Raw genomic sequence first — 72,089 nt, forward strand, 5'->3', positions numbered from 1 at the left:
TTATGTTCTCCTTTACCTTTACAGTGATTATTTGTTTTTCCTTCTTCCAGGCCGGGCAAGCTCTGGAATATGCGGAGTGACTGCCATCGCAGTTTGCACAGTGGACCTCATCATTTCTGCAATTATCAGTACTGTGGCCGGTGGTGCCGCACTTAGCGCAAGTAAGCTACCCTCGGCAGCTCTGAGAACCATGACCCAAATCTCTGGCACCTAAAGCAACGTCTCGGGTTCGGGATATACGGTCGGACATGAAGTTTCACATAGCCGGTTTCAAGATTCTCGGGTAGTGTGGTGGAACTGAAAGTAAGTATTAAATGCTTTGTTGCCATTTCAGTGTTGTTGCGTCTGACTGAGATGCGCTGCACGTGCGTTACACCTTGGTCCTTCCATCCATCAAGGAGTCTTCGGCGGATACTACGCCCTTGAGTGTATTCATGGTACGGTGTGGTCTCACCGAAACGGGAATGTTGCCAAACGCTACGAGGTGTGAAAGTTTGTTGTATTGTTCCAGGTCTTTGAGTTCAAGGAGCAAATCCCCACTCTCTATCTTTGTAGCCTTATAACCTGTTCCGATGGTCTCTTTTAGGCACTTCGCCACGAGCAAAGGTGAAATAGCTCTAGCTTTCATAGCAGATTGTTCACAATGAAGGACATGGTACTTAGAGAAGATTATTTGTTTCTAGGGACACGATCGGTTGGAGAAAGGTTCGGAGGAGAAAAGTTAATTGTTCGGCGACTGCGCCTACCACCCACCACGGAACCCAACTAGGGGACGTGGCAGAACATGTGAAAAGTCTGCACTACGCCAGCAGTACGCCGTTACTATAACCAAATATGGTTTACCCTAGGTAGGATAGCCACACAAGGTTAGCCCTTGCCACCAGGAAGAATCGGAAGTAAACGGAAAAGAGAAGTAGACAGGAAAGATTAAAAGTGGGAGAGAAAGACGAAGGTGAGGAGAGAGAGAAAGGAAACGGCGACTGCCGATTTCCCCTGGGTGGTTCAGCCGAGGGGTGCCGTCTACGTGAAGCCGGCGCCAAAGGGGTGTGTTGCCTCTGCCGGGGGGCCTTAGAGGTCTAATCACCCGGCGTCGGCTCAACCCCCAGGATCCCATTTTCCCCGGACACGGCAAAGCCACGCACGGCGAGGCGTGGGATGGGTCGAAACCCCCCGTTAGCTCGGGTCCGTGGTGTCGCTACACAATAAACGCCTGCTTGCGCAGACGCCCCTGCGGGGACATGGTGCGAATTCGGATGCGATGCGTGGTTCGACTGTTCGCGCAAACAGCCGCATCCGACAGACGTCCACCAGGTTCCAACAGCATGCGGAGACGATTCGCACGCTGCACGGGCATCCAACTTGCCGAATGTAGCCGCGCGGCTGCGTTTGGTGATGTAGCATCTGATGCGTTCAATAACTGAAGAAACACTTGTCTGTGACGTCATTGTTGCACTGCTGTTGGTGTTACGAATGTCTCACAGCACAGGAGTGAGTGTACCGTACGAGCGCAGACCGACTCGAGTGCGGTGTTTTCGAGCGTATGCTGGCTTCTACGCAGTGGCCAGGCTTGGCTGTGGCTACTTGAAATATAGGACGTCTTAAAAGTGCTTTCAACGTTTTTTTTATGTGATTGTTTAATGCACAGTATAATATTTAAAGAAAGCAACTTTGCGTGAATTGTATTTTCGTTGAGAGTTTAACATAGCGTACTCGGAGAGTTAAGCGGTAGTGTGCCGCCGCAGCGATATCGTCTCAAAACCTCAAGCATGTTGCCGGCTCGCGATAAGCCACGCGAGCAACGCATGGTTCATGTTCCTGGGACGTTGAAACCACGAAAAAACAGGCGCTGGAAAAGAGCGAGTACTGATAGCACCCCAAGGTAATGCTCGCTGAAAGCTGCAGCGTAAAAAATACTGCATACATCCACCGAGGATTGAATACTAGAAGCTACCGCCTACGTCACTGAAATGCTAGTCTTCACCACCAATCGACGGTGATAAGGTGTGTTCGTTTATTCGGGGCATTTCGGGAGCGCCGTAGAGCACCGTCACGTCGACGGAAATACCAGATGGCGCCCTCACTTTTCCTGTTTTGGTCAATAGCCAATCAGCGCGCACCAAAGGCGATACATTTGCGATTGTCGCCTTTTGAGAATACGGCTCATGTTCCCAATGGCCCTGGCGTTTGCGGATATCGCCGTTCGCTTGAAGTGTGCCATTTCTGCAAGGCGATGCCCGTTTCCGAACCACTAGCGAGATATCCAGCCGCGATGAAAACCATTTCGCAGGTAAACGGTGGCATTGGGTGACCGGCTCGCTTCGCTTTCACCTTTGCCATTCACGTCTAGGAAACCAATTACGCATGTAAACACGCCATATAAGAGTACAAGTTTTTATCTTGTTGGCAAGAATAAGCGCTTGTCGATGAGCCCGCGTTTGATTGCGAGCGGCGTTATACCGACAGCGTCCGCCCAGCTAGGCCTACGCTCGGAGTCGTGAGTGAATATGGGCTGTTGCGATGTCTGTCGCTCGCGAAGGCTTAGCTTTGTTGGCAATGTTCTTAGAGAACAAAGCATGACTGTGTAAGGTTGTTTTGTACTCAATGAAGAGCATACGATGCCTTCCGAGCGTGCAAGCCGAGGTGCCATGTTTGGGCGGAGCCTGCCCGCTGATTGCTCGTTTGCCACATGTGTCCCGACTCGTCGTACGCCGCATGCGGCGTCGCACGTCGGATCGAATGCCGAATTGCACCATGTGTCCAGCGCTACATTGTCCTAAACGAAAACGGTAAAAATATTGCATTAAACATTTTTTGCATGTTTCAAATGAAAGGTTTACTTACTGTTTCCGTCTGGACGTTTGCGTGAAAAACGAGAAAGCGCAAGAATAAATTGAGTTAACACAACAGCTATGACAACGTATTTCATTAAACGTTATGGCGACTATTTAACTTAACTGTAAGAATACATACAGTGACAAATAATCTAGATAAACAGTATATATAGGCAAGTTTAGTCCGAGTTGGCGATTCATTTCCTTTACCCCAGGAGCGTGCAACGGACCAAGTAAGACGAAGGCTGGCGCTGCCTTCCAACCGAGGATTTATTCAAATATGTCGGCATACATTACCAGAGCGCACGCAACGAGTCGCGTAACAAGCATCAAGTTTAGAAAAAATGGACGCAATGAAATGTACAATATAAAAAAGGGGACCATGAGGCGATGCGAAGCCGGAGCACTAGCACGATCGCGTTCCGTTGGCGTTCTTTGGGCATGCTACCGACCTCGCGTCGTGGAACGCGAAGAGGAACGCTACGCGCGTCTTGTCTTCCCTCTAGCCTGGCCGTTAATTTTCACAGAGCGAGCGGGGAACGCAGTCGGCAGGCGTGCGAGAGGGGGGCAGCGTAGGAGAGGAGAGAGAGGGGGAGGAGACGCGCATGCGCTGTTGCTCATCGCGGCGTTGCGCAGGAGAGAATTTCGGCATGTCTAGCCCGCGTTTCAGTGGAAGAGTGGAAAGGGGGAGGTGAGAGGAAAGTGGAGAGGTGAGAGGGAATGTGGAGAGGGTAAAGGGCAGAGGGGAATGGAGAGGGGGAGGGGAGAGGGAAAGTGCAGAGGGTATGCGCATGCGCAGTAAGGGTGGTCACGCCGCACACCACCACTATAGTGCCTAGAATATACTTACTAGTGTGCCGACCGCGGGCGTCGCGGTGGCACGTATAATGATGCCTTCCACCAGCGGCCACCAGACGGCGATAGCCGTAGGGACCATGCTATGCCAAGCGGCGTCTCTAGCCGACGCGCGCGCCTGTGAGAGACGCCGACGGGCTGTCCGAGCCAGTTTTCGCTGCGGAACGTTGGTTGGGGTGCAAAGCGTAATCGAAGGAATGTGACTTCGTAGCCCTAATAAGCGATCGTACGCACAGTTATCATTAATACGCTGCGCGATACCGGCTGTTTCTTCGAAAAACACTATTATATGCGACACGTGACCACAAATGCTGAATTAACGGCAATTTGTAGCTAATTACCAGACATTTACTAATGATATGTTTACCTAAGGACACATTTTACTAATTATCTATTTAATCACCTACCGACACATACTTTACTAATTATCTATGTAATCACCCAACGATGCTCAGTGTAGCAATTATTGAAGTGTTTCTCACGAACGACAGCCGCCGGAGTTAGTCTTCGATTTGTGCTCTTCATATTATTGTCCCACTCGGCTAAACTTAATGAAATTTCTTTGTCCACAGGAGCGCTGAATAATGAGACCCGCTCGTTGTTTGAGTGGTAGCCACTCGTACAATATGGGACAAAAGAGGTGCTGTCTTTACGCCTCGTTTTCTGCGACCACATCGCGGTTCTGTGAACAGAAACAAGTGCGAAGCGCGCGCACAGAAAAGAAACCAAGCAATGACATGCGGAGACACCATAAGCTACTGGCTCGAAAGTGACAACGCCCCAGAAGTTTACCGCAACGGAATATTTCTTAACTCTGTGATCGCAACCGACTGCGGTTACGAACGGGCATCCGAGGCGCAATTGAGCGACGCGCGTGCAACGCGGCCGCTTGGCTTGATTCGCCGCTCGGTTAGCATGGTCCCTAAGAGTGTCGCCGTCTGGTGGCGTCCGGCGGAAGGCATCACCGTCGGTGCCAGCGTCTCCCATTGAAAACGCTCGGCGGTCGGCACACTAGTAAGTATATTCTAGGCACTATACCACCACCACCACCCCCACCTCCGGATTGAACTCCGCCATAAGATACTTCGCATCTAAAAGTACAAGACAACGAAAAGCCCATATGTGTGCCATGGTGTACGCAGTCAAGATAAGCTAGTCCTTTTGGAGTCGAGGCAACCGATGGCTTGCCCACACAGTTCCCCTTGGCAATAATCGAGGCCTCTCGTCTGATTATTCGCATGTCAAAACATGCGAATGTCAAAACATGCGAATGTCAGAACAGCAGCAGTCTGCTCAAGCACGGAAGTGCAGACGCACTGAGCATAGTGCTGAGCAAGGAAACCGTGATTTGTTTTCTATACCTTCAAACTGCACTTTGTAACCTTGCGGTGCCTGCTTCACTGGACATGTCCTAGCACCAGAAACAGGCGCAAGTAGGCCTATGTTCTTAAATGGGCCCGGCAACACTCTTTCAGCTGGTCAAAAACGCGGCCGATCGGTAGTCGAGGCTCCTGAGAACACGCGAGGCAAACATAGCGCAGCGCGCGGCCTGGAATCTGCAATGAATTTTCACTAAAAATCGCTCCCTCCTCTCTACAAATAAGTATTTACTCAAGTGACCGCGCCATATACCCGAACTCACGATGATTGGCTTATTTCAGCATCATGGGCTACATAGTTACTGGGGCCGCCGCGGGAGGCCGCCACGTGCGCGCGCGTGCGATCACACTAAGGTAAGCCGCGCCTTTAAAGAAAATGTGTTCAAAATCATGACGCGCGCGTGACGTAACTTCCCCGTGCCATCCCTCCCTGCTTAGATTCCAGCGTGTTCGTCCTCCCTGCTTAGATTCCAGCGTGTTCGTCGGGACGAGAGAAGAGAGAAAGCAATTACAGAGTGCGACAAATCTGCAACTCCGCTCGCACTTGACGGATTAGAAATATGTTTGCGGTGGTGAAATCGTGAGGCAATAAATTTAGTGAAGCCATTCGATGGTTGCTTGGAAAAGTGTTGCAGGGCCCCTTTAAATCTATGCGATACAAAGAAGGAAATGACTGCCACCTTCTGCCTAGATACTGGCTATCCTTCGTGAACTCTGTCATATCCGATTATTTTTCGCAACACCTCGGCCGCGCCCGTCTCTCATGCAGCGCCTGTCTGTTTCTTACTTGGTCTGTTGTACGCTCCTGCGCTGTTTGTTGAAGATGGATTACGAACTAGTTTACTCTCGAACCTTAAATCATTTTCGCCATACACGTGAAACTTCTCTTTTAATCACGGAAATATTCCACGCTCTCAGCCAGCAGCAGAACTGTGTATTCGAGCAACACTGCACTTTTATCGCAATTTTGACAGCGCTCATCTTAGATCGTCGCGAGTATTCGAAGTAAATGCGTCGTGTTACATCATTGTTTTAATTTATGGACAGGTAAAATTTGTTATTGATGTTTTTTGATTAAGATAATTAGGGTGCTGAATAGTTCTGAGTGATATGTATGTGAAACTCTGCGGCGTTTAATTTAATTTTAACAGAGTATATCACAGCGGGTGAACATATCCGTCAAATTCACAGCCGCCTACATTCTCCTATGCAACGAAGGTTAAAAAAAAATATTACATTAGACATTTTTCGTATTAATAAGGTATACTTACGGTGGTCTTTGCGTTAAAAAGAAGCAGAACAAGAATAAATTATTTTAGCACATGAACAGCAATGACTCAACCGTTACGGCCACTATTTCATTTAACTGTAGAAGACTACACGGACAGTGTTGAAAACTGAAACTAATCTTGATAGCGACTACATGTAGGCAACTACATGTAGTCGTAAAATTGACCGAGTTCACTAGTCCTTACTTTTTTTCGATACACTTGAAGCAGGTGTTATCGATACGTTTCGGTGTTCGTACAAACAAGGTAAAAGATATTTAAGGCCATTAGATATTTCTTTGTGTTTTTACCAGGGTGTCGGAACGGAACGAAAACCAAAAACGAAAAACGAAAAAACGATATTTTGGACCGGAACGAAAACGTAACCGAAACTTTATCTATTATTTTGTTCCGGAGTGAAACCGAAATTTTTTCAATCGTTTTTTGGTTCACGAGAAAACTTAGCAATCTGGAACAACTGAGGTCATGCACCGTGAGCAATTATGCATATCTCAGGATACAGTATTAGCGCATACCTCAAGCAGGAATTCCAAAGCAAAAATATGTTGAAATTGTGCGAAAAACGAAAACAGGTGCCAGCAGAGATGTTTATATTAACGCTAGCGGACTTTTGCGCGCCTGTCATGAAGGCCAGCGTGGAGAGGGCATTGTCGGCGCTGAAGTTTGTTACAGCGAAAGCTGGTATGAGATCACGCCATCCGATTTTGGCGCCATACTTGTCCGCCGCCGCCGGTGTCCGTAAGCACTATCGCGCGAAATAAGAAAAAAAATGAAATGAGAAACAAATTTCTAGGATTGAATGGGATTTCAACCCCCGCCCTCTGCATGGCAGTCGAGTATTCCACCACAGGGCCACGCTGGTGCTTGTAACTCCTTCGCAAAAATGCAGGCGTCATGTCTGTACATGTCTAACTCTATACAGGTCGTGTCTATACAGGCGTCATGTCGGGCAAGGAATCGTGTTAACATATGTAATATAGCGTGGCAGAAGAGTAAAATAACCTGGCGTCACACAATGCGTATTGCGCAACGAGTCGGTCGTTGAATGCTTCCAACCCGTTAGAAAGGGCTCAGCCATAATTATTCATCGTCATCAGCCACAGCACAAAGTGCACCTAATGGCTTACAGATGTGTCGCGGGTACCACGATTCTCCAAAGAATGACGAAAAATGGCATAGTGGACGCTTCGCAACTTCAGAAAAATTACGACGATTTATGGCGCAGTGGGTACCTTGCATGTGTACTTGTATTAGTTGCCCCAAGAAAGTCTACAACGGGCTCTGGAAAGGCCGCTCTTCCAGCTTTCGCTGTGACTGTGCTGCGTGTTCCGCGCAGGCCGGGCGATTTTTAAAGACGATAGTCTTTCTTGGGATACTTAAACGGAGAAATTTTGGTCTGTCTGTCTTTCTGTTTGTCGGCACGTCACTCGATTCAGCCACTCGGCCAAAGTTGAACCACTTGCCCAAGGGCCAGCCATCTTGAACTGGTACGGCTGTTCATACTTGTGAACGTTGTCGATCAAAAAGTAAATATCACGCATATCTGAGGCGCAACATCAGTAGGTAAGTATAAGGTGGTGTCTTCCTTTAATAAAAAATGCATACATACGTAATTCCAAAGACCCTACTTTCTTAAGCTGCGCTGAAACTTGCCTTCCTCCGTGCCCTCTGCACGAGCTCATTGTTGTGTTTCGGTTTCGGCTCTGTATTGCACTGTACGAATGCCATGGGGCGCCGCTCTGGCATTCCTGTTTTACGCAGGCGACGTGTAAATAAAAGAGTGTGTGGAGAGTACTCGTTGAGTGGGGACGTTTCTTCTGCTTCAGCGCATCGCGCCAAACCGCGTGTTCGGGCAGGTTGGCGTCCCCACCGGTCGCGTTGGTCACCGCCGGTCTTCGCCTGCTGCTGCGCCGGACTACCAGCCCGGAACACAGCACTCATGTTTTCCGACGTGTTGCCAATGGCGTCCATATCTCACGCAGCGCCTCTTCTATCGTCTTTAGACGACATTTGCAGCGGAGCACGCAGATACGCGGCCAATTTTTTATCAGTACAGCGGTCTCGCACATCAGAGAGTACACTCAATGACGTGCTGCATCTGAGATCGTGCTCGCTCCCTTGACACAAAGCATTGAGCCGGCTAAAAAAAAATCGTAATTGACTTTTGAGAAAAGAAATACTATGGCTTTGAAGGGTATACTGGTTTGTGCTAGTTGGTAGGAATTTGTGCTACGGGAATTCCGCTCCTCTGAAGAACGTGTTTTACCCCTGTCCCACTTTTTTAAGAGGAGGGCAAGTAACCTTATCACAAATCCAATGTTTCTTTTTTATGATTACCTTAACTTCAAAATTTTTGCATTAAAAAAACCGTTACGAACCGTTACGGAACATTTTTTTTTTCGCTCCGGAACAGAAACGGAACGGAACCTTTTGCGGTGGAACGAAACTAAAACCGAAACGAAAAACCTTTCGTTCCGACACCCTGGTTTTTACCTTTGTTTGGACGTTTGAGTAAACAAAATAAATTCAGCCAACATGAACAGCACTGACGAGAGATTTTATTAAAGCTATGCCCACTGTTTCATTTGACTGTAGAAGAATAAATTCACAGAGAAGGAAAAATCTATAGAGTTGACCGAGTGATTTAGTTTCGCCATATGTGCACTATACATTTGAAACGTCATTGATTTGCATTACTATTATTAATATTGCTATTATGATTATTATTTCATTGCTAATCACGGAAAAATTCCACTCTCCCAGCCACAAGCAGAGCAGGAATGGCATGACTTATTTTATTATCGAATGGTTCATGCACGAAAAAAAAAATCTTGATAACGAGTGCATTTAGGCAAGTTCGCCCGAGCTGACTGATGGTGCATCTAGCTGGGCGCCACCGCCCCTCTAACTGCAAAAATGCGGTGCGCGCTCTTGTTCCGCGCCAGAGAACGCGTGTACGAGTCGAATGTGCAGCCTTCTCGCCAGAGCAAACGAGGACATCACCCCACCTTCTGTTGCAAAGAGACGAGGCGCGGGAGTCGCGTAATCAGTGCGCTCCGAGTAGGAGCGTGTTGCTCCGAGTAGGAGCGTGTTGCTCCGAAAGATGCACGCCGCACGTATTCAGCGTTCTCGATTTCGACCAGCCGAACGTGACGCGTGTAGCCAGAGCGCTCGAAAAGGACCAGTCGAATGTACCATCAGTCATTCCTTTTCGCCATCATGTTATAGTTCCGCCACGGTGGATCAGTGGTCACTGTGCTCGGCTGCCGACCCGAAGGTCGCGGGTTCGATCCTGACCGCGGCGATCGCATTTCGTGGGAGGCGAAATGGTAGAGGCCCGTGTGCTATGAGATGTCAGTTCACGTTGAAGAACACCAGATGGTCGAAATCTCCGGAGCCCTCCACTACGGTGTCCGTAGTGTCTTGTTTTTCGTATGTAAAACCCCACATATTAATATTATACATGTTATATGGAGCACTGGCTCTGACCGAGCCGGCCGGGCAGGTGCGAGAAACGTCAGTTTTGGCCTGGCCTTCGGGAAATAAAAGTTTTTGCTGTGTTTGCCTCCATGCCCTGTCCGAGGGCTCCGGTCATACGCTGGCCCTGAGCCTACTATGTGAAACCACGCTCTTTTTGATAGATCACATATCGATTTAAGATGCAAGACAATATCTATTAATTAGGCAAAAAGTTCACGCGCTTAACCACCAGCTTTGTTTAGGTGAAGGTGAAGATACTTATTTCGAATTTCTAGGATTATGCGGAAGTTCACTTACCAGTGTTATTTGAACCCCCGTTGTGAGTGCTATTCCCGGTAGAGGTATTTGTATGTGTGCCCCCGCCGGGGCCGCTTTTGGCTGGAGTGCTTTCAGTTGACTCAGTGGTAGCTCCACCTGATAAGGAGAAAATGGCAAGAACAGATTGAACCGACACGTGAACATACAATCACACTTATTTTTCGGAGAAGCTCGAGGGGAGACGAAAGGGGCGACGCCTTTAAAGGAGGACCGACACTAGTTTTTCGAGGGCGATTTTACTCCGCCATAGAAATCTCCAGTATACAGAGAGACGGCTCTGCACAAGTGCGAAGCTCAGTAAACGCTGACAAGATATTTGATTATTGCAATAGCTATTATTTGGACACACTCGGCTATTTGTTGCCGTCATGTCCCGTGTCCCATATATATATATATATATATATATATATATATATATATATATATATATATATATATATATATATATATATATATATATATATATATACACACGCACGAAGCCACGAAGAAAAATTTCAGAAAATTTGTTCGAAGCGAGGAATCGAACGGGCGATTTCTCGCTCCGCAGCGCGCTGCGTTAGACGGTTAGGCCACGAGCCGTACGTTCTTCAGCATGCTAACGGCGAGCTATTTACATACACCACTTACTTCAGTGTGTTTTCTTGGTCACCAGCGAGATAGCGCGAGGGGCGCGCTTTAAAGGTCGTCGCCCCGCTCGTTGCGATGCACGCGCTACTAATGCCTCGCAAGGTGCACTTTACCCTAGAGGGCGTGGTCGCCAGCGCGCGCGCGCTTATCTCGTGGGGAAGGCTGGTTTTTATGTCTTGCGATTTCACCGCTATGTCCGCGCTGAAGTTACAGAGCATACGAAGGTCATTTCTCTCGCTGCAGCGGCCGCGTTTGCGAAAGGAACGCGCTGTTCCAACAGAAAGTAGTAACAACTGTGACAGTTGTTAGTTCTCGCTCGTCTTGCGTATACCTCTGCGTTTGTTTCGCGAGTCCTTTATGTTAGAGCAGCGCGCTTTAAGTGTCGAGCTGTGTGTCCTGTGTGTCTTTTCGTGCATCCCTTGCGCTTTAGCGACGCGCTGGAAATTTTGAGCTGCTTTCCGTTCTTCGTATTACATTCGAATTTGTTGCTATCGCATTCATTGATTCGCCGTTGCGGTCAAACTATTGACTTGTTTTTACATTAAAATCCTATTTCACACGGCACACCTACAGAAATCCGCACTGCCGTCACGTCAGGTACCAAAACATTGAAAATGGCGGCTTGCGCGTCACCAACGGAGCCACGGAGCGGGAGCGGCAGTGGAAAACGTCACGACATCTTGCGTGAGCACGTGACGAGAAGCTCGTTCCGTGTTAGGATGTCAGGGTACGGCAGGAACCGAAAATTGAGCTTTTAAAAACATACTGTTATTTACTTTTTCAGGGTGCGCTCACGCTTACTAGTACATTGTCTGAACTTTTGAGGGCTTGGCGTTCCATATTTGACGCAAAACGACAACGGAATATTTTGATAGTACCAGAGTTGTTAGATGTCCCCTACCGTGTCGTCGAGCGCACATCCCCGGTCTACTACCTGATCGAACCCATCGAACCATCTTCGGACATGCGCCGTCGAAGGCGCGACATCGTCGACGCGGAGCGCCTCAAGGCCTACTATGACCCGCTCATAATGACAAGCTGTTAGATCGCCGGGCGGCTCCCTTTTCGTACCCGGGTTAATTGTAGTGAAGCCTTGAAACTTATTAGTAATGAATTACGCTCTCCAGCGCCTTCTAGTGGGTCGTCCTCTTTGGCTTCTCCTGAAAGGACGGAGCTCGCGATATATATATATATATATATATATATATATATATATATATATATATATATATATATATATATATATATATATGAAGGTGTTTATTTGCCGGCACTCGGCGACAACACATACTGATGACAGTCACGGCCCAGCACGGACCCCTCAGCGCCTTTCAGGAGAAGCCAAAGAGGACGACCCACTAGAAGGCGCTGGAGAGCGCAATTCATTACTAAGTTTCAAGGCTTCACTGCAATTAACCCGTGTACGAAAAGGGAGCCGCCCGGCGATCTAACAGCTTGTCATTATGAGCGGGTCATACATAGTAGGCCTTGATGCGCTCCGCGTCGACGATGTCGCGCCTTCGACGGCGCATGTCCGAAGATGGTTCGATGGGTTCGATCAGGTAGTAGACCGGGGATGTGCGCTCGACGACACGGTAGGGGACCTTCGTATTTCGGCAGTAGATTTGAAGAGAGGACAGTTGCAGTGGTAGGGATCGAGAGCAATACGAGCGCTCCAGGGAGGAACGTGGGCTCAGAAGTGGTGGTGCCACCACGAATGCTTTTCTGCCGCTCTTGTTCATGCGTCGTAAAGGTCTTTGGAAGCTCGCGACACTTTAGCAAGCCTGGCTTTGTCAGAAATAGGCGCACACACAGATGGATCCGGTTTGTATCGAAGTATCGTGTCAATGGTGTGCGACGGGTGCCTTCCGTACATTAAGAATTGTGAAAAACCAGTAGTGCTTTGAGGGGCGGTGTTATAGGCGTGGGTGACGAAGGGCAGAATGGCATCCCAATTTCTGTGATTGGCGGCGACGTACATTGAGACCATGTCGCCGAGCGTGCGGTTAAATCGTTCGGTTAGGCCATTCGTCTGCGCATGGTAAGCAGTAGTTTTTCGGTGAACAGCGTGACACTCTGAGAATGGCTTCGACGACTTCCGACAAGAAGACACGGCCTCGATCGCCGAGAAGCTCCTGGGGTGGACCGTCATGCAGTATGAATCGGTGTACCAGGAAGGGGGCAATATCGCGCGCTGTAGCGGCTGGGAGGGCGGCGGTTTCGGCGTATCGTGTTAGATGGTCAACAGCGACGATGGACCAGCGGTTACCAGCCGACGTCAGAGGAAGTGTTCCATACAAATCGATGCCCACGCGCCCAAACGGACGGTTAGGGCAATGTAATGGTTGTAGACCGGCATAGCTCGCCAGAAGTATCGTTGTCGAATGCGGTGGCAAGTTTTGGATACCCCAGCGTGCGCGCATTGCAGATCAGAGTGGAAGATTTCAGAACGTAGACTGCGGGGTATCACAAGCAGCCACTGGCGGCCGTCGGCGTTGTAATTGCGTCGGTGCAGTAGGTCGTCACGAATGGCGAAATGGTGGGCTTGACGACGCAACGCGTGAATGGATGTTGCCGACAGATCAGTGAGCAAGTCGATCAGCGAGGCGATCCATTTATCCTTGCGCTGTTCGGTAGCGATGGCGTGAACGTCGATGGAAGAAACAGCAATGTAAGATACTGAGCAGGGGGCATTGTCAGGCAAGGGGGAATGCGAGATGGCGTCAGCGTCAGCATGCTGGCGTCCGTTGCGGTACAGCACGCGGATGTCTTGCAGGCAAGTGCCCAGCGGGCGAGACGGCCTGGGGGATCCTTCAATGACGACAGCCAGCATAGTGCATGATGGTCGGAGACGACATCAAATGGGCGACCATACATAAGGTCGGAACTTCGTAAGAGCCCAGATGATCGCCAGGCACTTTCTCCGTGACGGTATTTCGTATCGGCTCTAGTAAGCGTACGGCTTGCGTATGCCACGACATATTCGGAAAACCCTGGTTAGCGCTGCGCAAGGAGAGCGCCGAGGCCTACACCACTGGCGTTCGTGTGTACCTCCGTTGGGGCCGTTGGGTCGTAGTGGCGTAGTATGGGAGGAGACGTCAACAAACGACGGAGCTTTGCGAACGCGTCGTCGCACTCGGACGATAACGAATTTAGGGGCCCGTTACTTCCAAGGAGCTTCGTCAGCGGCGATAAGATGGCGGCAAAGTTTCGTATGACGCGTCAAAAGTATGAACACAGCCCTACAAAACTGCGCAGTTATTTGACGGAAGTAGGTTTGGGAAATTTGGCCACGGCCCGAAGCTTAGCCGGATCGGGAAGGACTCCGTCCTTGGACACGACGTAGCCTAGGATTATCAGCTGCCGTGCTGCAAATCGGCACTGAGGCCGGCGTTGCTCAAACGTGTCAAAACATGCCGCAGACGTTAGAGATGCGCGGAGAAGTCCGGCGCGAAAACGACGACGTCGTCCAGGTAACGCAAGCACGTGTGCCATTTCATGTTGCGCAGAACGGTGTCCATCATGCGTTCGATGGTCGCGGGGGGCATTACACAGACCAAACGGCATGACGTTGAACTCGTACAAGCCGTCGGGCGTGACAAAGGCTGTCTTCGGTCGAGCGTCATCAGCCATGGGTATTTGCCAGTACTCCGAGCGCAAATCGAGAGATGAAAATATTCTGCTGCTTGGAGGCTGTCAATCGCGTCGTCGATTCGCGGCAATGGATAAACATCCTTGGGCGTGATCTTGTTGAGCCGCCGGTAGTCCACACAGAGCCGCACAGAACCGTCTTTCTTGGCAACGGGAACAACAGGAGACGCCCATGAGCGGTCCGAGGGCCGAATTACATCGCGTTGAAGCGTATCGTCGACTTGCTCATTAATTACCCGACGTTCTACGGGAGACACACGATATGGACGTTGCCGCAGTGGTGGCTGAATGCCAGTGTCGATGCGATGCGTAACAGCGGACGTCCGGCCGAGAGAAGTTTGCCCGACATCGAAAGAACGAAATTCAGGGCCGACGTAAGGTTGTCAGAAATGGAGGGACCAAATAAATCAGCAGGTGACGAATCAGACGTGGAAACACGACTTATGGTAGGGGACCTGGTACAGTGCGAGTCATCGGGTGCGTCCTGAACTTGCCTCGAACTAGCGTAACAATGTACTGGGAAGGGTTGGTAACAAAAATAGCGGGGCTTCCCTGAGTAATTGCACGGTCGCGAAAGGTATCAGCAACTCTTTCCTAGTGCAAACGCGGTCAGATGGAGAAAGAAGTGAAATGGTGTCGGAGCCGTTGACGAGCTTGAGGCACTTTCGTATTGTCTTTGACGAAGATCTCGCTCAATGCCGATGGACTGTCTGCCGGCGTCAAATGTGAGAACGGTTGAGAGATCACGGCGTCGTGGCGGGTATTACGGCGTCGTGACGTCGTGAGAGCATGCAGCAATTATGATGAACTGGACGTCGTACAAAACGTCCTGAATGACTACGTGAGCCGTACATACTGCTGTAGGATGAATACTTTGGGAGCTGGCGGTACTGAGGGACATCATAGGAAGTGGCGTCCTCACTTTTCGGAGTAAGCGGCGAAGCTTTTGCGTCCATAACAGATACGGCGGCTCGATAAGAACAGATGCGCGACCACTGTCCACAAACATCTCTATTATATTCGATGGACTTTGCTGAGGGATTTTAAGTTCGATAGCGTCGCAGCCCTTGCCACGTGCACTGTGACGACTAGTTTTCCTGCTCGTGTGCGACCGAACGTGGCCGCATGGGTGAGCGACGTCGTGGAGACGGAGAGTGGCGAGTAGATGGAGACGGGCGTGACGTCGGTGATATAGGTGGAGGTGGGCCGTAGACTAACAGCTGGACTGGCTGGTGATGGGTGAGGCGACTCCTGCACGCGATGGCAATAACGTGCCACGTGACCGGCCTAACCGCATGCAAAGCAGAGGGGCCGGCTGTCGAGTGTGCGCCATCGGTTCGCCGGGGCAGGTCCCGCCCATGTCGCAGGACGCGATTGACGGGGTGGCTGCTAGAGTGACTGCATTGTGGGCTGCAGTCGGGGCCTAGGGATGACGTCAGCATACGTAGCCGTCACATCCGCTTCGAAGGACCGAGGTCTAGCGGCGGCTCCGGCGTAACTCAGTGGGGCAGCCGCAGAAATTACTTGTGGCGTCCTAGCGACAACTCGAACTTAACTCTGGGACGCAGGTGCCGGAGGTTGCTGGTGGCACTCAGACATGACGAGCTCAATTTCCTGCTGAATCGCAAGGTTGAGGGGAGGAAGAAGGGTGGTCGACGATTGTTGAACGTGTGGCGGGTGGGCAAGGTCATGAGAGAGAACTGGCGTGCAATTTCCTCGCGCACGAATGATGACTTCTGCCAGCAACGCGGCCTGGTCAGATATTGCCGCCAAGCTGGCAAGCTCTGCGTCTCGTGATGGAGAGCGACGGGTCATCGAACGCTGCCAGCGAAGGTCCTCGTAGCCCTGGCACAGCGTTATGACCTCGGCCACTGTGCCAGGGTTTTGGAGAGCAGCATGGTGAAGGCGTCATCAATGCCTTTCATTACGTTCCGGATCTTGTCAGACTGACATATGGCTCCGTTATATCGAAGTCCTTGCGTGCAATTTCCTCGCGCACGAATGATGACTTCTGCCAGCAACGCGGCCTGGTCAGATATTGCCGCCAAGCTGGCAAGCTCTGCGTCTTGTGATGGAGAGCGACGGGTCATCGAACGCTGCCGGCGGAGGTCCTCGTAACCCTGGCACAGCGTTATGACCTCGGCCACTGTGCCAGGGTTTTGGAAAGCAGCATGGTGAAGGCGTCGTCAATGCCTTTCATTACGTTCCGGATCTTGTCAGACTGACATATGGTTCCGTTATATCGAAGTCGAGGACGTCTTCGATTGACCGGCCTGCTGAGCTCGTTTGCGTAAGCGCTGTTATGCTTGCAGCTTACGAACTGCAGGGCGGCCAAAAACTGATGACGGCGGTGTTCAAATTGGACCAAGTCGCAAAGTCGGACGCGTGGTTGTACCAGAAGCTTGCTACTCCCGCGAGGTAGAATACCAAGTTGTTCAACTTGCCTGCTTCGTCCCATTTATTGGGTATGCTGACGCGCTCGTAATTGTGAGCCACTTCTCCACGTCGGTGCCATCGGCGCCAGTGAAGATGGTGGATCGCGTATACGAGGGACACCAGGACTTGTGGTCGTTGAGGGAGGAGGCGTTTGCTGGGCGGCGTCTCAGTGAGGCATGGTAGATGGCAGGGTACGCGATCGAAGCTCCAGGGACATCGAATAGGAGCACAGCACTCTCCACTACTTTGTTAATTTTATTCGCAGGCACTCAGCGACAACACGTAATGGCGACAGTCACGGCCACGCATGGACTCTCAGCGCGAGCTGCGTCTTTTCAGGAGAAGCCAAAGAGGACGACCCACTAGAAGGCGCTGCAGAGCGCAACCCATTATGCAGTTCCAAGGCTTCGCTAAAATATATAAATTTGAAGGTGTCGGCAAAAACCAGCCGAGAGTCTTCCCGTATTGCTATAGCAATCAAAGCAAACGCTCCGCGTAATTGCCGCGTAAAAAGGTAGGTGCGCCACTTAACTTGCTGTGTGGCCGACGCCACTATGTGACGAAAAAAAAAAAAACAATTACCCCTGTTACGGGCGCAGCGTGTTTCCGCACCCGAAAGAACGCAGTAGCATAATTTCAGTCGCATTAACTGAGCAGAGACGTCACCTATGAACGTGATACGACCGTAAAAATTAGCCGAGAGAAAGGTCCTGTTTGGCGTTACTTAAGATTTGCGACTTTGCCAGTGTCACTGGGGTTCTTATTTCCAGCACTACAACTGTCAGCCAGTCAGCCACGTGCCGCTCTGCTTATGACGTCATCAGCGATGTTTCTAAGGTGACGTGGCTCTCGCATGTATTTTATTGCGAGATCAATTATATCGGCACTCTCGACGGGTTTGTGCCATCGCCGTCACCGTCATGTCCAGTATAAAGTCCAAATTGTTGCCCGAGCAGCAACTGAACTGCTTCTAAGGGCGCGGTCGTGATCGCTGGCGCACCCGCTATCTCGGCAAGCATCAGCGCACGGCTCGTACATTCTTCTACGTGCTGCGCTCTCAACACGAATAGACTGTGCGTAAAGAGCATTTCTCCCTGGAGTGGCCGTATTATCTTACAACAGAGTTACGCAAGGTCGGATTCAATAGAGTTAGCTGCCAGCTTTACTTCGCATTACATTACAATTTGTTGCTATCGCATTTTTCAAGCACCACAACTGTCACAGCCGACAGCCACGTGCCCCTCTACTAATGACGTCATCAGGGACATTCCTTAGGTCACGTGACTCCCGCATGTGACAGCGGCCTAAAGTTCTGCCACGGCACTTCGGCTCACCTCAAATGCGCGGTGAAAAACGCAAAGCGAACGGAAGTTTCAGTGCCGAAAGAATAATCTTTGGGCCGCCGCACGTGCACTCCCCGTTTCACCAGCCGCACTGAAGGAAAGCACCATAGAACGTAGGAGGTTGCGTACAAAAGCTGCTCGGAGGCCCCCATCGCTACAACTTTCTAATAGAGCGTTTTAGTGCCGCGGACTCAGTCGCGTGCCCTTTCTAGACTACGACGTTGCTCCTCCTGCCTTGAGAATCACGTCAAATCTGTCACGACAAGAATACCTAGCTACGCCCCGCCTATGTATAGCTAATGAGATGCAAAACTCCTTGAAACCTGCGACGTTGCCTAATGTGGAAACATTGAAACCTCTAAACGAATTTCAAAACTTGAAGCAACGATCTTTCCCACTGCAAACTATACTGGTAGATATCCGTATATCTTTTTAGTTAATTTCCATTCCACGTGAAATTATATCTTTATATCAGTATTCATCTGTCATTTATCGCATTTCCCCTTTGCCAGACTGCAAACCAGAAGTAAGAATAGCACTAAACTGACACTACGTGACACGGCCAAAACCCTGACCGCGAACTAGCGCTAGAAATTTGAAATAGAAAGTCAACTACGCTTTTCTTTAAAGCGGGAGCAGGGGGAAGCTGCAGGCCGACATTCTGGCTCCGCCCATCTTATTTATCTCATCATAATTACCATAACCATAATCAAGCGTGACTACGACCACTCCAGGGCTAAGGCCTCTTTAATGTTTGTCCACTTAATCCGGCCCTGCGTTTACTGTGTTCATGTTGGCCCTACAAGATCTCTTCCGCCATCGTCGACTTCTGCCGTCACCTGGCGCACTTGGGTACTCTTGGAATCTATTCAGTGACCAGCGGTGATTTTGCCTCCGGGCTACTTATTCTGCCAATGCTTATTCTCGATTTCTACCAAGATGTTCTTAACACGAGTTTGTTCCCTAACCAGCTCTCGTTCTTTAACGTTATGCTCATCAGTTTCTTTTCAATGGCTCGCTGCGTCGTCCAGAACTTTTAAGCCTCCAGGTTTGTCTTGGGGTATACTTGTAAGCTACCATACATGATCGATGAACACTGGCCAAATGCGCTCCATCCCACTTGTATTCTAGTGCTCATGGTTCGGATTTCACGTCCTACGTGCCCTAACCGTTACGACTTTCAGTAGCTCGCTCCTTATTACGAGCTGCTATTTTCTTCCAAGGCTGTTGAATTTGTTCGCGCAACAATTTCCAATCGCCGAGGATAAATTTGTGCGGACACTCACCAGTGCTTTTTCCCGAAAGGACCACGAATACACCAGCGGCGCCTAGAACGACCAGCACTACGACGCCACCGATGATCAGCATCATATTGGACCCTCCGCCGGCACCACCGGCCGCGGCTCCACTGTAAAGATAAAAGAATGAATGGACTATCTGCATCTATCTATCTATCTATCTATCTATCTATCTATCTATCTATCTATCTATCTATCTATCTATCTATCTATCTATCTATCTATCTATCTATCTATCTATCTATCTATCTATCTATCTATCTATCTATCTACATCTATCTACATCTATCTATCTATCTACATCTATCTACATCTATCTATCTATCTACATCTATCTACATCTATCTATCTATCTACATCTATCTACATCTATCTATCTATCTACATCTATCTACATCTATCTATCTATCTACATCTATCTACATCTATCTATCTATCTACATCTATCTACATCTATCTATCTATCTACATCTATCTATCTATCTCTCTATCTATCTATCTATCATCTATCTATCTATCTATCTATCTATCTATCTATCTATCTATCTATCTATCTACTATCTATCTATCTATCTATCATATCTATCTATCTACTATCTATCTATCTATCTATATCTATCTATCTATCTATATCTATCTATCTATATCTATCTATATCTATCTATATCTATCTATATCTATCTATATCTATCTATCTATCTATCTATCTATCTATATCTATCTATCTATATCTATCTATCTATCTATATCTATCTATCTATCTATCTATCTATATCTATCTATATCTATCTATCTATCTATCTATCTATCTATCTATCTATCTATCTATCTATCTATCTATCTATCTATCTATCTATCTATCTATCTATCTATCTATCTATTCATATCCACAGATATCTAACCTCCATCCATCCATCTATATATCCATCAATACATTTACCAGCCTCTCAAGTCTGGTTACAAATATTGATGAACTAAAACGTTTACACCGATTGGCATTGCCGAGTTTTTTCGAACACTGACCAGCAGTTATTGTAAAGAGATCCTGTACTTACTCAGCAGCAGCTGGAAGACAACAAACGTAGACAAAATATTCTAAATAGGAGAACGATGTGTGCAAACTACAGCAGAACACAGCATTTAGAAGACCGCTACGGTAACGGTGACTATTGTGATACTCTGCTAGTCGCGAAGCAACTAGCAGCAATTACAACGTACCACCCTTGATCACCGTTCACGAAATCTCAATACGCCACCCGCACACCATCCTTACCAGTTTCTTTAACATTTCTGTCGGGTTGAGGTAAGTGACAGTAACTAAATAAAAAAGTCAGTTTCGCCGCAAGGGCGAAGCAATGAATGCGATAGCAAGAAAAGCGGCCTGTGATGGACGCGCTGCAACTACCGCGCGTCCATCACTACCCGGCAGCTACTACCGCGCGAGCCTACAGCGCAAGGGCAAGGTTCTCCCTGCGCAAATATTAGAAGAAGCGAGCGAGCTGGCTGACGCCTTTAAGTACGCCCGTTGCGCTCCTAGCGCTATCTCGCTGGTAATGAAGAAACGCTTATAAGCGCCTGCCGTCTCCGAGTACTGCGCTCGCCGTTAGCTACATGAAGGATCTGCGTTCTGTGGCATAGTGGTTAGAGCCACGCGCTGCGGATCGAGAGGTCGCTGGTATGTATGTATATATATATATTATATATATATATATATATATACATACTTATACAGATACGGTGCATGACGACGACGGGGACGGACAAAAACCAGCCGAGACTGTCCATATAATTGCTATCACAATAAAAACTATCAGCTGAGGTGATGCAACAGAAATACGCAGGTAGCACTAAAACTGTTTTAGACGCTCATGTAAGAGGGAACGGCATCGTTAAAAGTAGGATGAGCTAAGGAACAGGAGTACAGTTTATCAGCATGCTGTGGTGACTACCTCGGCTAGCTGACTTACTGAGCAGAATGTGCAATAAATTTTTATCTGTGTACCCAGCACGTTCTTTATTTTTTCAATGCCAGTCGAATCAGCCGTACTCTACCGCCCCCCCCCCCCCCACCCTCTCCTATCGTCCTTTCCTACTATCCCCCGTCGGCAAGCGTTCACGCCTGCTTTGCGTTTACGGGGGAAAGTAAAAAAAAACTAGAGGAATATGGCGCTGCAATCGTTCAACCACCATGATTCGGATTGGATTGCGTTAGCTAGCGAACTGTCTACAAGTCTCATATAGTTTCAGCTTCGCTATTCTCTGGCGTGGGTAGTAGGGTGCAGCGCAAACAAGCTATCTGAAACGCGGTAGGACCCTTGGTTTGCTGCTTGGTTGCAGCTTTAGAGGTTTTTGACAGTGTTAAAGCGTCGTTCACGCCCCGTTGCGCACTGCACAGATCTTTATAAGCGCGTCTTGCCAAGACGTGGACGCGCCGCCATGCTCCGCTGAATGGGCTTTACAGCGGAGCGAGAGATGCGCGCGTCGCAGCAGAAGACACAGTATTTTATTTCCATAAATAGGTGATGCGTATCCTACGCATGTTTATTTTCAGTTGTAACAAATACTTATTTGGTAATGCCAAATCTGGAATACAATTGCAGAGCAACGCATAATACCCCGGTGGTTGAATTAGTATCGATTTCTATCCCCGATTTCAGGGAGCCTATATGACCGGTTGTTTTACGGCAGGTCATATTGGCTCCCTATTGATGATGTTGGTTAGTTGGCTGTCACTATGGCTTTTAAGAGGCGCGGTGTTTTGAGATTGCGCGTCTCCGTTCGTGGTGCTACGGGGACGCGTCACTGCCAAGGAGGTTAAAAAAGATTGCTGGAGTGGCGATTATTTCGCAAGAGTGAAGCCGTGCCCACGAAAAGATGGCGGCTGCGCCCGCCATCTTATTAGGGGCATAATAAATCATCAGCGTTTGGCGAAGGAAAGCGAGCGTTTTCCTCGCACGCCAGACGAGTTTAATATGGCAACTTTACGGGTCAGATACTGCTTTGTGTTACTAGTTTTCGTAAATAAGCCTCAAAGTCATGGCAAAGTTTAGTGGAGATAAATCGCCAATACTCCTCTCCACGGGTTACTTTTGTCGGAAACAACGATCTTTAATTAACGTAGTGTATAGGGACTGAGGTTAGGTCCACTATAACAATGCGTGTGGCGGCGAGCGTAAAGACCAGGGAACCGTTCAGACCGATGGCAGGAGCAGAAGACTATTCTTTATTCTTCGTCTTCTTTTCCTCGCAGCCCGCAGCACGAGGAACGAGGAGCGTGCGCATGCACATGCGCCTGTGCGCGCCATAATTAATAGTCAGCCGATGCAGACGACGATGGCCGCTAGAGGGCTCCCCCTCCCTTTAAGAGAAAGGGGGGTGAAGCGCTGGCGTCAAAGAAAATGTCTTTGATGTCAGAGGGCCGGGCGAATCCTTGGTTGCAGGGGCGGCTTAGTGGTCGAAAGCGCATAATGGCGGGGCGGTTGCCAAGTAGGTGGGTTTGACTCTGTCCAGAGCGACGACTTCTTCCCGCCCGTTGAGCTCGATGGTAACAAGTTTTTTCTGTCCGGCTGAGCACCTTGAACGGGCCGTCGTAGGGAGGCGTAAGGGATGGTCGAATTCCTTCACGCCGGACGAAAACGTGGCTCGCTGTAGCCATGTCCTTGCTGACAAAAACGTCAGTCGATGATGCATCCCGACTAGGGCAAGGACGCAGGCGAGAAAATAGGAAGCGAAGCTGTTGAGCGTAACTGTCTGGATCGGGCGTAGCGACACTAGCTGACGCGAAAAATTCACCAGGCATACGCAACGTTGTACCGTAGACCAACTCCGCCGTTGTGCAGCCGAGGTCTTCCTTGAAAGACGAGCGGATGCCAAGCAGGACGAGAGGAAGATCTTCAGCCCAAGACGAACGAGCCTGGCGAGCCATCAAGGCGGCTTTAAGTTGACGATGAAGGCGTTCAACCATTCCTCAGTCCCTATAACGTGGTGACCCGGACGTGATCGCAGGGCGAGCACTACATCACGTCCGGGTCACCACGTTATAGGGACTGAGGTTAGGTCCACTATAACAGCGTGTGGCGGCGAGCGTAAAAACCAGGGAACCGTTCAGACCGATGGCAGGAGCAGAAGACTATTATTTATTCTTCGTTTTCTTTTCCTCGCAGCCCGCAGCACGAGGAACGAGGAGCGTGCGCATGCACATGCGCCTGTGCGCGCCATAATTAATAGTCAGCCGATGCAGACGACGATGGCCGCTAGATAGTGTTTACACTAACAGAACAAAGCCATTTGATCTCTAACTAGGAACCACCAGAATAGACCACGTTTCCGAGCTCTTTGGTGGGCAAAAGCTGGCTTCACTTTGGCTGGCAAGGCGTTGCGTGAGCTTCCACTCCAGAATTTTTTTAGGGGCGAAGCTCCTTAAGGCGGCACCCGTTCGTCCCTCGTAGTCGTAGTCGTAGTCCGTAACCAGTCTTACGCTTTGACCTCCAAGGTGGTGCCAGTGGGAGATTTTTCCTGTGCGTTGTTGAACAATAAAAAATTCGCAGCGGTAGCTAAAAGCCGACTTCTTCTGTCTCTCATTCCCATTAGCAGCCATTCTTTACCTCCAAGGTAGTGCCTGGTGAGATTTCTCCTGTGCGTGATTAATCAATAACAATTTTGTTCAAAACGCTGTTGATTGATGAAATAAACCAACGAAAGACGCCAGATGTTTTGTAAAAGCAAAACGGAAGAACGCCAGATGTTTCTAAAGCAAGAGGAAAAGACGCCAGCTGCTTAACGAAAGACGCCAGATGTTTTCTAAAGCAATGGTTTTCTAAACAATGAAAATTCACAGCGTACATGTAAAATTAAAGTGAGCTGCAAGTCGTCATAACTCACGTCGGTGATGATGTACTGGGCAGAATTCACGGAAGATTCACGGTTTACCGATGAACCTCCGCAGCTTCGCCCACTCATCATCATTTTTAAAACCTCCTTGGTCACTGCGACGCTTCTGCCTTGGCTGGCTTTAAAACGCGCCACACGAGCGCTGTGCGGCGGCGGTGTTGCTTCAAGCCACGAAGGTAGGAGTACGAAGGAACAAATCTGACAGACGTCTGATATATGAGGGACGGCGCGTCTCCGCATATCCACGGGAACAGGAGCATCGCGCGCTCAGACGCACGTGTGACGCAAGCCGTCGTAGCCTTGAGGTGGCGCCCCGCCCCACGACAACTATGAACTAAGGTGTACCAACGGCTCTTATTGAGGAGCGAACGTTTGCACTGGCATCGAAAAAGAAGTATAGGCGTCAATTGGTCTACCACAGTGTAGTCGCTCGTTTTTTTTTTTCGTTTTTTTAGTACTCGATAATCAGCAGTGTTAATTCTCTTGCTGTCACTGAAGGAAAATTTATCCATCAACAACCATGTTTTGAACTTATGCAGATGCTGCATGTGAAAGAAAGTTTGTTGAAGTTTAGCGCAAAGAAAAGACGAAGGACGACCGAACAAGCAAGACTAGCATAGTCTTTCATCGTACTGTGTCGTTGCTTCGCACTAAACTTTAAGATATGCGGTACAGAAGACCCTATCATTCCGTTTCGCTTAATTCACAGCCTTTACTCTCAGAAAACATGAAATATAGGCAACAGTTTTATAAAAACGAGTGCTTTTCCGACAATGAGTTCCTTATAAAAGTTGACGAAGGGTATGTTTGCTTCCACTAGGCTTATAAGGTATGTGGTCCATTGAAATTGTAGATGACAGAGTTGTCTAAGACGGAGTTGCTGTCCAGACGGCTGCGTTGGAATTGTCTTTTGACGTATATGTTTGCAGATCAAATGAGCGAATGGCACCAATGCACTTAGCATGGACGCTTATGTATATCTTCTTTTGCATAAAGCGCTGTCGACAATTTTCTTTGAATAGGCTACAGAAAATTTTGTGCGGATTTGAGGTGCTTTAGGATGAAATTGACTTAGTAATATGAATTTATCATGATTTAAGTAGCGCACTGACGGACGAGGACAGAAAAAGAAGGTGCACAACACGTCCTCGTGCGTCAGTGCGCTACTTTAATCATGATGAATCCGTACCAACTAGCTCAAGTTTCAATTCTCATGCAATATGAACTTTATACGTGATGTAGTCACATTTGTCATCTACTAGTATCACTGGGAGGTTTACCTCCCCCCCCCCCCCCCCCCGGACCGGCGCGAAAGCTAGGACACGAGCAGTACGGCACACCACACGGCGCCTTCTCCCAACCCACTTGCTCTTACATCACTGATCGCCAAAAAGACATGTGCTCGCGCTAAAATTACAGCAGGTCACAAGATTAAAGCGGTGATCACAAGTACGCTCTTTACTATGCAATGAAACGATTCAGCAAAGAAATTTCTTTGTCATGCAGTGCTATTGAAGGCATGCTTACACATAGATTGCCTTTTGTTGATGTGAGCCTCAACGTGCGAGTACGCGTTGCCTTTTGAAAGCTGTGTGAAACAGGTCGAGCGTCTAAGAGTGGCAGGCTTTCCAAAAGTTATCAACGTGAACGTGCAAAACGCCCATCACAGATAATTCGGAAGTCTAGAAAAACAAAAATACCTTGTAATTCTGTATGTACAGGTTGTGTTACACTTAGGGGAAAACTGGGAGCACGTTGCGTTCCAGGTTTTCTCTTAAGTGTGAAACGGCCTGTACATAAGTTGTCGCATGCGCTCAAAAATGTAGCTGGTCGGCATAAGATGAAATTTTTTTTTCTGCTTCTAAAAAGACGAATAAAATTTGTGGTATAGTTGAAAAGAAGCAGGCAAAGAAATGTTCAGGTGCGAAAAAATACTGCACTGTAATGCACACGTCAGTCACCGTTTGCACCTTGCAAATTGGGAGTTGTATACCAACTTCTATGCCAGCGGTATACAGACGTCGGCAAAAATATGTTTTATTAAGAGTTTTTTTTGTGCTCATGTCTATATTGGCAAATGGGTCGTTGCTTGAACGTAAGGTGGTCGGAACACAAGCGCTCATTGGAAGGCAACGCGTACTCGCACGTTGCTCGACACTGCTCGCAACACGAATGCACCTTGTAACTTTCGTGACACTATCTGTATTTTTAAGCGTAACAATCGGGCTACTAGAGGAATTGAGGCTTACTACATCAACAGAAAAACTAATGTATGTGTAAGCATGCCCTCAAAAGCACAGCATGACAACGAAATTTCTTTCCTGCATCGTTTCATTACAAAGTAAAATAGTGTACATGCGATCACCCTTTTAATCTTTCGTAACCTGTTGTAATCTTTGCAGGAGCATGCTTTTTGGCTATCAGTGACATAAGAGCCCATGAAGAACCATTGGTCATGGTTTAAATAGTGAGTGTTCTTTATTTTGTGAGAAGGCGTTGTGTGGTGTGTCGTACTTCTCGTGTCCTCGTTTTCGCGCGGCCTATTTCAAACTGCATAACCCCATTCTAACTTGCCCAAATGTCAATTCCCCCCTCTCCGCTGAAGTTTGGATATATATATATATATATATATATATATATATATATATATATATATATATATATATATATATATATATATATATATATATATATACTTTCTTAAACTGCGCGAGAAGACGAAGACACAAGAAAACATTCAGAACACCACGAGCGCATTTAGTTAAGGACAGTTGAGGTGAGAGTAGATTAATGATAATTAGTAACAGTTAATGATACCATACCGCGCTCGTGTATTCAGAATGTTTTGTTACTTGTGTCTTCGTCTTCTCGCGCAGCTTAAGAAAGTTTATCTAGTGCGGCATGGTATCACTAATTAACTCTCACTAATTATCACTAACCTACTATTACCTTAACCGTCCTTAGCTCAATACACTTGTTAGTCACACTGGCTCAAACAATCCCTAAAACGACTCGATTGTGAAATGCATCCGGTGCGGTATGATGTCAATAATTAACTGTTACTAATTATCATTATGCTACTCTCACCTCAACTGTCCTTAACTCAATCCCCCGGTTAGTCACACTGGCTCAGACAATCCCTAAAACGGCTCGAATGTGAAAGGCATCCGGTACGGTACGGTAGCACTGATCAACTCTCACTAATTATCATTAACCTACTCTCACCTTAACTGTCCTTAACTCAATGCTCCGGTCAGTCACACTGGCTCAAACAATCCCTAAAACGACTCGAATGTGAAAGGCATCCGGTGCGGCATGGTATCATGAACTTACTGTCAATAATTATCACTAATCTACTCTCACCCTTTTAACTGTCCTAAACTCAATGCTCCTGTATGCACACTGCTCAAAGCAATGACTCGAATCCCCCCCCCTTAATTGTTACATTAATATTGTGTGCCTGGGTAACTACAAAGATTAAGGAGTCCCGACTTACAGCTTGACGGCGCCGCAGATGACGACTCTGTAGAGGCAGAAAACGAAACAATAGAACGGCAACAGTTAACTTTCAGCATTCAAAACCAGTAACAACAAACAAAAACAAGCTAATGGCAAAACGTTAGCCCAGTGAATTGTTTTTTAGCAGCAGAACATGACGGTCCTGCAGGCGAGACGTAAGCGAGTCGGCAGGACATTCCGATACGGCGAGCACTGCGACGTTATCACAATTGTGGCTACCGAAAAAACTTGTTGGGTAGCCTGTAAGCAAGTGGGCCAAACTGGAAACGTGAAAGTCTGACGTGAAACCTAATCCTACTGCGGTGGGAGGTGCGTATTTAACCCTCTGTAGGTTTGCCTATATTTTTGACACGATCATATAGAAACCAGCTGCGGTATATTCACATAAGCTACAAAAATAGTATAAAGCAAATTTCATCAAGCCAGTAGTTTACTGCAAAATGTGGGACATTTATGTCCCACTGACTCATCAGAGTGTTTTCAAAAAAGTGGGAAAACACTGTTCCACTGTCTCATGAAGGCACCATCTCGAGATTGCATCAATGGGTATAGGGGATGAAATGGCCGAAGCCCAAATGGCACAGAGTATCACTTCTCTCAAGTTGTGCTGAGGATAGTTGTACGGACCTCATTTGCAGCAATAGAACACCATCTGCACCTGCGCCTCTTGTGAGCCTTCATAGCGCGGCGGTCTGTTCCTTGAAAGCTTACTTCACCGCATGCACCAACCATTTTGTTTTGTCCATTTGCCTGTCCTTGCTTTGGCTGTTATAATTGTCGAGTACAGCTGTTCCTACTTTTATATTAAAAAATGTCCACGCATTAATATCCGCAATTAAGCTGAAGGATGGGCGTGGCAATTTCGCAGGGGACTGCGTTTCGATGCATTTATCGGTCAAGTTACTGCGCAAATTTACAAAAACACGCGATGGCTGGAAGCTAAAATGGATCAAACTTCAACGCCATTGTAACACTAGTTCCGCCCTTCGAAAGACTGGTAAAAAAATTTTACTCGAGATTTCGAAGACTAAGGTTAGGTATGAGTGACTTATCGTTGCGCTACTTGCAGCGAGTGATGTGGGAGACAATTTTTCCTGAAGACGGAAAAGTGGCACGTGTGTGTGCCGCTGTCGCACAACGGGTTAATAAGAAGCCAAGTGTTTAGGCATAAATATCCACAAGGACCTAAAGAGTGAGAGGGCAAAACCCAGGAATAGGTAAAACGAATTCGTATGTATTCCAACATACAGCTGAGTGCAAACATTCTAGCGACCACAGGGAACGGACCGCGTCCTTAAAGGGACATTGAATTGTTATATCGATAAATACCAGACTGAAAACTATAGTGTAGTTAATTTAACCACCGTAAGTTCACTAATAATTGAATAAATCAATGTCAACAGTTTCACTTTCACATTTCCCACCAAAATATCAAGACGGTGACGTCACGGATTTCAAAGGGTTTTTCCGTATTTTGGCCACATTGGCTCAACGAAATATCCTGAAACTGGCATGTTAAAAGTCCCCGGCTCGCTGAGATGACCACGTACCAGCAGATTTTTACCAATCAGGAGCTACGTAGGTCCTAGTAAACGGCATCAAAATCTATGACGTCACGCCGACTGCTGCCGAAACGTAGGTGGCGTCACCATCCGCATTTTGTTTTTGGGCGTTTCCTCGCTTATTAAACGTCTCCCAGCAAGCGTGGTGTTTTTTGGTATCGCGAAACGGTCATTTACTAATACGAGAAAAATCGTTTTTTTTTTTCATTTTTAGGGTCCTTCGACAGCTGCATGGCTAAGTTGCAGTGTTCATACAGCGCATGCGCGTCCTTCGCTGCCTGCCAGTGATGAAACTTGCTTCGCCTTCCAAGAGTAGAACTCTTTAGCGTAATTGGGCCCCGTTTGCATCGCATTCTCATTGGCTAGCCAGGTTTCCGTTCTCCGCGGACAACTTGTCCACTTCGTGTGCCTAACGCATTACGAGCGTTTACTGATCTACACAAATTTTATTGAAGGTGTTGCTGACGGAGATTGATTATGCCTGAGCCACTCTTTAATGGATCGGCTTTTAAACCACCCAATCGTTGTGCAGTTCAGATGGTGTGACGCCTTGCGAGATTTTACGCTCCTGCCACGCACCACGTGACACGCATGCAGGTGTCGCATGCAGGTGTCACGTAGACCGAGGAGCCGCGTTTGTTAACGCGGCTCCTCGCACAACGTGACACCTGCATAGGGTTTTCCCCCTAAAGCTTTCAAGGGCCGGCACGTCTCTATGGTAGGAGACCTGTGTTGTCATGCAGAATGCCTGGGTTCCGGCTTGGAGCAACCAATGGCGGCGCCTGTTGTGCTTCTTTAAGTGAAGCGGAGGTTTCTAGTTGGACGTGCTTGGGCTTTACATGCGCATTTATATTAAGAGAGCTTTGGTTATATTTCCCGCGCCACAGCGCGAGTAAATTGCGTTTGAACACGCCCTTTGCAGAAGTGACTAGCCGCCATTAGTTGGGCTAAGTGCATCGCAGGAAACTAAGCTTTGCAATTAGGAAAGGTCTTTTTTTTCGCGAGGTTTCGTTCACAACTAACGATGCCGCCAATGACGCCAGAATTTCTGCTAAACGAGCTCTTTAACGGTATCGCGTTAAACGAAGCGTGTTCGTCACGATATAGCTCAGAGCCTCTACAGCGACTGCAGCAGGCCTATAACGTACCGAAAAGAATGTTATTCCGTGTCTGTCCTCCCTGAGTGGCCATTTCGAAATGCGTCAGGGCGCTCTACATGGGTAGCGCCAGTGGCGCCAAGCGTGACGAGACAGCAAACGGAAAAGCATCCCGTATTCCGTGTTACGGAATAGGAATGGCACCTTGCGCCCTCTCCATCGTTGCGATGCGCGCGGTTAATTGAATTGAGCAAACGAACACACTGGCCGGTAAGGAAGAACGCACCTGCGCAGTACGCCACACTTTGCCATGCAGAGCCTCAAGAAAATAGATCTGCTTTTGTTAATTTGTTTTATCCCTCAGCACTTTGAGTACTCGACAGACAAACTCGAATAAAATTTCTCGCTACATGAAATTATTCAGAAACGGGTACATTTAAGGTTGATGCGATTGTGGTGTAATGACGTTCTGTATGCCACGAAGGTTTGGACAAAATTTCGTAACTTTCATCATACAGCCCACTGGCGGCTTACGCGACTGCGATTCTTTAAATTTCTTACCGATTACGTTATACAGGTTGAAAGGGTGCTTCATTAGAAATAATGTTATCGGTGGCGATATCTTCAAAAACCGGTTTTTGTTTTAAGCACAAGTCTATATGGCGTAGGTTAAAGCAATAATGCACGGACATGGTAAAAAAATGCTTACCCGGGGCTGCAGACGACGCTTCACCTGTAAGAAAGGAAAGAATCGGAAACTCAATATATTTTATCATATAGTTAAAAATAATCACAAGGCAAATACAGCGCACACTTAACGAATGCCGACACAGGTGCCACGAGAGACAGGCGCTGGTCTTGTAGCTTGCGTTCCCCCTTTCTCGTATTTCCCCTGTCTCGTGTTTCCCCCGTGCGAGTTTGTGTGCTGTATTTGCCTTGTGAGGAAGAACCAACTAGCTCGAGGTCTGTTAAAGACATGTAATAGCCTGCAGCCACGTAATTTAGCACTCTTAGGAGTGTCGTGGGAGGCACTAACGTGTATCTCTAAAGGGACCCTGCAACATTTTTTGAGCATGGTCAGAAAACACCCCCGATCGGTAGTCGAGGCTTTTGGGAACACGTGAGCCGAAAGTTACAGCTCAGAACGCGGCCTGAAATATAAAACTAATTTTCAAAGTCAGCTAGAAATCGCTCCTCTATGCAAATGACGCCATATTCCTAAACTACTGCGCCCTATACCTAAAGCGCACGGACGTTGGCTGATTTGACCATCGTGGGCTGCATAGTTACGGTGGCCGCCGCGGGATGCCACCACGTGCCCGTGCACGCTCTCGCGATTACACTGTAAGTAAACCGCGCGTTCGAAGAAAAAAAAAAAGAAAAGTGCTCAAGGTCATGACGCGCGCTGAAGAATGGACGAATTTCTTGCCCCCTGCCACCTCCCCCCCCCCCCCCCCCCGCCTGTGCGACAAATCCTGGTACTCGAAGAAATTTAACTTTTTGCGGCAGCAGATTTGTGAGGCAATAAGTTCTTTCAATCAAGCCATCCGATGATGTGGCACGTCGGCACTTACCAAAAAGAGTAAGGTAGCCCGCGTTAGTGATATCGCTAACTTAAAAAAAAAAAAAACTGGAACACACTTCCGAAAGGTTGGTTAAGCCTATGCTTCGACATGCAAATTCATCGCGTTGACACCCTCAACTATGAGCTATATTTAAGGAGATTACTTATGACGGCCAGCGCAAAGAAGACGATGTACACAACGTGTTTGCGCTGGAGTATTACAACTAGCCCAATTTGCTACTATACACGAGCAATTTCTGTAAAAATTGTTGCTGGGCTAGCTGGTGCATAGTATATTATAATACAGGAAGGTGGCGCAACATGGGACCAAGACGAAGACGAGGGAACAAATACAAGTGCACTGCTTGTACTTGTTTAAGCAGTGCGCTTGTACTTAAAGGGGCCCTGCAAAACTTTTCGAACATGCTCAAAAAGCGCTGCCGATCGGTAGTCGATGCTCCCGAGAACACGCGAGCCAAATATTACAGCGATGCGCACGGCCTGGAATTTACAATAAATTCTCAAAGTCAGCTGAAAATCGCTCCCTCTTCTCTCGACAAATGATGTATTAGTCCGCAAAATATGACGCGATTGTCGGCAGTTCCACCATTGGCTGATGTTATAATCACGATAACACCCTCATTATTACTTTCGTTGTTAAGCCATCCGATGATGTGGCACGTCGGCACTTACCAAAAAGAGTAAGGTAGCCCGCGTTAGTGATATCGCTAACTTAAAAAAAAAAAAAAACTGGAACACACTTCCGAAAGGTTGGTTAAGCCTATGCTTCGACATGCAAATTCATCGCGTTGACACCCTCAACTATGAGCTATATTTAAGGAGATTACTTATGACGGCCAGCGCAAAGAAGACGATGTACACAACGTGTTTGCGCTGGAGTATTACAACTAGCCCAATTTGCTACTATACACGAGCAATTTCTGTAAAAATTGTTGCTGGGCTAGCTGGTGCATAGTATATTATAATACAGGAAGGTGGCGCAACATGGGACCAAGACGAAGACGAGGGAACAAATACAAGTGCACTGCTTGCACTTGTTTAAGCAGTGCGCTTGTACTTAAAGGGGTCCTGCAAAACTTTTCGAACATGCTCAAAAAGCGCTGCCGATCGGTAGTCGATGCTCCCGAGAACACGCGAGCCAAATATTACAGCGATGCGCACGGCCTGGAATTTACAATAAATTCTCAAAGTCAGCTGAAAATCGCTCCCTCTTCTCTCGACAAATGATGTATTAGTCCGCAAAATATGACGCGATTGTCGGCAGTTCCACCATTGGCTGATGTTATAATCACGATAACACCCTCATTATTACTTTCGTTGTTAATTTTGAGTTCAATAAGTAGATAATATGTATGTTTATATTCTGTTATCGCGTTAAAAACACCGAACAAACATTAATATTAGCACTTCCGGTCTCACCGACAGCTCGTCTGCTCGTAGTTGCGTGGTTCCGTTTTCTTCGCCATGCGCAGTGCCGAAAACGTGAATATTTCTGTGCTTTTGACCATCGCCGGTTGCCGTTGAGAGTGGCAGCCGTTCGAGTGTTGCCTCGTCAGCTGAGAACTGCATCGTCGGCACGTTCTCACGACCGACCGAGGCACGGGCGCAGCCTGTCTCAATGTATGGGCCGAAACCGATCTCAGCTGTCATTCGTTCCAAACGAACGCGCAAGTTTGCTTCCATGGTTGGCAGAGCGATGAAAACACTACGGCGTTCGAGGTGCACACCCAACATTACCAAACCGACGCGGTTTTCAAGCACGCGCGATATCGGCTCCGCTCGGCGAGAACGACGCAAGCCGACCGGAAGTGGCGGCACAGACCACGTGGTTGCGCCCAGACGTCAGAGAGAAAAAAATGAAGAAAAAAAAACTCCGCCGGCGCTCTTGGGCGGAGCCTCGCTCCTCTGCGCTGCCTCCCTCGACTCGCTGCCTAGCTTTCCGCGCGCTCGCGGCGTTGAGTTGAGGGAGAAAGCTGCGGAACGTGATCTCTATAATTTGGTAACACCACTTAGACTTGACGGATTCGAAAACTTTTTGCGGCATATGACTCGTGAAGAGTCATACGTCAATAATGAGACTATTCCAATATAACTAAGAAAGGTGTTGCAGGGCCCCTTTAATTGTTCCTTCGTCTTCTAATTATAATAATAATATCTGGGGTTGAACAACCCAAAACAACGATATCATTATGAGGGACGCCGTAGTGCAGGGCTCCGGAAATTTCGGCCACCTGGGGTTATTTAATGCGCACCTAAATTTAAGTACACGGGCCTCAAACATTTTCACCTCCATCGAAAATGCAGCCGCCGCGGCCGGGATTCGATCCCGCGACCTTCGGTTGATTTGGGTTTCACGCAAGAAAACCTTATCACTGCTGGGCGCAATCCGCGCCGCGATGTTTGGGAAACGTCGCATTGTTTTAGATCATTTTTGTTAAGATTATGCGCAGGACGCGATCAGTCAGGCTTATTCGAGAACTTACGCGAGCAACAGCGGTAACGCTGGAAGGTTCGATGACTGATGCATACAATACGACGCGTTCAATTGATGACTAGATTACTCGACGGTCGACGCTGTTCTCGCCGCTGTCAGCATGCAGCTTGAATTGCTTGTACTTTGACCTTCATTTTCAGGGCACAAATTCGCCCAAAGAAAGAGTTCCGTATTTTCGAGTCTTGCTGGAGCCTTCACCGTCACGGCCACGTGACAATATTGCGTGTATTTTAAAGACGATAGTCTTTCTTGGGGAATTCAAAAGCAGAAATTTTGGTCTGTGTCTTTCTGTTTGTCACCCGATTCAGCGACCCGGCCAAAGTTCCAACTGGTTTCTTAAGGTGCGCTGAAAATGCCATACGCGCGCCGACGAACGCCCTCTGCCACGGAGGAAGGAAACCCTCTGCACAAGCTCATGTTTCCCGACGTATTGCCACATGGCGTCCATATCTCACGCAGCGCCTCCTCTATCGTCTTTACACGGCATTTGCAGCGTAGAACGCAGATACGCGGCCATTTTTTTGTCATTTAAATCGCACTCATGCTGCGGTAATTACGTATATCGCATTATGCTTGAGCCTGCGTTGCTATTCCCGTAGCAAATTAATGAATCAGATTTTTTTTAGTGCTCCAGATGCAATATCCCGCATTGAAATTACTGAGGAACCATTAACAGTGAGCAGATATACCGAAAGTGACGTTTGCTTCTATAGTGCATAGCACATTTTGACTGTTTCGAAACGCTGGCTCGCTAGTGGCAACACGTCTGACACTGCGCTGGGGCCGCTTGATAGCGCCTCTGATTGGCGTTTGCAGGTGGGTAACGCCATGGAGAAGGAGAGCGCAAATGCTGCTCGACGGCGCAGAAGAGCCGAGAAGTTTATCTCATCGGATCCCGAAGTAGTTGCCTGGCAATTAGCGCTTCAGCGTACGAAGAATGAACAGAAGAAGGCCAATAATCCTAGACAATCTGGAAAGCTAAGAATAATCAGCTGAACCTTTGCTAACGCTACGTATATCCTGGCATAGCCGAGCTAAGCCACTGCAAATACTTTGGGTCTTAACGGGAACGCAAGGGCTTAAGTGTGGCTTGGGTTCTGCGCATGCGCACTGGTGGCTCGCAAATTTCTTGGGTCCGTCACACAGCGCGACGGTCATTGCTTGGCCTCGTCTGGACACTTGGTCCGGATGTACCTTGTGACGTCGTCGTTGACGAAGGGCCTGCGCTATTTCCGCTGCGTTTAGTTTACCAGATACGGTTTAGGCGACCGGCCCCAAGTTGGGTCACTGTATGGCCGACGATGGGAAATCTGCGTCCTAGTGATAGTGAGACGGACGGCCGTTGAGGTCGTCACTAAGGCGCTGCGGGAAGTCGGCAATGTCACGTCGCCGTTCACCGCGCTGTGAACGAGGAACGTTGACGGCAAAACCACGTAGCCCCATCTGGCGGTATTGGCAGCGGCGGTAGGCGTGGTCGGCTTCTCCGCAGTGAGAGCGGGTGGTGGTCCGGGGTACACCATATGTGAGTTTTTCGGGGAATAGCGCTGATTGACAGGCGGGCGGTATGGCGTCGGTGGCAGCGGCGGTTCGTGGCGACGGCATTGCGGTGGTGAAGCGTCTAGACTTGGGAGCGGAGAAGGAATTCTCGGGGATCGCGTTACTTCTTGGCGGACGACGTCAGCACTCAATCCACTTAAAGCCGCAATTAAAGTAATTTTGTCATCTTCCCCCGCACGCATGATAGCTCTGATGTTCTCGTGCAGGTAAGCTCTTCCCAGTACTTGAAAATTCTCGTCCGTCATGGACATGCGGCGGTCACATCGTCATGCCCGCATTTCTAGCGCCTTTTCAATCATGGAAGCCTCTCATACAAATTGCGGGACTGCCTTCGGGTGTATTCGGGAGAGTCACGAATTAGTCGGGAAAATAGCTCTTGCTTGACATTTTCGTTTAGGAAGCGAACTCGTCGGAGAGAATGGGTCAGCCTGGCGGAACAAGATACGTAATTTCTTCGCTGTACATCCCGATGTTCTCGTTCTGAAGCCGCACACGGGTCACCAGCAGAGCTCGAAACCCTTGCGCACGACACTCGGTTGTTAAGTGCCGGTTCCGTTTTCGAACCAGGTCCTGACGCCATCTTCAGAAGAAAAATAGACGTGACAAAGCTTGTCGTCGTAGTTCCAGTAGCTGAAGTGGCTGACCAACTTATGTTTTTCCATCGCGATCCACGTAAAGTCGGCAGCTTCCTTGGGTTGTACATCACGATCGCTGCCGGGGCCACCGTCATCGTAACAGTTTTCTCAGTCACGATTCTTGAGCGGTCGGGGAGACGCCCGAACTCTTGGGAACGGGTTAAAGGGAATGCCGGGAGCACCAAAAGAAAACGGGAAAGCCGGGAGAAGAAAACTTAGAGGATACAGGAACAGGAAGTATGCTGGAACAGGAACGAACAGACGGGAACAGGAAGGAACAGATCGTAGCCAGCGGCTACAGCTCGATGCTCCGGTAAACACCTTAGGGTCTTTTGCCCGGCATGGGCTCGATTCGCGGCGTGATACATGAATATTAACGAACGAGCACCTCCAGGAGATGTTACGTTTTGACGGTGAAGGACCAGGCAATGGAATCGGTAACTTGTCAAAGACTAAATTATTGGACCAGCCCGAAAAAAAGCTTTCGCAATGAAGGTTTACAATGACTCCTGAGAGGCCTGGACCGTGCAGTGGTAACACGAATAACAGTTGCGTGTCAAGCCCAATCGAATGAAAATACTGAAATAAGCGCACGTGGCAACATCGATGATTGTTCCAATGCGGAATTTTTAACGTGGTAACCTAAACTAATGACCACTGAAGTCTCCATGATTAATGTTGACGACCGTTATTTTAAATGCGAAGCATTTCTTAGCGAACTTCTGCGACTTTGAGCGTATCTATCTATCTATCTATCTATCTATCTATCTATCTATCTATCTATCTATCTATCTATCTATCTATCTATCTATCTATCTATCTATCTATCTATCTATCTATCTATCTATCTATCTATCTATCTATCTATCTATCTATCTATCTATCTATCTATCTATCTATCTATCTATCTATTTATCTATCTATCTATCTATCTATCTATCTAGCCGCCTACGACTTTGTGCTCTCCTGGCCGTTTCGTTAATCGGATGTATACCAAAATTGGTGTGTCATAACATGGCCTTATTACGAACATAAATGACAGGTCATATCATGAAAATCATGACACGCATGTCATGAACAGCATGATTTACATTCCACGGCCTTTGGGCTCCCTGGCGGTTCCGTTAATCGGATGTGTACCAAAATTGGTGTGTCATAACATGGCCTTATTACGAACATAAATGACAGGTCATATCATGAAAATCATGACACGCATGTCATGAACAGCATGATTTACATTCCACGGCCTTTGGGCTCCCTGGCGGTTCCGTTAATCGGATGTGTACCAAAATTGGTGTGTCATAACATGGCCTTATTACGAACATAAATGACAGGTCATATCATGAAAATCATGACACGCATGTCATGAACAGCATGATTTACATTCCACGGCCTTTGGGCTCCCTGGCGGTTCCGTTAATCGGATGTGTACCAAAATTGGTGTGTCATAACATGGCCTTATCACGAACATAAATGACAGGTCATATCATGAAAATCATGACACGCATGTCATGAACAGCATGATTTACATTCCACGGCCTTTGGGCTCTTGCGGCCGTTCCGTTAATTTCATATACTATACCAAAATTGGTACGGCGTGACAAGAGTTCATGACGAACATAATGACAGGTCCTAACATGCAAATCATGACGCGCATGTCATGTGCAGCATGATTTACATGACATGGTCTCGGGGCGCTCGCGGCCGTTTAAATGAAGGGATACATACGAAAACTGGTATGACGAAACATTTCTGTATGACGAACATAACTGACACGTGATAACATGAAAATCATGATATGCATGTCATGTATGACATGATTTACATGCCACGCTCATGGCGCACTCGCGGCCGTTTCGCTAGATTGATATACACCAAAATTGGTACTGTGCGATGTGACTTTATGAAGAACATGAATAACAGGTGGTAGCATGAAAACCATGACAACCATGACATGTATGTCATGATTTACACGCCACGCTCATGGTGCATTCGCGTCCGTTTCGCTTGCGTGATATACACCAAAATTGGTGTTACGCGACACGACAGTATGACGAACGTGAGACGTGGTAGCATGAAAATCATGACATGCAAGTCATGTACGACCTGATTTAAATGCCACGCTCATGATGCCCTAGCGGCAGTTTCAGTAGATTGATATACACCAAAATTGGTATTGCGCGATGTGACTGTATGAATAACATGAATGACAGTTGGTAAGATGAAAACCATGACATGCATGTCATGTATGTCATGATTTAATTGCCACGCTCATGATGCATTCGCGGCTGCTTCGCTAGCTCGATGTACACCAAAATTGGTATTGCGCGAAGCGACTGTATGACGAAAGTAAATGAGACGTGGTAACATGAAAATCATGACATGCATGACATGCACGACATGATTTACATGTCATGCTCATGACGCACTCGTGCCGTTTCGCTCGCTTGACATACACCAAAATTGGTATTGCGCGACGCGACTGCATGACGAACGTAAATGAGAGGTGGTAACATGGAAATCATGACATGCAGGTTATGTATGTCATGATTTACATGCCGCGCTCATTGTGCATTCCCGGCCGTTTCGCTAGCTTGGTATACACCAAAATTGGCATTGCGCGACGCCACTGTATGACGAACGTAAATGAAAGGTGGTAACATGATAATCATGACATGCATGAAATGTACGAGATGATTTACATGCCATGCTCATGGCGCACTCGTGGCCGTTTCGCTAGATTGATATGCACTAAAATTGGTATTGCGCGATGTGACTGTATGAAGAACATGAATAACAAGTGGTAACATGAAAACTATGACATACATGCCATGTATGTCATGACTTACATGCCACGCTCATGGTGCATTCGCGGTCGTTTCGATAGCTTGATATACACCAAAACTGGTATTGCGCGATGAGACTGTATGATGAACATTAGTAACAGGTGGTAACATGAAAAACCATAATATTCATGTCATGTATGGCATGATTTACATGCTCTACTCATGGTGCACTCGCGGCCATTTCGCTCCTTTGATATACACCAAAATTGGTATTGCGCGATGTGACTGTATGACAAACATAAATGGGGTCTTGACATGCGAATCATGTTATGCATGTCATGTACGGAATGATTTACATGCCACTGTCATGGTGCGCTTCCGGCTGTTTTGTTAACGTGATATATACCAAAACTGGTATGGCAATATGGCCAAAATTGGTAGAACATAAACGACAGGTGATGCATTTATATACCAGAATATGCGTTTCATTGGCATGGTGTACACTAGATTGTGCATGCATGCGTGCATGGCAAACATGCGATATATGGTGGACTAGATGCCATGGCATGAATGATTTCATTTGGCTCAAAGACAAACAAGGCGATGTATGCAGCTCTTTGCTGGCTGCTTCGCATTACATCGATTCCCACAGTGCGTGGGATCTGCCGAATTTTTTTTCTTTGAAGTTTTTTGTCTTCGCGCATGAACAATGAAATCACGTTCTACGGATGCCAATGTGCGCAGTTCAAATACGCGTTTACAGCATGTTAATATCAACGACGGTCTAAATCGACTAAAAACGCAGTTGTCCACACCTAAGGCTGCTCATACCTTGCATATTATGCGGCAGTCATTATCGACGCCCGCACGATTGTGAGCGCGGCAACAGACAATTGACATGACAATTGGCAACAGGCAACCGACATGACGTAATCAATATCGAGGTCGCATAAAATTATCTTCAAACGTGGTTGACACCGACGATCACTGTAATAACGCCCACTAAACGGTAGTCAATGTCGACGACCGTTTAAATGGGGACTGTCAGGGCCATCGACGTCAACGACCACAGAAAGCAAGGTCTTCAACGTCGACGACCCCTAATCATAGAACGTGTTTGTCGGCTCTTGACCACTGAAATGGTTTCCATTATCGGTACTCAGCATCGACGACCGTTCATATGGTGAATCTTAATCGTTGTCTTCGACATTAGAGACAGACAACATCAGAACACGAATTGAGATAACCCCATTAATGGAAAGATTGTCTATTCTATTGTCTAAGACGAACCCTGTTTTTCTCGTAAAATACGGATTTATATTTTGATTTTTTGACTCGAGATCACTTTTGGCACCTCTAGCGGCAACGTGACTTCTTACAGGTGTACGCGAATATTTGTCTCTATATTGTCGTGGAAATTCAGCGCACTTTTTATTATAATATTTTTTAACTCAAAACGTGCAGATATGCCTTCGTTCTTACTCAGAAGAACAGTGGCGCCGTCTTCGCTAGACGTATGATCAAATGCTCATGAGCATGAACGCTCTTGGCCGAGGGTCTGGGGGCACCTGAAGTACGAAGACCGACTCACGAGGCGGTAAAGGGACCTCACGTGACGTTGAGCATTCGGAAAACTTTACTTGCTTTTTATAATAAAAAACGGTTAAAAATTTTAATATGGAGGCGGTTAACCACAGTTTCACTTACTCCTGTGAAAGCAGAACCTTCACCGTGATTCGAGGAGGGCTATGGGCATCGCTATCGCTTCCCAGCGTTGCTGGAGGATGCTTTCGTCCGCTTTATAGGCTTTTCAGTTAGAAAAATACTGCTATAAAACCGCTACGTACTTTTGCGATAAACCGCTGCATCTACAAACATTGCGAAGGGTGAGCCTTCTGTTGCGCCGTAAAAAACTGGGTCGAGAAAAATCTGTTGTCAGTCCTTTTAACCACCACAGAAAGCAGGGTAAAATGTCGACGGCCGTTATATTTATCTACAAACGTGATTCTCGACGCCGATGATTACTGCAATCGCATTCATTATACGGTAGTCGGTATCGGCGACCGTTCAAACGGTCAATCTTCAACGTGGCCATCGACAGCAATTGCCGCCGAAAGCAGGGTCATCAACGTCGGCGACACTAAGATGATCTTCCTCTGAAATAGCGCCCGTCATAGGATAGTCAATATCGACGACCATTCACATGCGGAATATTCAACGTGGCCATCGACGCCAACGACCACAGAAAGCAGGGTCATCAACATCGACGACCCTTCAAATTATCTCCGAACGTGGTTGTCAACGCCGATAGCCACCGGCATCGCGCTTACGATATGGTAGTCAATATCGACGACTGTTAAGATGGGGAATATTGTCACGTGGTCTTGATTTTCACGAAGACAGCAATCCGCACGATGAAGACTAAACTATTTGGGCGAACAGAGCGCCGGTCGTCGATAATCTGATCTGCGGTTAGGCGCGTCGGCATTACACCTGCTGCATCGAACATTAGAGTCTTATCGCTGGTGGCCGCGCTAGTTCCAGATGAGCTCAACTGTTCGCGTTTGTGCGCTCAAATCTATCAGAAGATTCTAAAACAATCTAGAAGGTTCCCAGACATTCGGGCGCTGTTTGCGAAAGACAGTGCTCATGCGTGTGACGGACCGATTACATAGAAATACAAAAAGGAGCGCGCGTGGCATTGCCCCCCTCTGAATAACATCGTCCCGATGCTTCAAACTGAAGACTGTAGGATTGGTCGTGTTGGTACAACATGATATGAGTGCAAATCAGCGCAGCCGACAGGAGGGGACAGAAGAGAGGACACAGAGCACTGAAATTCCAACAGTTTATTTCTTTTGAATGCATTCGCTTTTATACAGTTACACACTGCTACACCAGCCATGCGCGGAACACAATGATGTTACAATTCATCACGTGGACAAACCTAAATAGGTCTTGTTTATCAGTGAGAGCGACAGAGGGGGTACTTACACAATCATCCTTTAAAGAGAAAATCTTACCTGCCTCGATTTCGCGTGCGATGCGATCTCTGCATTTGGCGACAATGCTACAATGAGTATCTTGGTCTACACCCACACGTGATACAGTGAGCGGACAGCCACCCTTGCTTTGACCGATCAACATTGTACAGATACTTTTTCAATCTCATTTGAACAACGACCCGTCTGACCAACGTAATATTTTCCACATGAAAGAGATTGTCTTTGTAACGTAGCTTTATCAGCTGCCGTTGTGTGGAAAATATGTTGGTCAGACGGGTCGTTGTTTAAATGAAAGATTGAAAGAGCATCTATACAATGTAGATCGGTCAAAGCAAGGGTGGCTGTCCGCTCAATGTAGCACGTGTCGGTGTAGACCAGGATACTAAGATTGTAGCATTGTCGCCAAATGGAGAGATCGCATCGCACGCGAAATCATCGAGGCAGGTAAGATTTTCTCTTTAAGGTAGGTCACCCCCTTCAAAAACAAAGCTGTTAAAAAATGATCTTTTTGAATTTGACATTTTCAAGGTCCTTGTCTATTCAAGAATATTTAGCAAAAAATTGTGTAATCTTGAGCCGTTCGAAAGTTATGAATATTTTTTCAACCCCTCTTAGACGCGTTCGGACCCAAACTGAAGGTTTCCGATTCCAGAACCTGCCATGTCGTCATAAATTTTTTTCCTTATAAATATTACGTAATGCTAAGTTGTCTAAGTACATTCCAAAGCTTGTGGGGCATGATGTTTACGATTTATTTGGAAATTTCCACTACACGGCTTCGGCACTCTGTTGTTTAAGTTGCGCGCGTTTTCGCTCGGCTGTCAGTGCTTTTTCGTACACCACTTCGAGCTCTTGGACTTAGTTCTGCCCTTTCATGGAATAAGTTAGTGCTCCATGAAATGTGGCAAAGTATAGGACGAAAAAGAAGCATCAACGCAAGTTATGGAATCAATATACCAAGCGTGGAGCTACTGTGGCGCACGTAGATGAGAGTCAGCTGGAGACTCAAAAACAAGCTAGAAAAAATATATGTGCTTCAGCTCGCTCAAAAGGAGAATGCAACGCTTTAGAAGAGGTCCCCAGCTATCAACCTAGACAACTTAAGACATATTGAATGTTTATTACTTGGACAATAAATTCAAATCTTTAAAGCCATTTTTGTCAAAACATTTCTTGCATCCTACACATACGCAAACAGTGATAACTTTCCTTCTGATAAACATTTTCACATATAATTTTGCGTATTATTTTGTTATAGGTTGAGCTGTACATTCAAGCAGAATTATTGAAAACGAGCAGTAACTTTTTGTACTATGGCCAATTTCGCGCAAGAACAAAGCTGTCAAATATAAACTTTTTCAGCATTTTTACGATAACGCGCCTTAGGTTAGAGATGGGTTGATGGTGATTAGGTGCAAAGGATAGTGGCCTCACTACGTGCCTTCTAAGTTGCGTTTCAATCGCACCACCCATTTTAAATGCGAAGCATTTCTTAGCGAACCTCTGGCACTTTGAGCGTTTCTATCTATCTATCTATCTATCTATCTATCTATCTATCTATCTATCTATCTATCTATCTATCTATCTATCTATCTATCTATCTATTTATCTATCTAGCCGCCTACGTCTGGGCGCTCTCATGATCGCCTCCTTAACTTGGTATAGACCAAAATTTGCCTGGGAGGGTAAGAGGACTTGACAAATATGACTGCCAGGTCATGACATAAATAACGTTAAAATCCTGTCGCGTACGTCGTCAAACCCTTTCCACTAGACACGTGTGGCACATACCCGTTTACCACGGGCCACGGTGTACGGGTATGCGCCACAGGTGATTGACAGTTTATGTCTACCCAGGAACGGCGAGAACAGACATTGGTAACTTAAATGCTAGAGAGTTAAGTAAAATCAACATCGGCAGCGTTGACACAACGAATGGAAATAATGAAAATTAGGATCCCAGCAGGAATCGAACCCAAGCATTCTGCGCGGCAATCAGGTATTCTACCACTGAGCCACGCCAGGTCTATAAATTGGTTTGGAAAAACAGCCTACGCAGGCGTAATTCGGTGCAACGTCAATTGTGGTTTTGGTGCTGGCTATCTAATTTTACAAGAAAGCAATAAACACTACATGATACTCCTACGATGTGTGCTCCTACGATACGGGCGTCATATCAGATTGACGTCTGTAGTTCCAGTGTTGGCTCCACTTTTATAGCAATCTAATAAACATTACGTTTGTATTCCTATGATTCAGCAAGCTATATTGAAGCATTGCTCGACCCCGAAGGAATACATTAACGAAAGTTACATATGATATCCACATCACCGCATCGTAAAGTGCACTGCGTTCACCAGAACGACGAAGTGTCCTCTTCATTCCTTAAGACGCTGGGCGATGGCTTCATGCTGACCGAGGATAATGTCAGATTGATTGACAGCCATTTGTAGACTAGGCTACGTAGGCCACATACGCCCAGGTAGTCTACGAATATGACAAACACCATCCACTGATGTTGGTCTACGTAGCACTATCCAGGCCTACCAGCCTCGACGGCCCATGCCTCACCAACGTGGAAGGTGGCTTCAGGTTCGGACATGTCTCTGGCTCTGTCGACAGATAATTTGTCGACTGAAATGACCGAGGCATCCACGAATTCCAACAGCTCTACTATACAACATACTTCAATACATATGGACCCCTCTTCACCACGGTCACGACCGGATTCTATAACAAGTCATGACCAGCTGCTGGTGCTCACTGATCACGGTGATGATGCCCTTGTTCAAGAACTGTCAAGAACCTCTTGCACACATGCACACGGGTTCGTGAAACGCGCGTGCGTTCTCGGGACTCGTATAAGCACTACATATTAGCTTACCGCTTCTGGTGTTGTTAATACGCACGTTGTCACTGGCAGCGTTACCCAACCGTAAACAACTGCTTATATAACACATATGCAGCTCTTGAACATATATATGTGTGCGTATAAAATATATACAAATCTTTAGCGTCATTCTGTAACGTGTCGCTCAGTAAAAAAAGTTACGCCACAGTCACCTACCCGCCGCATGCTTATAACATCGACTCCCACGGTACGGGGGATCTGCCGAATTTTTTTTTAGTTATGACTGTTGGCGCAACATGTATATTTTGGCACATTTTGGTTTTTTATAAATCTTGTTTTTTACATTTTCAGCAGTTTAAGTTAAAATTTACATCAGCCCTACAAGCCAAAATCCTAATATAACTTTTGGACTGCAACTGTAAAAATTTTTTTCTCGAAGGCCGTGACCAACCTTAAAGGACGATTGTGTAAGTACCCCCTCTGTCGCTCTCACTGATATGGAAAAGACCTATATAGGCTTGTCCACGTGATGAGTTGTAACATCACTGTGTTCCGCGCATGGCTGGTGTAACAGTGAGTAACTGTATAAAAGCGAAGGCATTCAAAAGAAATAAACTGTTGGAAGTTCAGCGCTCTGTGTCCTCTCCTGTCCCTTCCTGTCAGCTGCGCATACACACACACACACACACACACACACACACACACACACACACACACACACACACACACACACACACACACACACACACACACACACACACACACACACACACACACACACACACACACATACATACATACATACATACATACATACATACATACATACATAGAGAAAGAACCAATAACGAAGAAAGCAAAAAGTCCTCAGGTTCGCTAATGCGTATAAAACGGTTGAAGGCGCACGACCTGACCAGGTCGTGTGCGGCGCCGCTGTGAGTTCGTAATGCCATCCGGGATGACCTCGTAGTCCAGAGCGCCGGGACGTTGAAGCGCCTTGTATGGGCGAAGCATCGCCGAATACGTTTTTCGCCGAGTCCGCGTCGGCGCATCGGTGTCCCGACCCAGACCAGGTCACTGGGCTGGTATTCCACGAAGCGCCGCCGAAGATTGCATCGGTGGCTGTCGGTCGTCTGCTGATTCTTGATGCGTAGGCAGACGAGCTGTCGGGCTTCTCCGCGCTGAAGGTAGAGCGGAACGTTAAGGTTGGCCTCGTCACTGACGGTTGGCAGCATGGCGTCAAGCGTCGTGGAGACTTCTTCCGTATACTAGCTTGAACTGCGTCATGTGCGTTGTTCCTTGCACTGCCATACTGTAAGCGAATAATATGTACAGAAGGATGGAGTCCCATGTCTTGTGTTCGACGTCGACGTACATAGCCAGCATGTCCGCGATGGTGTTATTTAGGCGCTCGGTGAGGCCGTTGGTCTGTGGGTGGTACGCTGTGGTCCGGCGGTGGCTTGTCTGTCTGTATTTCAAGATCACTTGCGTTAGGTCCGCAGTAAAAGCCGTACCCCTGTCTGATCAAGACTTCTGGGGCGCCGTGGCGCAGTAAGACGCTCTCGACGAAGAACTTCGCTTCCACAGCGGCACCTCCTTTAGACAAGGCCCTGGTTTCGGCGTAGCGGGTGAGGTAGTCCGTGGCTACGACGAGCCACTTGTTGCCGGACGTCAACGTCGGGAATTGTCCCACAAGTCCATCCCGATCTCTGCTGGAAGGGTCTACGAGGTTGATCGATTGGCTGAAGAAAACCTGGCCTTGTCGGCGGTGTCTTGCGTCACTGACAGTCCCGGCACCTCCTCACGTAACGAGCGACGTCGGCGGTCAGGCGTGGCCAGTAGTATTTTTGTATCCTCGAGAGTGCGAGAAAAACCGAGTTGGCCAGCCGTCGGGTCATCGTGCAGGGCCTGCGGAACTTCTGGTCGCATTGCCGAAGGTACAACGACAAGCTAGTTGGCACGGGCAAAATGACGTTAATCCTCACCTGAATACACTGGGAAGAACTGTGGTCTTGCCTTTCAAATACTTTGAAAGGCTGCTCAGTTCCGGATCGCTTCGCTATTCGGCGGAGTCGTCGGCACTTATGGGTTCCAAGAAGCTGTCTTCGTCAAGATCGTCATACGACCGCAGATCAACTGGTGCGCGGGACAAGCTGTCAGCGTCAAGTGTTTGCGTCCGGACTCAGACTCCATTGTGCAAGGCGACCTGAAAGGTCTTTTAAGTCAGCTAGCCAAAACAAGGCGGGGCGGTTGCTCACAACTTTGAAAGGCCTGCCGTATAGCTAGGGGCCAAACTTTGGACGTAGCCCAGGTGATGGCAAAGCACTCCTTAATAGTTGGCCACCGCCTTGGATAGCGACCGGCTAGCATAGCCGGACCCTTTCCAGTCCGTCATTCATCTGCACAAGGACGGCTCCGAGTCCTACGCTGCTTGCGTCGGTATGGATTTCCGTATCCGCATATTCGTTGAAATGCGTAAGTATCGGAGGCATTTGCAGGCGTCGTTTCCGTTCTTGAAATGCTTCGACTTGCGCCGTTTCCGACTTAAACTCGACTTGCGTCTTCGTCAGTTCAGTAAGTGGCTCGGCGATGGGCACAAAGCATTTGACAACCGCCTGTAATAGGCACACAGGCCGAGAAATCGACGCACAGCTTCCTTGTCGGCGGGTGGCGAGAATCTAGCGATGGCGGATGTCTTCTGCAGGTCAGAGTGCACTACACAGTTGCTGATGACGTGTCCTCGGAAGACACGAATCGGCCCTGTTCTGGCCTTTTCTGGTTCCCAGGCGTCGGCGGTGTTCGTCAAAGCTGCAACGAAGACGACGACGTCATATAGGTAGACAAGTCTGCCACTTTAATCCAGCCAGCACTGTGCCGATAACGCTCTGGAACGTCGCAGGCGCCGAGCAAGGACTTAAAAGTATGACCTTGAACTCAAGGACGCCGTCCGGTGTTATAAAGGCAGTCTTCTCGCGGTCTTTCTTGTCGAATTCAATTCGCTAATGTGCCGTTTTGAGAGCCATTAAAGTAAAATACTTTACCTCAAGTCGATCTAAGGCGTCGACTATCCATGGGAGTGGATATACATCCTTCGTGATCTTGTTCAGGCGACGGTAATCGACACAGAAACGCAAGTTGCATCCTTCACCAAGAGTGGTGATGCCCACGGACTCTTGCTTGTGCTTTATAACTTCTCGTTCTCGCGTCGAAACTCCGTAGGACCTGACGGAGTGGTCGAGCTTTACTTCCGTTAGGATACGGTGCTTAGCCAGAGGCGTTTGTCGAATCCTTGGTGATGACGAGAAACTGGCCTTTTTATTGTTGCAGGAGCTATCGGAGCTGCTGCTGTTCGCATGCGAGGAGACGTGGGTTGACGTGGAAGGTTGTTCGAGGTATTGGGGTTGTCATAGTTTCGTCAGAATCTCAAAAGGTGAAGGCACCGCTGACTCACGATTTCCTTGATGCGTGCAATCGTCGTGCTCCTGCACAGGTGTATTCTTGGCACAAGTTTATCATCGCGTCTCCTTTTTCTTCATGCACCCGAGCAATGCCTCTTGCGACGCAAATGTCACGGTCCAGCAGCAAACCTTGATCCCTCTTGATGACGCCTTTGATGTATTCAGGTTTTTGGGTGCCGGCGAAAATTATGACGCTGGAGCAAGGAGGAATGGTGACTTGATCCTCGAGGACGTTCAAGGCACGGTGACAGCTTCGTATCCGGCGGTGTGCTGTGTCCAATGATTTGAGTTATCGACTTGGTTCTGCAGTCAATGACGGCACCGGCGTGATTTAAATGTCTATGTCAAGTATCAAATCACTGTAGCAATTCTGCAGGATTACGAAGCGCGCAGGATAAGTCTTATGATGACTCTTGCTGTACATAGTTCAGACGGCGCTATTAGATGGTCTCCAGTGGTCCGGATTTCAAGGCCTTCCCAGGCGGTCATACCTCTCCAGCTTCGCGTCGAGCGGCCCGCTAACGGTGGAATAGTCGACTCCAGTGTCGACGAGAGCGGCGACGTTGCGTCCGTCATTGAGAACGTCGAGGTTGCTAGTTCGTCTTGCGTGGCGATTAGGTTGTGGCGTCAGATCACGGCTACGTCGGCTTGTTCCGCTGTTTCTACGTGGTGTCGTCAGATTTTCCAGCCGTGAAGTTTCGTCGTCAGGGCTGCATTAGGCTTGCGGTGTGTTCTTACGATTTCTCAGCATTTTAAGAATTTGGTATTTCATCGTACAGCAGTCTCACCTCCATCGGTTGCTGCTTTTAGTTTTCCGGATAAGGGCTTGCAGATCGGCCCCGGGGCGTCCCTGAGGGAACCGGTAGCGTCCTGGCGACGGCGAACGCGGCGGACGTCGCGGTGTCGATTCAATCTCAGCCTGGTAGTCGGCAATGTCGCGTGGCCGATCAACGCGCGGTGGACACGCGGTAAACACGGCAGCGGCGGTAGGTGTAGCCGGCCTCCCCGCAGTGGTCGCAGAGGGAGTGGTCAGGGGCGCGCCAAAGGTCGGTTTTCCTTGGGGCGTAGCGCTGGCCAACAGGCGGACGGCATGGCGTTGGTGGCGCCGGCGTTGTCTGGCGACGGAACTACGGCGGTGCAACGTAGTTCATAGCTTCCGGATGAGGCTGCTGTGTTCCGCGTATACCCAACGATTGCCCGACTTCACGAACAATGTGATGGAGTCCACTCGAGGCTGCGATTCCGGAAACATCTCACTCAGCTCTATGCGCACGACCGCTGGGTTGGTCTCGCGCAGGTAGTCGGTGTTGAGAAGAGACAGAGAACACAACTTTATTGTCAAACATTATGGAGGTAGGTTGGTGGCCACCTCTGCCCTCTGTATGGCCTGGAGTTGCCAGGCAAATCTCAGGCTGGTGGAGGTCAAAACCTCCTCCCACCCTTCGGGCGAGGGAGTGGCCAGGAGATCGGAAGAGCGGGGGGTCTTCCCTGCTGTCCCAGAAAATGTGTGCTTGAGCTTAGGTGTAGTTGGTGGTCGGTGAGCGGCATTTGTACTGCCTTGCCCGCGTCCAAAGCGCCCTTTCGATTGCTGTGGCCTCAGAAACAAATTCCGAGACCGCCTTAGGCAGGTTGCGCACAAGTCCGCCGTTAACTCCCCGCATCAGGAAGCAAACCTTTCCCTCGGGCATCGCGGAAAAGGCAATTCATTTCTTCGGCGTACATGCCGATGTTTTCGTTCGGAATCTTGACTGCTTCCAGCAGGGATTCGGCCCTTTCCTTCCGAACGACACTAGTGAAGGTGTCGAGGAACGCGGTACGAAAGTGGTCCGAGGCCGTCAGCGTGGACTCCGGATTCTCAACAACCGTCCTGACACATTCTTAAAGCGAAATAGACGAGATGGCACTTTTCAATGCAGTTTCACCTGTTGAACGTGGCTACCCTGTCGTATTTTTCCAGTTAACTTTCCGGGTCTTCACATGGTGATCCACGAAAACTTGGTGGCTTCCTTGGTTGCTGTAGGGGCATAGACGTAGTTGCCATGGGAGCTTTCACCGTCGGTGGCTTGGGCTTGGATCACGGCTATTCGACGTCGTCCGTAACATCACGGAACCAGCACCTCCACCAGATGTCAAGTGGTCGCAACTTTGACGAAGGTTGCACTCGGCGTGTTCAAGAAAGCTCTAATTGGGTGAATTGTGCCCGGTAAACGGAACGTCAAGCTACAAGAAACAGAGCGTCGGCCGTCGATAATCTGATCAGCGGTTAGGCGCGTTGGCATTTATACATGTGGCCGCAAACATTTGAGTCTAATCGTTGGAGGCCGCGCTAGTTTCAAAGTAAACTCAACTGATCGTAATTCCGCGCTCAAGCCTACCAGATTATAAAACAATCTGAAAGGTTTCCAGACATTCGGGCGCGGTTTGCGAAAGGCAGTCGTTATACGTGTGACGGACCGGTAACATCGAAATACAAGAACGAGCGCGCGCGGCAATATTCAACATGGCTGCCGACCCCAACGACCACAAAAAGCAGGGTCAAAGTCGACGACCGCTATCTTTGACCGTGGTTGTCGACGCAGATGCTCGCTGAAATAGCTCCGATTATTCGGTAACCCAATGCACACAATTGCTCAAATGGGACATTTATTGCGGCCATCGATACCAACGGCCACAGAAAGCAGGGTCATCAACATTGACGACCCTTAAATTTTATCTTCGCACGTGGTTGTCAACGCCACTCATCGCTGAAATCGCGCCCATTATGCGGTGGCGAATATCGACAAGCGTTCCCATGGGGATTCAACGTAGCCATCGACACCAACGACCACAGGAAGCAGGGTCATCAACATGTATGACACTTTTAACTTATCTCCGAACATGGTTTGGGCCGTTATCACTGAAATCGCGCCTATTATACGGTAGTCAATATCGAGGACCGTGCCCATGGTCATTATTCAACGTGGCCATCGACACCTACGACCACAGAAAGCAAGGTCATCATCATCGATGTCCCTTAATTTCTCAGAACGTAGTTGAGGCCAATTAGCTCTGCAATCGCGCCTAATATACGGTAATCAATATCGACGACCGTTTCAATGGGGAACATTCAACGTATCCATCGACACAAATGACCAACGAAAGCAGGGTCAACATCGTTGACCATTAATATGGTCTAACACGGTTCTCGACGTCGATGATCACTGAAATCGCGCCTATTATACGGTAGTCAATGTCGACGACCGTTCTTATGAGAATATTCAACGTGGCCATCGACACTAACCACCACCGAAAGCAGGGTCATTAACGTCGATGACCAACATGATCTAACGTGGTTGTCGACGTCGATGATCACTGAAATCGCTCGCATTATAGGTAGTCAATATTGACGACCGTTCATATACGAATATTCAACGTGGCCATCGACACCAACGAATACAGAAAGCAGGGCCATGAACCTCGATGATCATTATATGACCTAATGTGGTTGACGCCGATGATCACCGAAATCGCTCGCATTATACGGTAGTCAATGTCGACGGCCGTTCACATGGGGAATATTCAACATGGTTATCGACACCAACGACCACCGAAAGAAGGGTCATCAACATCAATGACCATTAATATGATCTAACAGGGTTGTCGATGCCGATGACAACTGAAATCGCGCCCATTAGATGGCGGTCACTGTCGACGACCGTTCATATGGGAATATTCAACGTGGCCATCGACACCAACGATCACCGAAAGCATGGTCATGAACATCGATGACCCTTAATATGATCTGACGTGGTTGTTGAGGCCGATGATCACTGAAATCGCGCCCATTATATGGCAGTCACTGTCAACGACCGTTCATATGGGAATATTCAACGTGGCCATCGACACCAACTACCACCGAAAGCATGGTCGTCAACATCGATGACCATTAATATGATATCGATGAACACTGAAATCGCGCCCATTATACGGCAGTCAATGTCAACGACCGTTTATATGGGAATATTCAACGTGGCCATCGACACCAACGACCACCGAAAGAAGGGTCATCGACATCAATGATCATTAATATGATCTAACAGGGTTGTCGATGCCGATGATCACTGAAATCGCGCCCATTATACGGCATTCAATGTCGACCCCCGTTCATATGGGAATGTATCAACATGGCCATCCACACCAACGACCGCCGAAAGCATGGTCATCAACATCAATGACCATTAATATAATCTAACAGGGTTGTCGATGCCGATGACAACTGAAATCGTGCCCATTAGATGGCAGTCACTGTCGACGACCGTTCATATGGGAATATTCAACGTGGCCATCGACACCAACGATCACCGAAAGCATAGTCATGAATATCGATGACCCTTAATTTGATCTAACGTGGTTGTTGACGCCGATGATCACTGAAATCGCGCCCATTATACGGCATTCAATGTCGACCCCCGTTCATAAGGGAATGTATCAACATGGCCATCCACACCAACGACCGCCGAAAGCATGGTCATCAACATCAATGACCATTAATATGATCTAACAGGGTTGTCGATGCCGATGACAACTGAAATCGCGCCCATTAGATGGCAGTCACTGTCGACGACCGTTCATATGGGAATATTCAACGTGGCCATCGACACCAACGATCACCGAAAGCATGGTCATGAATATCGATGACCCTTAATTTGATCTAACGTGGTTGTTGACGCCGATGATCACTGAAATCGCGCCCATTATACGGCATTCAATGTCGACCCCCGTTCATAAGGGAATGTATCAACATGGCCATCCACACCAACGACCGCCGAAAGCATGGTCATCAACATCAATGACCATTAATATGATCTAACAGGGTTGTCGATGCCGATGACAACTGAAATCGCGCCCATTAGATGGCAGTCACTGTCGACGACCGTTCATATGGGAATATTCAACGTGGCCATCGACACCAACGATCACCGAAAGCATGGTCATGAACATCGATGACCCTTAATATGATCTAACGTGGTTGTTGACGCCGATGATCACTGAAATCGCGCCCATTATATGGCAGTCACTGTCGACGACCGTTCATATGGGAATATTCAACGTGGCCATCGACACCAACTACCACCGAAAGCATGGTCGTCAACATCGATGACCATTAATATGATATCGATGAACACTGAAATCGCGCCCATTATACGGCAGTCAATGTCAACGGCCGTTTATATGGGAATATTCAACGTGGCCATCGACACCAACGACCACCGAAAGAAGGGTCATCGACATCAATGACCATCAATATGATCTAACGGGGTTGTCGATGCCGATGATCACTGAAAGCGCGCCCATTATATGGCGGTCAGTGTCGACCACCGGTCATATGGGAAGATTCAACATGGCCATCCACACCAACGACCACCGAAAGCATGGTCATCAACATCAATGACCAATAATATGATCTAACGGGGTTGTCGATGCCGATGATCACTGAAATCGCGCCCATTATGCGGCAGTCAATGTCAACGACCGTTCATATGGGAATATTCAACGTCGCCATCGGCACCAACTACCACCGAAAACATGGTCGTCAACATCGATGACCATTAATATGATCTCGATGAACACTGAAATCGCGCCCATTATACGGCAGTCAATGTCAACGACCGTTCATATGGGAATATTCAACGTGGCCATCGACACTAACGACTACCGAAAGCATGGTCATCAACATCGATGACCATTAATATGATCTAATATGTTTGTCGACGCCGATGATAACTGAAATCGTGCCCATTATAGTGTAGTCAATGTCGACGACCGTTCCTCTGGGAATATTCAACGTCGCCATCGACACAAAACGACCACCGAAAGCACGGTCTCGATTACCATTAAAATGATCTAACGGTGTTGGCGCCGATATCACTTAAGTCGCTCCCATTAAACGGCCGTCAATATTGACCGTCAATATTCATTGTGGCCATGGGCACGAATGAGCACTAAAAATTTTAGTCGGCACCCATGGCCACTAAAATCACGCCGGTTACCGATCAGTCATTAACGCCGACTGTTCAGGTCGATGGCATCGACACCAACGGCCACTGCTATTCGGGCAAGTGATTTCGGCAACCATTAAAAATTAAATTCAAACGTGGGCAAGGGAAGCGCGTCGGTTTAGATTTCGAATGGAAAGGAAGACGCCTATCGCAGTCATCCGCACCGGTGACAACGAAGATCACAACCGTTCCCACTGACGACCGTTAATATTGACAAACGCGGCTGCCGGCACCAAGCACCACTGAAATCGGGCTAAATTAGGAGATGGCAACATTAGCACCATAAAAATTAAGTTACGCGGCTATCGTCGCCAACGACCGCTGACCGCTTAATGTATTGCGGCCGATACAGAAGAGATGTACAGCTAAAAATAAAAATTTTAAAAGGCGACTTCGTCTAAGTTTTGTTACGACAAAAAGAAATAAACGAGAGAGAAAGGGAGAGAGAGAAAAGAAAATAAGCAAAGAACGCGGAGGCTTGTACGCTCGCGACGTCCACGGGGTCCAACGAACTGTTGGACGACATGTCTGTTTTCCACGGTGTCGCTAGGGAACCGACTAGACCTACCGATTTACAGGCAACTCCGGTTTCGATGCGCATTCAGGGACGTGCTCGCGGAAAGAAATTAAACGGCGCTGTTACCACGACGTTTTTCGATGCGACTGATCCCGGCGCGATGCGTAATCTGGGATCCCGTGAGGCTTCGAGCAAGCCGCGCTATGTCGGCAAATCAAAGGGAGCCAAACGCGAACGGGAAATTTGGTCCTTATGGGAGGGTATCACGATTAATAATGCCCGTGGTGATTGTCGTGTTATGCTGGTTACAGCACTACGGCCTGGCAGGTTGGCGGTGGGCGATGGCTGGGTCAGCAAGGCCTAGGCCTCGCAGCCAGGAGACGAAGGCCCGAAGAACCTAAACTGGGGGGTCAGAGTCGCTCGTACTCGGCTCAGGGCCGCGTCGCAGAACGCGTTAATGCTAAATACGCGAAGCTAAGAAGGGCTGAAAGAGAACAGGGAGGACTCACTCATGGCGAAGACCTGGGCTGTCGAACGCCGGCGAAGCCACTACTGCCGAGGAACGGCTGGCAGGCGCGAGAACCGACCGCGTGCCACGGGTCCACCTGCTCGTTCTGGCACGGGGCTGCGTCTGACTGTCCCGGTCCTCGGCTCGTGAAACGTGGGCTCGTGCACATCGACGGTGGCGACACCTGCAGTCCAAAACGCCGCCGCGAGGTAGATGGAAGAAGAAAATGAATCGAAGGGCCCGTTTTTTTTTCGTTGCATGATAGCAATTTAACTCAAAGATCTTGCCGCCCGCTTCTTGGTCCATCCCCCTTTATGTGTGAGCGGCAGCCTAGCCCTGGGCACAATAACAACCGTTGGGCAAATAAAGTTTATTCAACTCAACTCAATCAGCAAGAGGTCATCATCAGCACCATCAGATGATGAAGGCAAGGAAAGCCTAGGGTATAGTTCACTATAGCCTAGGGTGCGTCGTTACCAGTGTTAATTGAAGCGCAATAATTATGAGATCAAGGGCGAATTAATTATTGTGGACGAAGAAACAACTCGCCCACGTAGTGGATCACAGCCTTCTCGTGAGGAATATAATTTAATGTGGAGAAAGAAGTACCACTCGAAAAAAAAAAAAAAACAGGTTGGAATGGAATGGAATAACTTTGTTTGGTTACATTTTAATTCCGCTATTCTGATTTCTCTTTAGAATAACCACTTAGCTGTCTGGTCTGAAAATACGAATAAATAATTACTGAAATCTTTCCTTTGCATGTTTGCTTTTATTTTCTGTTTATTCATTAGTTTATACTATACATGTCTAAAATTTCATATGAACCCCCAGCGTGGGTACAAGGCATATGTGAAAGAAGAAGATAATGATAATAATCGAGAGGCCAGTTCTTTCTTTCGTTACATGATAGCATAAATAGACAAAATTTTAAGCTTTAATTTAGGATTGCTTTTTCAAAAAAAGACTATCCGGTTCTTGGCCAATCCCTCAGCGTAGGGGCGTGCCAGAGTTTCAAGGGTCTACTCTACTCTACATGATAGCAACGGACAATGAACCCAAAGAAAGCATATGAAATGACAGAGAAAGTTCGTTGATAGGTATTTGATGCTGGGAGCTGAAACGCGTACGCAAGAGAGAAGTTGGCATTTGTGTTTTGATTTTTTTCTCGTGTCTGCGTTAGCACGCCCAGTGCTCTAACACGAAGGCATATGGTGTCATTTTCAGTTTTAATTCAAGCGTTGGAATGGCGAGATAAAGGGAAAATGAAATAATGTGGACGAAAAAAAAAACAACGCGCTGACATAGTGGACCACAACACTCGCTGTAGGAAGAAGGCAACACGCAGCTTTAGTGACGTTAGATGTCGCCAAAGCGTATGAAAGTGTGGAGCATTCAGTTTTATTGGACCACTTACAGAGGCGTAATTTCCCTCAATATATAATTGCGTGGTTGGGCGAATTTTTGAGGGCAAGAGAAATTTATTGTTATAAGGACGGCTGTGCATCATTAAAGTTCAAACAGACTCGCGGAGTCCCCCAAGGAGCAGTGTTGTCTCCAGTATTATTTAATGTATTAATGAGCTCAATCCCCAATTGCCAGGATGTGCAGGTATATGTCTATGCCGACGATATTGCATTCTTCGCGGCTGATAGTGATATTTATTCTCTATATCACAAATTACAGACATATATGAGTATGCTAGAGGTATGGCTAGAGACAATTTGCATGTCCTTAAATGTAAATAAAAGCGCACTGTTGATATTTCCAATCGCAGATCCAATCTCAATTTCAATATTATATAAACAAGAGCCTATTCCGCAGGTTGAGTCGCTAAAATATTTGGGAATCATTCATAATGGGACACTAAACTGGACTCCACACATAGAGAGTATCGTACCTAAGGCACAACGTGCCTTAGGCATACTACGTAGGCTGAGCAGCAGACGATATGGACTACGTAGAGACACACTGATGATGGTCTATGAAATGTACATGCGCCCAATATTAGAATTTGGTTGTGTCTTGTTCTCGGGTGGCCCTGCGTACAAACTTAAGCCTCTGGTTATGCTGGAGCGAGAAGCCTTGCGATTGTGTCTGGGACTCCCTAGGTTTGTAGCAATCAACGTTCTGTATCAGGAAGCGCGCTTGCCAACATTGCCTTGTCGATTCCGAATCCTGACGGTGCAGACATTTTTAAAATTTTATAGCTTTCCGTTAAGACGATCTGAATATGCTTTTATGAATGAGCCAGACTCCTTTTTTCTTGCTCATTGGCCACGTTTTCATATACCACAGATTATTTTTGTTCAGAAGCAGTTAGACCGGATAAACGTGAAGATTCGAGATGTGCCTGCAGCAAATGTGTCCAATCAGAATCTTAAGATAGAATTCGATGAGATTTTCCCCTCTAAGCCTAAATTTCGATCATACAGGGTGTTAAATAGTCGGCTGCAAGATTATCTTACACACGCGAAAACAAAAAATATAGTAGCCACAGATGCTTCAGTAATTGACGAAAAGGCAGGCGTAGGTATTTACTCCCCTTCGCTTGGCTGGTCATTTTCATTAAGACTGCCGGACTTCACCCCTGTGTTTGAAGCGGAACTCTCGGCAATTATACTGGCGCTGCGAAAACTAGATTTGAACGACCATTGCGCAATAATAATAACAGATTCCCTGTCAGTATGTACATCTCTAACAATGTCATCAAAATCAATTGCCTTAAAAACGCTCCTTACGCTAGTGCCTCCACAGTTGAAAATTTTGAAATCATTATGGGTACCTGGCCATTGTGGATTAGAAATAAATGAAATGGCCGACACACTAGCGAGAGCGGCATTGAACGGTCCAATAATTTCGGTCCTCCCTGTAGTAGCCAGCATAACTGCGATTAGGTATAGGAAATTTTCCCTTCGAGCAGACGCCATAGAATCAATAACTTCATGGACAGAATTTAGACATTTAAAATTTCCATGGAAAATCCAGTGGTGTCAAACTAGACAATTAGAAGTACTATTAACTAGATTACGGTGCCGAGTGCCCCCTTTGAATCTATATGCACACAGGGCTGGTCTTGTGATATCTCCCCTCTGTCACTTTTGTTCAGAAATCGAATCGATAGAGCATTATTTTTTATCGTGTCGCCGCTATATATTACAAAAAAAAAAAAGACTTCTTGAAACTCATTGTTCTAAGCTGGGGATAATTTTAACAATAGACGCTATTCTCACCTTCGGTGCTTCGGATTTGGGCGTCAGCCACAGGAATGTTTTTGATGCCGTAATTGCTTTCCTTCAGGAAACAAAACGAATGTGTTTTTAAGTTCTTAAATGCAAACCTGTTCCGATAATAGCAATGAATCAATAAGAAAAAAAAATCAATAAAAAAGAAGACGTTCGGTACCACAGTAATTTCATTATTCTAATTTCTAGTTAGGATGAGAAGTCTGGGCTGAATGTAGAAATAATTATTGCACTAGTTATGTGTGCTTGTCTTTTGTGTTAACTTAGTAGTTTTAAATCTTCATATCTACAATTCTTGGCCAATCCCCCAGAGTGGGTATGAGCCATGTGTAGAGACACATCATCATCATCATCATAATAGCCACAGATGCTTCTGTCAATGATGAAAGGGCAGGCGTAGGAATTGTCTCTCAGTCGCTTGGATGGTCATTCTCCGTGAGGTTACCAGATTTCATTCCTGCCTTCGAAGCTGAGCTCATGGCTATTATCTTGGCGCTGCGAAAACTCCCGTCGGAAGAGCACAGTGTGCTCATACTAACAGATTCTCTTTCTGTATGCACAGCTCTTACAGCTTCACATAACTCACGAGCCCTAGAGACGTGGCGCTCGTTAGTTCCGCCTCAGATTAAGTACCTAAAATTATTGTGGGCTCCTAGTCACTGTGGGTTAAAATTAAATGAAATGGCAGATTCCTTAGCGCGAGAATCGCTGGATGGCCCAATAATTAATGTGCTTCCAGTTGTAGAATATATAGCAGCAACCATATATAGAAAACTATCAATTCGCACAGATAGGATGGAATCAATAACATTGTGGACGGAATATCAGCACCTAAAATTCCCGTGGAAGTCCCGATGAAGTCGATCTCGGCATTCAGAAATTACGATCACCAGATTTCGATGCCGTGTCCCCCCATTAAACCTATATTTACGCCGGGCTGGTATAACGATATCGCCAGTCTGTCAATTCTGCGAAGAAATAGAAAATATCTAACATTATTTTTTTGCCATGTCGCAGATATTCACTTATTAGAAAGACTTCTCATTAATCCGCTTTCAAATATAGGCTTAAATTTAACTGCAGAAATTTTGCTAAGCTTCGGTGCCTCCGGTTTGGGATACAACCACAGGGATGCTTTTAATGCGGCGTGTAATTTCATCCGAGCTACTAAACGAACACCGTTTTAATCATGACGTCAACTATTCGTAAATAAAAATTCGCTAAACTCTAACAAATTTATTCGAAAATTTTCCGATCAATTTAACACGGCAGTCCTGTCCACTAGCAAAATTGCATATTGATGCAATTGCGGTATTTATTTGATATATTACGTAATATTTCTTTTTTATTAATGTTTTTTTATGATTAAACATTGTGCAAATTAACTTCTAAATTTTAAGCTACGATTTCTTGGCCAATCTCCCGGAGTGGGTGTGTGCCATAGTGCAAAAGGACAAATAAACAAAACAAACTATGTATCATCATCATCTTCTTCTTCTTCTTCATCATCATCATTATCATCATCAACTATGCATTCTCCTTTCGGTGGCGTTCTATGCACTCTCCAAATTTTCGCGCTTATTGAAGTGCCTCTCCTGTGGCACGAGTACCGGACGACACTCTTTGCTATCTTCCAGACCACCCTGTAAAGGGCCGATGAGAGTTGTCAGAAAACCTTGACAAAAATGTTTAAAATACGAAAGGGATGGAATGATTTAATCTAATGGTTGTATATGATACAGTGAGCATTAGGGTATGTCAAAAATAAAATTGGAGTCATATAATTAGTAGAAGTTAGTATAAACAGCAATTACATCTCATAAACTCATCGTATCGGGCTCGTTACGACACCTGACGGATCAAATCTCAATCACGCGTTTTTTTCTACGTGGCTTCGGCAGCGCGAGAGATAGAAAGTTCACCTCAGGAATACACCAGGCCACACGAACGCCGGAAACGTATATAAAAGGTATGGAATGGGTTAAGCCAAGAGTTGTGTATGATAGAATGGACTACTCTAAGGAACCGCGAACATCCGGCGTGTTAACGTCACATCCTCCTAACCGCGCACTCTATCCCGGCCGTTCCTCCCATTGCGCCAGCTCTGCGCCGGTTACACAACGTTCGCCTCACGTACATCTCAGGCCTGGCGTAGAATGCACTTGCTCCGGTGCTCGCCAGGTTTCGCACGCCTCGCTCGTTCTCCTCCTCTCCCCATATAAGAGCGTGCGCCTGCTTACGTCACCAGTTGCTCCTTTGGGTGTGCCGCGGCACCGTGAAGCAGAAGAGGGGCAGTCGGAGCCGAACCGCGGTGTGGAACGCTTGACGGTTTCTGGCGGTTTCCACGAGAGGTGAAGAAACACACCTGAAGGTTTCTGCAGCTGACGTGGTCTTGCATTGTCTCCGGGATCGGCTCACCTTTAACTAAAGCGACGGTACAATGTCATCATGTGAGGTCACAAATTTCCGCGATCTGTGACGCCGTTATGGCGTGAAATGGTGACGTCACAACGTGATGTCATTGATGACGCAGGTCACGTAGGTTTTCGTACCACTTCACTCGCCTTGCGTGTTTCGTTCAAGGGGCCGAGCAACGAGGCACTTAAGGCTCTCGCCTTAATAAGGGTAAAAGCGTTCACAATACTGGATAGTTCAGGAACATAGTCGGCTACAACCTAAGAATGCATACAAGCTTCACTGTCAGTAACCTATGTAAGAGAGTCGTACAAGTTGGTTTCCTTTCGATCCGTAAGTGTTCTTTCTGTGCCAATAATAACTACGCATATCGAGAACTAAAGGTTCGTTGTTTCTATCTAAAGTATGTTCTTGGGCTAAGCATTGATGCGAAATGTCTGATAAAATTTGCCAGGACGTTCAATTTTTCGTCTTACGACCAGTGACACGAACATGTGTCTTTATTGATACAGCAACAATCTGGATCGCGCGGAAAGTGTTCGACGTCATGAAAATGAGCGAATGTGTTTCAGTCAGTCGTGAACTTAATAATTACTGAAAATTTCCGCCTCTTGAGCTGTACAACGTTGCGAAAACCAAGCTCATTTCATTGGACATCGCGATCAAAAAAATGGCCGGCTCTCCCGTAATCGGGAGTAGATGTAAGCATGAAAAAAGTACCGGTGAAGCAGATTGATCAGAAATTATACTAGCCACAATTTCGCACATGTTCGCAATGGCACATCGCACCAAACTAGACCACACTACACTGTGCCCTCGTCTATATGGACACCATTGTTTCCTGCCTCTGTGCGAGAAAAGTCTTGGGCTTTGCGTAGCTTGTGCGGCCGATGCAGCCACAACGAGACACATGGCTGATGCGCCGCACGCAGCGTGGCGCCATCTCTCGAAGGAGGCAACAACCCGCACAGCGAAGCCGCTGCCTCCATGATTACCTCTGGCAGCGCGCCGTTTACCCGCCCACCGAATACGTTCAAAAGAGCACAGGCTTTACGCCGGCGTTTTAACCAGCAGGTGCATGATACCCTAACTGCCTTTGGAACAACGCTATTGTAAATGACGTAACATTTCAGCGTACAATAAGTTTCTGTTTCAGGGTTACTGTGAACAAGCACGAAGAAGAACTCTGAAGCAACATTTTTTGTAATTTGTTTGGACCCACCTAGCGTGTGTAATGCGGTTCTCTACGAAGAAGGCTTGACTGTCAAAGCGCTACGTTTTTAAAACTTGTGGGCTGATTGCCCGTATGTGTCTCACGGTGCCCGGATAACGGCATTCGGTTTGGGTTCAAGATCGCTTGAGGCATGCCGAAAACGGGACCTATACGCATTTCGGGCCTAAAACAAACAAGTGCAGTAACACTGGTTCGTGAGAGAGACATACAACTTAGTAAATCAGTTTTGCATGTTTTTATATACACACGCACACATACAAACACGCACGGACATACACAAAGGTAAGGTCAACCTGCCCCCCCCCCCCCCCCCCCCAAGAAAAAGACATTCTGGCTACGGCACTTGTGAGCAGTACGGAGGACGACCCATACAGCTAAGTCAATTGCGCAGCTAGCTGATATGTAAGTCGACGTCACTCTGCTAGAAATGCTTTCGAATGGCAGTATTGACTTCAGTACACACCCACAACCTTCAAGGCTGCCGTTGGTTCTACATGACCTGCGTCTGCTGTCGTCATAATTTCGAGCGTCGTCACAGCGTCTTCTATTTCTCTTGACGTCGTGTTTTTAGCTGGTTGTTCACCTTCAATCATGCCGCTCCTTCGACTGGCTAGGACGCCCACACTTCGCTGCCACTTCGAAGAAAGAACGCCAATGTCAATAATTTGCAATTCTAACTACTCCCCCCCCCCCCTACCTTTATCTCCACATTTTCAACGCCTACTCTTTGCTGTCTACATGTCAGCATAAGCAATCACCTAAGACACCAAGTGCGGAGCCCTCGTGAACCTACGAACGGTAATGAAATAAAACGCGATACATAGACCACTTGACTGGTGCTCCGACCTGTGTGGACGGGTTTCCGCACCGCAACGTGGTGTCGCTGCTGTGGTCGGTTTGATGAAAGAAGTCAGGAGGGGGGAATTGGCAGCTGCCGACTGTCTCCAGTGCCAATAGGACGTGAAATACGGCTCTTCGGACTAACGAACTTAGGAGGCGGCTCGCGCATGCGTTAAGAAGAGCATATGAAAACGACCGGACACAAAGAAGAACGCGGTCAGCTATCGGAAAAACGCTGGGCGGAAATGTTGAGCTCGTCAACCATGAGGTTTGGATTAGCGCTCACTTTTGTCGCCATCCTGGGGTACGCCCGTGGTAAGTGAATATTGCGCTGTCCTTGATCAGGGAGTGTAGAGTGTAGTTCAATTGATCATGGAGGGAGGGGGGGTTATGCTTATAATACTTCAAGGGTGCTAGACAGTGAGACGTAGAGGTCAACGTTGTGTCCTGTGTGCTTCACTGTCCCGTATTTCGCACTTCCCTGCCATAATGTTTATGGACCAACCAACCCGCCTAGAAACCCTGGAATTTGAATGTTTCTTTTCATTTATCCGTTCAGGAAAGTGGAGTGACGGGTGTAAACAAAAACGAGACACCAAATTACCGTATTAACTCGAATCTAAGCCTATGTTTTTTTTTTTCGAAAAAACGATGTGCGAAAGCGGGGGGGGGGGGGGGTCGGCTTAGATTCGAGTACAATGAATAGGTTTTTTTTTTCTTTTCTGGCCTTGCGAATTTCGAGGGTCGGCTTAGAATCGGGGCCGGCCTAGATTCGAGTAAATGCGGTATCTTTGCAATTTTAAGCGCTCCAGCGTTACTTTAGAAGACAGTTCAGGTGTTAAAAGCCAGACCTCGCTTTATTATTTTCTTTGTGCCTGTATGTCAATGCGTCATCTGTTGCTATTACGGCAGCCATAGTTAACCAGTGGTTACGGCGCTCGGCTGCCGTCCCCGGAGGACGCGGGTTTGAACCAGGCCGCGGTGGTCGCATTTCGGTTGAGGCGAAATGCTAAAGGCCCGTGTTCGGTGCGATTTCAGTGCACGTTACAGAAGCCCAGGTGGTCAAAACAACCCGGAGCCCTCCACGACGGCGTCTCTCGTAGCCTAAGTCGCTTTGGGATGCGAAACTGCATGAAGAAACCAACCAACCAACCATCATTATTACGTCGCGCATCTGCTGCGTTTACGTTCGGAATCTGCCATGTTTTACGCCATCGTGTTGTGGGCGAATCCATCTCGCCAAGATATCAAATGTAGCGGCTTTTAGTTGCATGTTCATTTCCTTTCGATGTCAAGCAAGAACTAAAGGTACTGAATTGAATCGAATGGGTTCAATAACAAATGGTTGAATTGAATGGCCCTATTATCAAGCGCCCTGTTGCACTTACTCAGTGACCCCAGTTATCGACCGCTAAGCAGCACAATAGAAGCGAAAAGCTGGCCCTCTGTATGCATAGGAAAGATGCAACGCAAGCTCCGCCTTAAAAAACGGCTGCCGGATTTCGTTATACTCTTGTCTGCGCTGTTATGCCCCTAATACTATCAAGTCTTTCATTATCGTTCGTTCATCCGAGTGCATGTCACGAGGCATTCGCAAGAAGAATTGAGAGTTATATTTAGTGTAAATGCTGCGTTATTAAGTCGGATCTTATTGTTCGTATGCGAGCCAGCACTGGAAGCGAATAGTTGGCAAAACACGGGTGAGGCTACAAATGTACTTAGCGAACACGTCACGGGAGCTGATCAGGTTTAATTTTCGTAGATTCTGGCGTCTGTTTGTACACATTCTGTTCCACCATGACGTCTCATTTCGGGTCTATTGTAGTCTGTCAGTCATTTGTAGAGTTAATAATTTAATAATGTGTTTGGTTTGGTTTATGGGGTTTAACGTCCCAAAGAGACTTAGGCTTCGAGAGACGCCGTAGTGAGGGGTTCCGGATAACCTCGACCACCTGGTGTTAACGTTCGCCTACATCACACAGCACACGAGTCTCTAGCATTTGTACTCCGGCGAAATGCAACCTCCGCGGCTGGGTTTTAACCCGCCACTTTCGGGTCAGCAAGCCGTACGATAACCAGCGGGGTCACTCTGGTGGCTAATAAAGCATTCCTCCAGAGAATGAACTGGAAAATAATTAAAGTTTCTAGTTTTACGGGTCGAAACTGCGATCTGATTATGAGGCACACAGTACAACAAGTCTCCGGACTAACCACCACAATCTAGCACGGGTGTAGCCAGGGGGGACCTCAAAAAATTTTTTATATGCGACATACAAACTCACGCACGAACATGCACAAAGTATTGTTGAACCACCCCCGCTTCCGGGAAAAAATTTCTGGCTACGCTACTGCGAATCTTGGACTCTTTAATATGAACCTGCCCTTGGCGCTCTATGGCAATCACTGTCCCTTGCTTCATAAAAAGCGACGCGTCATCACCATCGTCATAATCACCAATCACGATATTAACCCTAAACTATGCACACGGATGTTACTGCTTTTTGTCTCCACCGAAATACAAGCCGCCGTGGCCGGAATCGAACCCACAATTTCGAATACATTGGCCTAACGCCTTAACTTAGCCACCGCGGTAGGCAGCAATATAGGCAGTACATCGTATATATAGCCCGGCAAAGAGGAATTCCTTAAAACGCCAACCACTGTGCTTACTAAAAACGAAGACTGACCTAAAGCACATAAGACGTCCTTCTTCGTCAGATAGGTCTATTGGGAGTCCATCTTTGTCAGACTCCTGTCGAAACACTGGCTTTAACCGCATTTCCAGGGATTCAACGATTTCTCATAGCTTCAAGGCTGCGCCTTCCTCCAAATTTAGTGTTTGAACGAGTATTTAGAAACGCTAGTGTCACTTCGTAGAGTCAAACTGTGACTCACCTGTGGCGCATACCCGCATACCACAGTATACATGTATGTGCCACATGTGACTTGGGGAAAGGGTTTCATTACGTACATGACAGGCCTGTCATGTTCTTCAAGTCATGACTTGACAGCCATGTTCGTCATACCCTCATGCCCACCTGTGCCTATTTTGGTATATGCCAAGTTAAGGAGACGACCATGAGAGCGCCAAGAGATAGATAGATAGATAGATAGATAGATAGATAGATAGATAGATAGATAGATAGATAGATAGATAGATAGATAGATAGATAGATAGATAGATAGATAGATAGATAGATAGATAGATAGATAGATAGATAGAAAGAAAGAAAGAAAGAAAGAAAGAAAGAAAGAAAGAAAGAAAGAAAGAAAGAAAGAAAGAAAGAAAGAAAGGAAGGAAGAAAGAAAGAAAGAAAGAAACGCTCAAGGTGCCTTTGGTTCGCAAAGAAATGATTTTGAAAGGTGCATTCGACGGCTCACGGATCGCACTAAATCGCTGGTATCTTCGTTATCGCAAGTTGTATCTTAAAAAAAAAAAGATGTATGCAGGACGGGTGACGCCCAATGTGACAGTTTCTTTCTCCTGTCTCTCTTTCGAAGCTGACCACAGCCAGGACTGTCCCGAACTCGACTGCAAGAAACAAGGCCCCAGCTGCGTCGCCGTCAAAGGCGACGACAACAAATGCGGACGCTGCTCATGCAACTCTACGGAAAGCAACAATTCCGATACGAAGCCCAAAGCCGAGTCGGGAAACAAGCCTTCGAACGAGGACACCAAGAACGCGACCACAGCAGGCACGATCGGCGACGGCGCGAGTGCCGACAAGCCAGTAGCTGTTTCCAAAACAGAAGACAAGTCGCAATCCAAACCCGAGGCGGCTGCTCAAGGCAAGGAAGGCACAGACGGCGACGCTAGCGCTGACCACAGTGCTTGCGCGGCCTGTCCGGAGCACTGTATGATAACAATGTTTAAGGGCAAGTGCACCGGGTGCGTTCGGGTGGACGACATCAACGCGGAGTGCCACTAGTGCAAGACTGAAAAGATGAAAAAAAAAAAAGATCGTAAACAGGGTTTGTGTGGTGGAGCCGACGTTTTCGACAAGCGGACTTGTCTTCTTCAAGGTTGCAGCCCTGAATAAAACAAGTCCGCTGGTCGAAACGTCAGCTCCTGTACGCACTTCCTGTTTACGAATTTTAGTGCGAGATTGGGGCTTCGATTCGCGCAGTCGCAGTTTCGAATTACGGGATCGCCCATTCCCGTGTTCGTATATTTTTGTAATACGCAGTTAAAAGGGACAAATAAACACGATTTCAAAAACCATACTAATTGAGGTCTTCAACTAACAGCGGCGTCCAATCGATCTAGTGACGTTACGTTTTAAATAAGATGCGCATGTCACGAATGAAATTTCGCAGCATGTCGGGGCGCCTTCCGAAAGCTGCCTCTGGGACACTCTAGGCGGCGCAGTGCTCGCGTCGAGGCTACTTTGTACGATTACCAAGCGCATGCGCATGCTGTATGCGCACGTTTGGCTGCCTGATTGCTGACTTATTGAATGTAGGACACATGCGCGCAATATTAATCGTCCTCGATGCGCTCACTGCGCCGCCTAGTGTCCCAAAGTTCGAAAGGCGCTCCGGCATCTTACAAAATTTTGTCCATGTCTGTACGCTTCCCTGAAACCTCAGTGTGTGCGCTTTCAGGCTGCCACCCGTTTTCCGCCATTGCTTAATTTCGTCAATGCTTGCATCGGGTTGTTTTTCGTACACTACCTACGCATACTTTGTCCTTGTCTGCTATATGACGTTCAATGCGTGACTCGCGCGTGTTGTCCGAAAAGAATCCTGCCCTTCCAATGCAAACCGATGTAATGAAAGCATTCCGCGACGTTGATGTTCGCAAGGATGGTCTTGGTGAAATAACGCCAGACTATCACGTTTACAAAACATTAGAAGACTGATTTGTGCCAATCAGCTATTTGTCATATATTAACTTTATCGAAAGCCTAAGTGATCCGCCGAGTAACGTCAGGAATACAAGGACAGTATGGGATAAGGTGAGGCGCACCAGGAACAAGAACATTGGCAAGGCGTTCTTACGTCCTTGTTCAAGTTTATTTTCACCTAAGTACAAGACGGTCGACCAACCAGGCTCCCATTTTCACACCCTTGATCTCCAAAGAGCCGCCGGCTTTGGTGCTCTTGAACCTGTACGTGTGCCGTGGCTAAATAACGCCGTTTTAGTGGCCGAGACCATACCTTCGTGCTCAGATCAGAGGCTAGCTGTGGACTATTCTCATTTTTCGCGGGCAATGAAAAAGAACACAAAAAGCACGGGGTTTTAGCGAACGGCAGTGCTAAAAATTTTGTAGCTGAGTGCCACCAGAGGATAAATTCAGTGGGTGTGAAATTCAGAGGTAGACGAAAGGTGCGCTATGTAGTGCTTCCTACACGAATAAATCCTGATCAACATGTAATTACAGCACTAAGGAAAACAGGATCTCGTTAAGGTATATTCTCAGCACTAAGACACGCTTTCGAAATTACGCAAGCTCTTAAAGACACTTACCGAACCAAAATAGAATACACCTAGCCATTGTGCGGACGCTAGGGAACGTAAAAAGTTTTAAATTGATCTTGAAACGACGTACTTACAAAAAAAATGGCTGTCACTCATCCCTGCCGACATGATCGGTAGGAGAAGCTGTCGAACGCCGCGATAAACGCATGGCGAAGTGGATACGTGAACGGCAAAAGAGCGAGGGATTGTGGGATGCGTCGTCTGCTGGCGGTTTCAGGTTCGAGGCAAGAACGGCGAGCCGCTCCGCCGTAGGCCTCTGATTGTTCAGCATTTTCGCACGCGGAATTATTGCTTTGCAAAACCATGGTCGGCTCTTCAGCCGTCGGCTGCTCCAACTCGAGCGATAAAGGCAAACGTAAATAGCGAGCTTACGCATGTTTTTTTCTGCGAATACGGTACAAAGAACTGAATTCTCGCGCAGGCGCACTTAGCAAGGGCTCACCTAGCAAGGGCGTCGATCTCTTTTTTTTTCCCCAACGTGATAGTTCATTGCGCTTTTTTTGGTCACACCCGGGTTTCTTTCTTTCTTTCTTTCTTTCTTTTCGGCATGGTTCTTTTCCTCTAGGTATATAAACGATTTTACGTAGGACACATGGGCGCCGCCATCTTGGGCTGTTAAACGAATGTTTTCGTATTTCCTGCTTTTTATTCTTTCTATTCGCCGGGTCAACGCTGCTGATGTCGCATTTAAATTACCAATGCATGTTCTCGCCGTTCCTGGGTAGATATAAACTGTCAATCACCTTTGGCGCATACCAGTACACCGCGGCCCGTAGTAAACGGTTATGTGTCACACGTGTCTGGAGGAATGGGCTTGACGACTTACGCGACAGGATTTTCACGTTATTCATGTCATGACCCGACAGTCATATTCGTCAGATATTCTTACCCTCGCATGCCAATTTTGGTCTACACCAAGTTAACGAGGAGATCATGAAAGCACCCATACGTAGGCGGCTAGATAGATACGTAGATAGAAATGCTCAAAGTGCCAAAGGTTCGCTAAGGAATGCTTTGCATTTAATTATATCGGGGGTTTTACACCCCAAAACCACGATATAATTTCGAAGACGCCGTAGTGGAGGGCTCCGGAAATTTCGACCATCTGGTGTTCTTTACCGCGCACTGACATCGCAAAGTACACCGGCCTCTATCATTTCGCCTCCATCAAAATGCGACCGCCGCGGCCGGGATCGAACCCGTGACCTTCGGGTCAGCAGCCGAGCACCATAACCACTGCTCCACCGTGGCGCACGGAGCGGTAGAAAATCCCGGGCGTGCCACTTCTCAACCGCGTGGTGTGTCGAACCGGAAGCCGCCGCATCCCACAGTTCCCTGTGATTGCTTATTTTACGGGTCACGTACTCAGCGCCTTGGTGGCACTTGCGCTTGACATCTTAGGTGAGAACGGCTGGGTCCTGTCTTGCCTAACATGGCGCATGTGCTTGCCAATCTCCCTGAATAAGAATTATCCAAGATATACTCAACAAGATTCAGTGTTACGTGCATACCTTGTATGAGGGGATGGGACAAGAATAATCACAGGCACAAGCGCATATTCGCGTGTTCCTTCCTATCCCGTACCGTCATAAAAGTTCTGAGCTTAACACTCAAACTGTCGCAACAACACGGCCAGAAATCTACCCTTGCGAAATGTGATGTTTGGTCGCCTTGATATTGAGGGTGTTCGGGCCGCTTTCTTGTTATACGCGTAGCAGGAAGCGTGATGCTTACCTACGCGCACGACAATAAATAGGACTGATGTGAAGTACAGTCAATGCAAGAGTTTACGGAACAGGCGAGCGCGTGGCCAAGAGTCTCTTTGCGACATTTCCGCTGCGTCAGCGGCAATCGACATAGCGATTATCACTAAAGCGACCCTTAATCGATAGCTCTTAATTAGTGACACCAGCTGCCACTTACACTCTCGGTTCTTAAGCAGCGACTTCCTGTCCACCACCGACTACCGGTTTGCGCGAAATTAAAAAAAAACTTTTAAGTTCAAATTAAATTATTGAAAATAAGATTTGTACGAAATCTACGGTCCTGGTTCAAGGATACATATACCGGAGCATAAGTTTACGTATTATAAGGGCCAATTAACTCTCCCCTTCGGAAGCGCGACAAAACACAAGATTAACGTAATGTTACACCGACGCAAGGTTACACCTCCAGGTTACACCGGCGCCGAGGTGCGAGTGCCACTACCAGAAACCTAGCTCAAAGATTAGGGTCAACTACAGTTCATTTATTTTCTCACGGAGCGCAAATATTTCCTATGTCTCTCTTCTTTAACGCGAGGCGCCTTGCGCCCTTCTGCAGCCATGGCTACGTGCCTCTGTCTCGAGGGCAGCATAACATTTTTTTCAACAAATAAATGCGGATCATTGTCTAACGAACGCACTACAAACGAAAATAGAATGTCGTTATAGTAGCCACCCTTCGTACAAACTGGTATCTACACAGCGCTACACCGCTCCAGGCACGCCGTGGTTGTTGTGATACTGCTATAAAAGAAGGCCATACTGCAATGGCATTATTACTCTGAATCATATGCTTTGGCAGTGTCATGTGGCTTTCACAGAGTGGGACAAGCAAAGAGACTGGTGGCAAAGAGTGCTTCACAGTGGAGCTCTTTCAGATCAACTACAGGCCGTCCAGAAGGCCCACGATACGGCGGTAAGGTTAAACCTTACTGCCCCGACGTGGGAGCCGCCTGAATCAACCTCAGGTTTGATCTTCAGGACCCGAATAAAGTTCATCATACCATACCATGCTGCAATTGAGTACTTCATGTGAAAACAGCGAACTACCGTTGCGCTGCGTTGCAGTAGCAGATTGACCTGCCAGTAAATAAGAAG

General features: G+C 47.4%; 1 protein-coding gene and 1 long non-coding RNA gene across 2 annotated transcripts; one reads left to right on the forward strand and one right to left on the reverse strand.

The window, feature by feature from the left end:
* Nucleotides 1–27,904: 27,904 nt before the first annotated feature.
* LOC125756340 (uncharacterized) lies at nucleotides 27,905–56,190 on the reverse strand. The gene is made up of 3 exons (XR_007414388.1): nucleotides 56,014–56,190; nucleotides 31,288–31,311; nucleotides 27,905–27,923 (listed from the first exon to the last, which is right to left on the reverse strand). It is a non-coding gene; the product is annotated as an uncharacterized LOC125756340 (long non-coding RNA).
* Nucleotides 56,191–63,968: 7,778 nt separating this feature from the next.
* LOC119375105 (uncharacterized) lies at nucleotides 63,969–67,675 on the forward strand. Its single transcript, XM_037645300.1, has 2 exons — nucleotides 63,969–64,061; nucleotides 67,248–67,675. Exons 1-2 carry the CDS (start codon nucleotides 63,992–63,994, stop codon nucleotides 67,673–67,675), a joined length of 498 nt encoding a protein of 165 aa, XP_037501228.1. The 5' UTR covers nucleotides 63,969–63,991.
* The last annotated feature ends 4,414 nt before the right edge of the window (nucleotides 67,676–72,089 follow it).

The sequence above is a fragment of the Rhipicephalus sanguineus genome, chromosome 11 (genome assembly GCF_013339695.2).
Source record: "Rhipicephalus sanguineus isolate Rsan-2018 chromosome 11, BIME_Rsan_1.4, whole genome shotgun sequence".
In the NCBI taxonomy this organism is placed as follows: Eukaryota; Metazoa; Arthropoda; class Arachnida; order Ixodida; family Ixodidae; genus Rhipicephalus; species Rhipicephalus sanguineus.

Excerpts from the sequence above, each read along its gene's own strand:
- LOC119375105 (XM_037645300.1), top strand. The coding sequence starts at position 63,992 with ATGTTGAGCTCGTCAACCATGAGGTTTGGATTAGCGCTCACTTTTGTC. Across the intron at positions 64,062-67,247 it reads CATCCTGGGGTACGCCCGTG|CTGACCACAGCCAGGACTGT; the intron begins GTAAGTGAATAT and ends TCTCTTTCGAAG.